The following is a 72,089-nucleotide window of genomic DNA, read 5'->3' as shown; positions in this document are numbered from 1 at the left end:
AAACAAATTGTCATCAGACATACAAACTGAATTTGAAAAAATGACAGCAGGATCTGAAGGAGCATGTGAAGTCACAGAAAGAGCAATTCCATTGTTGTTGTTTTGATTGGAATGCAGAAAGTATAAACCTGCTTGGTGTCTACCAAGAACCAGAGGCCTCTTCTGAGAAAGGCCCTGCATTAAGAAGCAAAATTTGTCTGAAAAAATGACAAGAGACCTTAACTGATGACATAATTTGCTAATGGATAACAAATTAAATTTGAAGTGAGGAACATACAGAACATTATGGAGTACAACATCATCAGCCAAATAAGTACTACCAATCTCATAAGCACTTATTTGTTGTCCATTTGGTAAGGTGATGTGATATAGGATTTTAAGAGTTTGAATTTGGAATAAGAGTGATTTGTTGTGACACATATGGTCACTGGCTCCAGAATCAATGATCCAAGTAGTTGCAGTAGTAACCAAGCAATGACAACTTATGGAATTATGTTTAGACAAGAAAACATTACCAGCAAAATTTGCATTAGAATGACCCGAAGATGGTTGGTTCTGCGAGTTTTGAGAATTCTGAGCCTGTGTACTTCCATTTCCATCTTGTTTTGTGTTAAAATTGTTAAACATCGAAAAGAACTGATGATATTGTTGAATTTGTTCATTTGAAAGTTGTGGTAGTGATTGAATGTTTGTAGAATGAACATGATTGGCTTGTTGAGTTGTCCCTTCACCATTTGTTGATTGAAAACTAGAGGCATTTGCAGCAACAGTTCTTGTCCCCTTTGTAAACTTGAAATCTTTAGGAAAGCCAATTAACCTGTAGCATTTGTTGGCAGAATGGCCAGGTTTCTTGCAAAAATTACAAGTAATGTTCTTCTTTGCTTCATAATTGCCCTTGAATTGATTGATTTCTTGATTATTCCGAAAATGCCCTCCACTAGACTTAACATTCATGGAGGCTGAATCAGACATAAACTGAAAAGTAGAAGAATGGACTTCTCTTTGTTTCTCGTCTTGAATCAAAAGAGCATATGATTGAGTGACAGATGGGAGAGGTTTCATTAAGAGAATACTTCCTCTTACATGACTATAATCACTGTTAAGTCCCATAAGAAACTTCATCAACCTTTGATTCTGTTGTTCTTCCTGAATTTTGTGTGCTGCTCCACAAGTACAGTCAGGAATAACAGATAGAGCATTTAGTTCATCCCATTGTTTCTTTAACTTGGTGAAATAAGTAGCTAGGTCATCAGATCCTTGATTCAAATCAGAAATCTCCTTTTGGAGATGATATAACTTTGCTCCATTTGATTGTCCAAATCTGTCATCTAAATCATCCCAAATTGCTTTGGCAGAAGATGAATAGAGAACAGATTCGGCAATATCATTTGATAAGACATTAAGTATCCAAGAAGTTACCATATCATTGCATCTTTGCCAATTATCGAAAGAATTGTGATTTGAAGCTGGTTTGAGTACTTTACCATTGACGAAGCCAATCTTGTTCTTAGCTGATAATGCAATCATCATGCCTTTCTTCCATGAATTGAAATTCGATCCATCAAATTTGTTAGAAACAAGTAGCATACCAGGATGATCTGATGGATGTAGATACATTGGATCAGATGTATTAGTAAATTGAGTTGAATTTTGAGGAGTAACTGGATTAGATGAAGAAGACATCGCTATGATGATGAAACTGAAATTACAGGGAAAAAAAACAGTAGCGAAAGAACAAAATCTTAAAATTGAAATGATGATTCAATTTGATTGAAATGATTGAAGAAGAAAATCAAGTGCGGAATCAAAAATTGAATGAATCTTCGAGCACAAAGCTCTGATACCATGTTGACAATGGTGAAACCAGAGAAAAGTTGAAGAGGGAAAATTGATTCTTCATTATTGAATAGTTACTTACAAATGAAGCTAAATTGAAACTATATACAAGAGAAACATCTGATTAACCCTCTAACAAACTTCTAACTAACATCACGTGAGAATCACATGATTTTATTAAACAGAATTAACTAACAATTAACTATTAATTCTAACATAATTGTTGATGAATTGCATTTAGTTATTTGTGATCGTGTGAGAATGTGTGCGTTTATTGTTGAGTTGTTGATGTATTAAGGTTGCGTTTGGTATTCAGTAATTGAAGAAAACATTAATTGAAAAAAAGAGTTTGGTATTCAGTAATTGAAGAAAGAAAGCATTAAGGCAGAATAATATTTAAAAAAAAAAAAAAAAAAAAAATCATTTTTATAAAGAATGAGAGTGATTCCTTCTCCTAAAGTGATTTTCATTTCATGGGAAGGGGTTGGTCTTTTTCATTCTTTTTTTTTTATATCATAGATAATTTTTTTTAACTGTTTATATAGCATATAAAATGTATTTTTGACCAAATAGAAGTGCCCGTATATGCGACTTGACTTATTAACGATATATATTTATTTAGTTACGTTTAATATTATAAAATGACATTTTTTTTATTTATAAATTTTAATTTATTTAGGTTTATTTATATTAATAAAAAAAACATCATTTTTGAATGACCTATTCCATTCTTTTAAGCCAATAAAACATGAAAATGTAATGTAATTATTCATTTCATTACCTACCTAAATTTGTTATATTGTTCATTTCATTCATCAGTCATTTTATATAGCTATAGGCTGCAAGAGTTTTCTAGAGGAAACCTTAATTTCTACTTAAGGCTTAAGTAGCTCATGGACTCCTTATCAAGAGGCCTTGGACGAAACTTATAGGGACTCCCTATAGTTTTCGTCCATTCCCATCTAAGGAGTTCAATAGCTCAGTTTCACAAACTATCAATGATTTGTAAACCAACCCATATTCCTTTAATCAGTTTCTTTAATCCTAAAATTAATTCTAAATTAATTTCTGATTAATACTAATTAAATATCATGATTTCTAATTAATATATTATTTTCATAATACATTAATAAATCAATTTATTATTTCAAATAATAAATTCAACATCTCTCTCCAACAGTCATCCTGTCAAGTTGTTAGAGTGAAGGCAACCCAAAATGATCATGTTACTATCAAATCAAGTATATACCAATTATAGTTATGAATTGAAACACCTAATCCAACATTATCTTGGGGAACTCACTAAGCTTTGTGCTTACGGTTTTCAATTTATGTTTCAGGTACTTTGGTTTTTCAAATGGAAGAGTTCGAGATGGTTGCAGGGCACACACCACATTTTTTTCGCATTCTATGATTTACTCTGATTTGATGATTTTTTTTTTGCTAAATCTTGATTACCATGGTTTTATGGAAATGATATGTATTACCTGTTTATCTATTTTGAAAACGAAAATTTTATGTCATAATTTTTGGGGACGTTACACTTTTGTGTGTTATTCTTCTAAATCTAGGCTTAAAACCTTGTTCTTCATGTTCTTGATGTTTTAGGTGGATGGATTTCATAAATTTGGCAACTTTATGGATCCTTGAGGTCCCTTTGTGGTTATATGTTCCAGATCTAGTGTCTTACGACGTCCGTAGTCTCATGCATAAGTTTTGAGCTTATTTCTTCTATTTTCTACCTAACTTGGAAAAGACAAGCATGTCTATAAAGCAAAGATTTTTATGATGCATTTGGGTGTAAGAAAGCCTCATGGAAAGTATGGACAAGTGACTTAATAGATTAAGAGCTTAATCCATTAAGTTGGCCGGAGCAGATGCCACGACATGGTGGTTTGATCACTACGATGTGGTGGTAGGCAGTCTTGCGACTATTTTTTCGTGAGGCTACCACGATGTGGCCTATGCTTGGCTACGACATGATGGCCAGCTGGCGATTGACTTTGACCTTTGACTTTTAACAAAGTTGACTTTTGGTCAATTGAGGCTTTTTAAGCTATAGATTGAGGATATACCCTTGATTGTTGTATAGGTGGCTCATAGCACCGGTCTTTGTTTCTTGTGAACTGTGTTGCTTGTCTGCTAGCCTACGAGGTAAGTTTTCTCACTATACTTTATACTACAATGTGTATCATTGTATGTATGATGTTGTTATGTTGTAGTGATCTAGGTATCTTTGTGTATTGGATGTTGTTATGTTGTAATGATCCAAGTATCCTTGTGTATAGGATGTTATGTTGTAGTGATTTGTTAGGCTGGTAGAATTGTTATGATTACATGTGCTTGTTTGTTATTGTTATGTGCATATGTCAATATATTATGGATGGGTTGAGGTGGTCCTGCTCTATGTTGTAGGTCATGATACTCGGGTGGTCCATTTACGATTATATACACAAGGAGAGCAGTCCAGCTAGATGTTGTAGGCTTAGTAGAGCGGTCCAGTTGTTATTGTATGCTCAAGAGAGCAGTACGGATAGATAATGTAGGGTCGGGAGAGCGGTCCGGGCATATTGTAGGCCTAATGTAACGCCTCATTTCTGGTATGTGATTTAAATAAAGTATTTTCATTTCTTAAGGGGTACTCGACGAGTCTGTAGCCCGACTCGTCGAGTGGAAACGAGATGATCACGCAAATTGAGTTGGCTACTCGACGAGTCCATACGTTGGGACTCGGCGAGTCCGCCTGTTTGGATGAAGCCCCAATTTTAAGGGTTTGCACCCTATTTAAACGCATCAATGCGCCCCAACCTCGCCTCCATCACCCTCAGAGCATCATTTACCTAACCCTAGTGTCACACCTCAAAACCGAGAACGACAGAAACGTTCTGGGGCGGAGGATGTCATGTAATGTATCACAGCAATGCAAAGTAGTAAACAAGCAACAACATCATCCATTGCATTAATAGTATAAGTTTCAAGTACATGTGAGTTCTTTCATAGTATAAATCTACATAATGAGTATTCAAAATAAAAGATGAGTCTTGACTACTCCGTCTTCACAAGACCTGGTCATCCTACCTGTCTTATTTGTGACCTGAGAATACAAGTTATTTTGAAAGCGAGTATCAGCAATAAAGCTGGTGAATTCATAAGTATTAATGTGTCTTTGATTTGCAAAACTGGAAAGTAAAGACTTGTAAACATTTGGAAAAAGTATGGATAAGTATGAACTGTTTGAAAGTAGTTGAAAACGTTTGAACACCCTAGCAAATCCTATGATTTCTATTAGTATAAAGAGTAGTCTTCTACTAAGACCTAATTGTTTTGAAAGTACGCATCACTGTAAATGTGACGGTTTTTCCCTGTTTAACTATTGTTATAAAACTATAGTCTACCTCATCGATTATGTAAATGTGTCACAAAATAAAGGTAGTAATATAATTATATAAGTATTAGTCTACCTCGTCGTTTATGCGAATGTATCACAAAGTAAAGGAAATGAACTAATAACTTAAATATTATCCTTTGGTACTAGGATAAACACGACATAGGAATTACCGAATAGTATTAACTGTAGTCATCCAAAGATGTACATTTACCTCTGTTGCTAACAGTTGGGTGTAGGAATAGTTAGTCCCTTAAAGTATACCTATAATGGTGTCAACCGTAGACATCCGTAGATGTGCATTTACCTCTGTAGCTAACACAGGTTATAGGATTGGTTAGTCCCGCAAAGTATCCTTTTGTACTAGGATAGATAGATCTAATCTATATGTATAATATGTAATAGTATCTCATCATATAGTATCTAGGTAAAAGTATCCATGTAAGAGGATTCATGTAAACGTATCTATGTAAACGTATTCATGTAAGCGTATCTATGTAAACGTATTCATGTAACATATAATGTATTGTATAGACTCATGAATGAACTGACTCTTGTGTGATTCCTTGTACTTGGAATAGTAAATAGTATCTCCTAACTACACCTATTATAGTTACTAGTAATGTACGTGTATAACCTGAAGTATGTCTTTGCTACCCTAAGGTACTGAACTGACTGAAGAAAAGCTTTTATGTCTACATATGTATACATGATATATAACTAATATTTCGACGACATTCGGACGGATAACCGATACCCCATAGCCACATCCCAACGAGGAAAAGGAAATAGAGTGAGTTAGCCTCCCTAAGTCCTTTAAACATTACTTATATAACTATACATATATGGGCATGCATGTGATAATATAAAAGCATAAAAGAAGTTTTGTAAAACCTTTGAAAAAGATTAATATCTAAGAAAAGATCGACTTTGTCACACCCCCGAACCAGACGGCGGAAACGTCCGGGGGCTTGCCGTGACTCAATTGTATACCATAACATTGAATATATATGAAACATAACAACATTCGTTACCATTCATCAACATAGTACAACCAGTAGTGTTTACATATCAAACATTGTTTAAACATTACATTCCCAAAAATTAAATTGTTTGATTCGTACATAAATAAACTGCAACCGTCACTGAATGTGATTTCCTTTGATTCACTGGTCCCCTGAGAATACAAGTATTTTGAAAAACGTCAACATATGAAATGTTGGTGAGTTCATAAGTAGTGTTTAAAATCGAATGTTTGTATTGTTTGAAAAACCACCAGAAAATCCGATATTTTCTGAAAAGAAAAGCTTTTAAAAGGTTTGTGAAGATCCATAGGTATGCTTTGTTTGTTTCTATACTTGTAAAGAAAACGTTCATTGAAGTTGTATGCTTTTCAAATTTGTGTGTATTGAAAACCCTAGGAAAACCCGATGTTCTCCTGGTTCCTTGAATTACGTGATGTTACATTGAAGCCATTGCATAGCGTATAGTGTCAGTCCCGGGCGACGTTGGAAGGTTCTCGAGCATTGATTATTTACTACAAACCCGCGTTACACAAACACCCAGTTTGTAGTTATACTAACGACTCCGAAGGTGTCGTCAGTACTAATCACGTTATCCAATCGCCCTGACTATGAGTGGTCCCACATCCGAAGAGTAAGAGGTCACGAAGACCCCGGTAACTCCGTTAGCCGGTTGGGGATAAAATGTACGAGGGGTCCCAGACCCGCCTCGCATAAAATGTAGACCTTACTAGCAAGACCAAAGGACCCTTGGGGACCGGTGGTAAACAAGCCATTGAAAGTCCATTTACGTTGTGTCGGATCGGTAAAACCCAACACTCCGTAAAAAAAATGTCTTCGGGCCTTAAGATCAGGTCATTGAGCTAGCTAGGCTCAACGAACAAGATTTTACACTTGTGGGGCCCAAAGATGGTGCATAGAGGTCTGCGCACACTCGTATGTGTATGTATAACCAAACGTTACTTGTATGAGTTGTAGTGTTAGTAGTTGTAGATTTTTATTGGCTCGAGACCGAGCCAATTCGTTTAACAACGACTTTTGGTATTGTAATGTTTTGTATTTCGTTGATAGTCACGATGCCATTATTTGATCAAATTGTGTATATTGAACTAGCCTTGAAATATTTCTGTTTTCAGCCCCTCATCATTTGTAAAAATTACATTTTTAACCCTTTATATAAAATACTTCCCGGTTTAGTCCTCAAACTATTTTTCTTGACATTTTAATACCAAAAATTATTGAAATTAATATTTTTCAACATATTTTTCATAAAAACAGTTTAAGTTCCTGGAAATGCAGTTTTTACGGTTTTAACCCCTTCTTTTCGCAACTTTTACAATTTTGGTCCAATTTGGAAAAATTTTGCAATTTTGGTCCTTTTTAAATTTTTAAAAAAAAACATTTTTAACCTTTGAAAAGGAGTTGGAACACTTATAGTCCACTGTTTTACAGAAGGTTACAGTTTTGGCCCTCCAAAACAGAAAAATTTGCATAATGGGCCTTATTGGGCCGAAAATTACAATTTTAGCCCATTAAGCTTAAAATTTATGATTTTAGTCCACTAAATGAGTATATTTCCAGAAATTTACTTATGAAAACTGTTTTAGCACACTTCATCCATCAGAATCTGTGAAATGTCGTTTTGGACCCTTATTTTTGCATTTTTCACATTTTAGGCCCAAAATTTGTGTTTTTAACCCAAAGAAATTATCATTAACTACTTAGCCAATTTTTCTTGAAGCACTTAGTGTTTAGAAATATATTTGAAGTTAAAATCATGTAGCACAAGTTACATCTCGGTTTTGATGAGTTTTGAGGCTAGATCCAACATAAAAACACATAAAAGCATACATATAAGCATAAAAATCATACAAGGCACACAAATACATATAGATCTACACATATGACTTGTATTCTCCCCCCAAAAACAAGTGAAAACAGAAAAGAGGGGGTATGAAGCTCACCTTGGGGTGTTGGTTCGGTTTTTTTTTTTGCAAGGAAAATGGAAGGAAAAATGAAGTGTTTTTGGTCTTGGCTCCCTTTGATGAAGATCTCGAGTTTTGAGATGGTTCTAGGGTGCAAGATCACGATTTTAGCATAGATTAGGAAAGGATTTTGATAACAAAAGAATTTAAACCATAGATCTATGCATAATCTTACCTTAGATGATGATTTACTTGCAAAATCCTCTTGGAAAGTCCCTAATTTTCGAGATTTTTGGAGAGGGGAGAAGGGAGTGTTCTTGAGTGAATTTAGAGAGGATTTGAGATATTTTTGTGGTGTGTATGTGTGTATGGCCGAGAGTGAGAGAGAGGAGAGAAGAGAGGTGATATTTGAGGTGATGTGCATGGAGAAATGAGATTAATGCATGGATATCCTATGGGTAAAGATGAGGTGTCATTTGCAAGTCCATTCTCTCTTGGATTTGGGCCTTGGGCCGAGAATGTGAAGGGAAAAAGGAAAAATTTGGGCTTTTGCCCCTAAGCCCACTATTAGAGGTAGTTTAGGGTATTTATTGGCCTTATAAAATAAAATTGTGATTTTTATGCTTTATTAAGCTAGGTTAGGTTAATTTATGGATCAAAGCTTGTGATTTATTTCATTCTAGGTTCAATCTAGCCCAAATTATTGAAATAAACGAGTGTGGGTCTAATTAGAGCCCAATTAGGGTCCTAAACCCATGATAGTCCAATTGGAAGGTCATTGGTCCATTTGGATCCAATAAGGAAGTCTTAGTCCAAAATGGACTTAACAAGAGCTTCTAGAGTCTCCAATTGTTTGATGACTACTTATAGTACTTGTATTTGATTGAAGTTTTTGATTCACATTAGGTTGAATGCATAGATTACGTGGCTCAAAATTTACAGTTGTGACATCATCCCCCCGTTAGAGGGAATTTCGTCCCGAAATTCTGTTTGAAAGCTAGATTTGAGAAAACTAGAATAGGTGAGGGTACTTTTGCTTCATTTGATCTTCGCGTTCCCACGTGAATTCTGGCCCACGCTTTGCGTTCCACCGTACCTTCACGATCGGGATGCGACTCTGCTTAGTACGCTTCACCTCCCTGTCCATAACCTCGATTGGTTCTTCGACGAACAGGAGATTCTCATTGATTTCGATTTCGTCGAGAGGGATGACAAGGGTTTCATCCGACAGGCACTTTTTCAGATTAGAAACATGAAACACGGGGTGCACACCATTTAGCTCTGGGGGTAGTTGTAGTCTGTATGCTACTGGACCTACTCGGGCGACGATTTCGAAAGGTCCAACGTATCGCGGGTTCAGCTTTCCCCGTTTTCCGAAACGTATAACCCCTTTCCAGGGTGAGACCTTCAACATTACTCGATCACCGACCTGGAACTCTAAGGGCTTTCGCCGTTTATCAGCGTAGCTCTTTTGCCGGTCACGCGATGCCTGTAGTCGAGCTTTGATCTGGACAATCTTTTCTGTAGTCTCGCGAATGATTTCCGGTCCCGTTAATGCTCCGTTCGACGTATGTGTTCCTGCCAGCTGGGTGTCACCTACTTCGGCCCAACATAACGGTGATCTACATTTACGCCCGTACAGTGCTTCGAAAGGGGCCACCTTAATGCTCGAATGATAACTATTGTTATATGAAAACTCGATCAACGGTAGGTGGGTATCCCAAGACTTTCCGAAGTCTATCACACATGCACGAAGCATGTCTTCAAGCGTCTGAATGGTTCGTTCGCTTTGCCCGTCCGTTTGTGGGTGATACGCCGTACTCATATCGAGATGAGTTCCCATTGCCTTGTGGAGCGACTGCCAAAAGCGTGACGTGAACCTACTGTCCCTATCCGAGATGATAGATTTTGGTACTCCATGAAGTCTTACAATCTCTCGTAGGTACAACCGCGTCAGCCTTTCCATCTTGTAAGACTCTTTGATTGGCAGGAAATGGGCAGATTTCGTCAGTCGGTCGATTATTACCCATATGGTGTCCAAACCGTCTGACGTCTTAGGCAGCTTGGTCACGAAGTCCATAGAAATCCCCTCCCATTTCCACTCAGGGATTTCCGGTTGTTGTAACAATCCGGAAGGTTTCTGGTATTCCACTTTTACTTTGGCACACGTAAGGCACTTACTAACATAAGTTGCGATTTCCGCCTTCATGTTAGGCCACCAATAGTGCTGCTTAATGTCCAAATACATCTTGTCCGAACCAGGATGAATGGAGTATCGTGTCTTGTGGGCTTCCTTCATAACGATCTCCCTGAATCCTCCGATTTTTGGAACCCAAATACGGTTCATGAAGTAGTATACCCCATTCTCTCTGACTTCCAGGTTCTTCTCCATTCCGCGTAATGCCTCGCTAGTTCTATTTTCCGTTTCCATAGCCTCTGCCTGGACTGATGCAATTTGAGCGGTCAGATGAGACTGGATGGTTATCGAGTGCGTTTTCGTACGGCGATTTGTGTACTCCTTCCGACTTAATGCGTCAGCTACCACGTTGGCCTTGCCTGGATGGTACTTGATCTCGCATTCGTAGTCGTTTAACAACTCCACCCATCTTCGTTGTCTCATGTTCAGCTCCTTCTGATTCAAGATGTGCTGGAGACTTTTGTGGTCCGTGAAGATGGTGCACTTTGTACCGTACAGGTAGTGCCTCCAAATTTTTAGAGCGAAGACCACAGCTCCCAGTTCTAGGTCGTGGGTGGTGTAGTTTACTTCGTGCGTCTTTAGTTGGCGGGACGCATATGCTATCACTTTTCCACGTTGCATGAGAACGCAACCTAAGCCTTGGTTCGACGCGTCGCAGTAAACTACAAAATCTTCCGTTCCTTCGGGTAGAGATAATACAGGAGCGCTACAAAGAGCTTGCTTCAGGGCTTGAAACGCAAACTCTTGCCGGTCTGTCCACTTGAATGGCACACTCCTTTGCGTAAGCAAGGTAAGTGGCTTGGCGATTTTTGAGAAGTTTTGGATGAATCTCCTATAGTAGCCTGCTAGGCCTAAGAACTGACGAATCTCTGTGGGCGTAGTCGGAGTTGCCCATCCTTCCACCGCTTTGACCTTAGAAGGATCCACATGAATTCCGTCTTGGCTTACTACGTGGCCTAGGAAATTCACACTCCGGAGCCAGAACTCGCACTTGGAGAGTTTGGCGTACAGCTTTTCCATTCGCAGGGTCTCTAGGATTTGTCGGAGATGTTGGCCATGCTCCTCTTTGCTTCGAGAGTAGACGAGGATGTCATCGATAAACACAATGACGAAGTTGTCCAAGAACGGTCTACAGATTCGATTCATTAGGTCCATAAATGCGGCGGGTGCATTTGTTAGACCGAAGGGCATTACGACGAATTCATAATGTCCATAGCGGGTTCGGAAAGCGGTTTTTGGGATATCTTCTTCTCGGACCTTGAGTTGATGGTATCCGGACCGTAGATCAATTTTAGAAAAATAGCTAGCTCCTTGGAGCTGGTCGAATAGATCATCGATTCGTGGGAGTGGGTAGCGGTTTTTAACAGTGAGTTTATTCAACTCTCTGTAATCGATGCACATTCTGAAAGATCCGTCCTTCTTTTTGACAAAGAGCACCGGAGCTCCCCATGGCGAGTAACTAGGTCGGATAAATCCCTTGTCCAGAAGCTCACTGAGTTGGCTGGACAATTCCTGCATTTCAGCAGGTGCCAATCGATATGGTGACTTAGCGAGAGGAGTTGCTCCTGGGACGAGGTCTATTCGGAACTCAACCTGTCTCTCTGGGGGTACTCCTGGAAGATCTTCAGGAAACACGTCCGGGAATTCACACGCTACCGGAATGTCTTGGATGTTAATTTCTTCTTTGGCCTTGTCCACTATGTGGGCCAAGAACGCTAGGTTGTTCTTTCGCAGTTGTTTTTGTGCTTTGATGCACGAGATAAGACGAAGATTCGTGCTAGGTTTGTCTCCGTAAATTACTAGGGTTTCGTGATTCGGGAGACGAAGGCGAACGGCCTTCTCGTGGCACAAAACCTCAGCATGGTGGGGACTTAACCAATCCATGCCGATAATCACATCGAAACTCCTAATTGACACTGGCATTAGATCTACTTGTAAGATGTGTTGGTTAAGGGTTAGGGTACATCCAGTGTAGATTTCCCTAGTGGATTCGGTCTTCCCATTGGCCATTTCCACCGTATAGGTTTCATTTAACTTTTGGGGTTGTTGTTTTAATAAGTGTTTAAACTTATCGCTTACGAAACTCCGCTCCGCTCCGGTATCAAATAAGATGCATGCATAAGTGTGGTTTAGGAGGAACGTACCGGTCACAACTGCGGGGTCCTGAACTGCATCACTCTGACCCATAGTCAACATTCTTCCTGCTCCTCTGTTTCTTGAGTTGTTGTTGTTAGGGCAATCTCGGCGGACGTGTCCAGTTTTCCCGCATCCGTAGCAGGTGTAACTAGGTCCTGCGCTGTTGCCGCTGGCATGAGGGTTGTTGTTGTGGCGAGGGTTATTGTTGTTCTGGTTGTTTCCTTGGCTCTGGTTCTGAGAAGGATAAGTCCTGCAGTACTTTGCAGTGTGTCCCCTTCGGTTGCAACTGGTGCAATGGAACTCCCTACATTCTCCTTGGTGATGGAAACCGCACTTGTTGCATTTGGGATGAGTACCGGAATAGGGTCTTGAAGCATTTGTAGCAGCTGAGGCTGGAGCATGTGGTGTGGCTGGAACCGGTGCAGTGACAGCGTTAACTGCCACTGTTTGCTGCTTTTTAGAGGCCTCGGGGCCCTGACGCCCCTTTCTCTTGTTGTTCCATCCTTTCTTACCATCACCCTCCTTTTTCTTCTCAGTCTCTACCGGTTTCTCGCCCTTCTTGTGGTTATGATCATATAGCCTCTTTGCCAGTCTCTTCGCACTGTCAAAAGTTTCAGGATTCGCAGCTATCACATTTCCTTGGATGGGGGATGTCAGTCCCCAAATGAATCGTTCAATCTTCTTTCCCTCTGATGTGATCATACCCGGGCACATAAGAGATAGTTCGCTGAATCTCGATATGTAAGCATCGATGTTCCCATTCTGCACCGTGAGATTCCATAGTTCCTGCTCCATCTTCTGTATTTCGCCTCGGGGGCAGTACTCGGCCGTCAACATCTCTTTCATTTCTGCCCAGGGAATAGAGTTGGCGACAGGAAGTGTCATAGCTTCTACATGACCATTCCACCAAGTGAGTGCTTGGTCCACCAAAGTGCAGGCCGCGAACTTCACTTTCATCTGCTCGGGGCACTCGCATATCTCGAATACCGATTCTACCTTCTCGATCCATCGCTTTAGGGCGATCACTCCTCCGGTACCGTTGAAAGTTCGGGGTTTAGCGTTCGCAAAATCCTTGTAGGTGCATGCTCTAGTGAGTCCTTGGTTCGTCCCGTCGTTCGAACTTCCAGATCCTTGCCCGTTACCTCCTCCGTTGTTTCCTCGGTGAAGTTGTGCCATCGCTGCTGTGACTGCAGCAGACACGGCTGCCTGGAAAGCAGTGGAGTCAACTTCCGGTGGGGTTGGTTCGGGATTTCCGTGAGTAGCTGGGCGAGGCATCTTTCTGTCATGAAACGGAAGGATGTTGAGTGTACGTGGTTTCTGTGAGGTGGCGACCCTACTAACTAGGTGTATGGTACGAACCTAAACGTTACTATCATCAAGCATACAATCATAACGTCTCAACACATAACAACTGAGAATATCATAGCAAAACACACAAAAGTTTATTAATATTATCCGCATTTAGTACAAGAAAATTTGCTCGTAGGAGCATACATAAGTAACGCTAATCCGACAGCATAACGGCTCCATGAGTAGTGTAGTCACTTAAACATAGAGCCGGAGTACGTAACATAGTTCCTAATGATCTACTATGATAAGTCTACCCCTAACCGCGATGAGCTGCGTCAGGAGGTGGTGCCGAAGTCATATGCCGAAATGTTGTGTCAGTAGCTGCGCCATCTCTGCCATGTCTCCTATAACCTCATCCCTCTCATGCTCTGCTTGCACTGCCCGAGCCTCCATCGCATACAGCTGTTGTCGCAGTGCAGCGATCTCAGCTTCGAGGGAACGGTTCTCTCCTGGGGTGTCCGCTGGTGGAGCAGGGTGATCGGGTTGGGCCTCGTCCTCGCATGGCGGGATGGGGTTCTGGTCCCCGACCCGACCGTCTTCGTCGTCATCGTCGAGCTCGCTAAATTCGTAGTCAGTGTCTATGTATTCGTCGGGTCCGACATCGTGTGCTTCGCCTGGATTCCCTCCTGGCTCATCCACAAGCATCCCGTGAGCTACTAAGGCCTGATAAAACTGAATACCCTGCTGCTCCTCCTCTAGCCACCCGTTGTTTCCCTGATTAGGGAAGTAGGGGTCTCCCGGGTGATGAAAGCCAGCCATGTTGTCTGCGCGAGTACGTAAATATACTACATTATCCTAGGATGCTATGTCTATCATACATACTAAGCAACATTCTCTTTTTGGGTGATAAGGGTATAGCTTTTGGTTACCTGACTATCCCGATCTCATCAAGACGTGTGTTAGTTTTACCTTGGAGAGAATGTAGTTGATCAGGTTACATTCACTCCTCGGTATCCCTAAGAACAGTCCCGATTTAACCAAGATACCAGTATTATTGTGTTTGATTCAGCGTTGGATCTTTATTCCTAATGCTAGCAAGTGTGTTTTATTTACTTGTTCTGTTCAGAGTTATGTTAGTCCCTCTTTTTGGTTTATAGTTGCATATCAATGTATGGCTCGACATGCTAGTTCACTATAAACAAAGCTCTGATACCAACCTGTCACACCCCCGAACCAGACGGCGGAAACGTCCGGGGGCTTGCCGTGACTCAATTGTATACCATAACATTGAATATATATGAAACATAACAACATTCGTTACCATTCATCAACATAGTACAACCAGTAGTGTTTACATATCAAACATTGTTTAAACATTACATTCCCAAAAATTAAATTGTTTGATTCGTACATAAATAAACTGCAACCGTCACTGAATGTGATTTCCTTTGATTCACTGGTCCCCTGAGAATACAAGTATTTTGAAAAACGTCAACATATGAAATGTTGGTGAGTTCATAAGTAGTGTTTAAAATCGAATGTTTCTATTGTTTGAAAAACCACCAGAAAATCCGATATTTTCTGAAAAGAAAAGCTTTTAAAAGGTTTGTGAAGATCCATAGGTATGCTTTGTTTGTTTCTATACTTGTAAAGAAAACGTTCATTGAAGTTGTATGCTTTTCAAATTTGTGTGTATTGAAAACCCTAGGAAAACCCGATGTTCTCCTGGTTCCTTGAATTACGTGATGTTACATTGAAGCCATTGCATAGCGTATAGTGTCAGTCCCGGGCGACGTTGGAAGGTTCTCGAGCATTGATTATTTACTACAAACCCGCGTTACACAAACACCCAGTTTGTAGTTATACTAACGACTCCGAAGGTGTCGTCAGTACTAATCACGTTATCCAATCGCCCTGACTATGAGTGGTCCCACATCCGAAGAGTAAGAGGTCACGAAGACCCCGGTAACTCCGTTAGCCGGTTGGGGATAAAATGTACGAGGGGTCCCAGACCCGCCTCGCATAAAATGTAGACCTTACTAGCAAGACCAAAGGACCCTTGGGGACCGGTGGTAAACAAGCCATTGAAAGTCCATTTACGTTGTGTCGGATCGGTAAAACCCAACACTCCGTAAAAAAAATGTCTTCGGGCCTTAAGATCAGGTCATTGAGCTAGCTAGGCTCAACGAACAAGATTTTACACTTGTGGGGCCCAAAGATGGTGCATAGAGGTCTGCGCACACTCGTATGTGTATGTATAACCAAACGTTACTTGTATGAGTTGTAGTGTTAGTAGTTGTAGATTTTTATTGGCTCGAGACCGAGCCAATTCGTTTAACAACGACTTTTGGTATTGTAATGTTTTGTATTTCGTTGATAGTCACGATGCCATTATTTGATCAAATTGTGTATATTGAACTAGCCTTGAAATATTTCTGTTTTCAGCCCCTCATCATTTGTAAAAATTACATTTTTAACCCTTTATATAAAATACTTCCCGGTTTAGTCCTCAAACTATTTTTCTTGACATTTTAATACCAAAAATTATTGAAATTAATATTTTTCAACATATTTTTCATAAAAACAGTTTAAGTTCCTGGAAATGCAGTTTTTACGGTTTTAACCCCTTCTTTTCGCAACTTTTACAATTTTGGTCCAATTTGGAAAAATTTTGCAATTTTGGTCCTTTTTAAATTTTTAAAAAAAAACATTTTTAACCTTTGAAAAGGAGTTGGAACACTTATAGTCCACTGTTTTACAGAAGGTTACAGTTTTGGCCCTCCAAAACAGAAAAATTTGCATAATGGGCCTTATTGGGCCGAAAATTACAATTTTAGCCCATTAAGCTTAAAATTTATGATTTTAGTCCACTAAATGAGTATATTTCCAGAAATTTACTTATGAAAACTGTTTTAGCACACTTCATCCATCAGAATCTGTGAAATGTCGTTTTGGACCCTTATTTTTGCATTTTTCACATTTTAGGCCCAAAATTTGTGTTTTTAACCCAAAGAAATTATCATTAACTACTTAGCCAATTTTTCTTGAAGCACTTAGTGTTTAGAAATATATTTGAAGTTAAAATCATGTAGCACAAGTTACATCTCGGTTTTGATGAGTTTTGAGGCTAGATCCAACATAAAAACACATAAAAGCATACATATAAGCATAAAAATCATACAAGGCACACAAATACATATAGATCTACACATATGACTTGTATTCTCCCCCCAAAAACAAGTGAAAACAGAAAAGAGGGGGTATGAAGCTCACCTTGGGGTGTTGGTTCGGTTTTTTTTTTTGCAAGGAAAATGGAAGGAAAAATGAAGTGTTTTTGGTCTTGGCTCCCTTTGATGAAGATCTCGAGTTTTGAGATGGTTCTAGGGTGCAAGATCACGATTTTAGCATAGATTAGGAAAGGATTTTGATAACAAAAGAATTTAAACCATAGATCTATGCATAATCTTACCTTAGATGATGATTTACTTGCAAAATCCTCTTGGAAAGTCCCTAATTTTCGAGATTTTTGGAGAGGGGAGAAGGGAGTGTTCTTGAGTGAATTTAGAGAGGATTTGAGATATTTTTGTGGTGTGTATGTGTGTATGGCCGAGAGTGAGAGAGAGGAGAGAAGAGAGGTGATATTTGAGGTGATGTGCATGGAGAAATGAGATTAATGCATGGATATCCTATGGGTAAAGATGAGGTGTCATTTGCAAGTCCATTCTCTCTTGGATTTGGGCCTTGGGCCGAGAATGTGAAGGGAAAAAGGAAAAATTTGGGCTTTTGCCCCTAAGCCCACTATTAGAGGTAGTTTAGGGTATTTATTGGCCTTATAAAATAAAATTGTGATTTTTATGCTTTATTAAGCTAGGTTAGGTTAATTTATGGATCAAAGCTTGTGATTTATTTCATTCTAGGTTCAATCTAGCCCAAATTATTGAAATAAACGAGTGTGGGTCTAATTAGAGCCCAATTAGGGTCCTAAACCCATGATAGTCCAATTGGAAGGTCATTGGTCCATTTGGATCCAATAAGGAAGTCTTAGTCCAAAATGGACTTAACAAGAGCTTCTAGAGTCTCCAATTGTTTGATGACTACTTATAGTACTTGTATTTGATTGAAGTTTTTGATTCACATTAGGTTGAATGCATAGATTACGTGGCTCAAAATTTACAGTTGTGACAGACTTGATGTCAGTTTATAAAACGATTGAAAGTATTTTGTTTGATAAGACAGTTTAAGTATAAGGAAAACCGTTGTTTGAAAACACATTTGTAACAGAGTTTGAAAGGAACTTACAGTGTGTAAGACAATTTGATAAAGAGTTTTAAACATGTAAAAACGTTTAAGAAAGTCATTTGAAGTAATATGTTTGTTAAAACTGCTAAACGTGTAGTAAATCCATTTGTATACTAGTTATAAATCTCATATGATTGATTAATTAACAGCAAGTATAGCAAAAGATTGATGTTTTTCGTACGAGGTTAATCGTATGTTTACTTGTATTCCCCCCTTAAAAGTGTATAAAAGCATTTATAAAGTATTTGAAAAATATAATTGTAGGGGTATGAACACACTTGATAGATTGAAGAAAGCGAGACGAAAACCGAGTAGAACTTCTACTCGAGAAAGCGGATTTATCGGGATTCTTGCGAATCTCGGGAGCGTAAAACCTCCTTCCAAACTTGGATATGACAACCGGGACTTCGGGATGGCTCCGAGGGTTTAAACGCAAAGCTTCGACACAAGAAAGAGAAGAAATGAGCAAATAACCCCGAAACCCTCGCACCCTTTATATAGGGTCTGAATCCTCGGATTACGCTGGGCGTACCAAGGTATTACGTTGGGCGTAATCCGGATAAGACCGGTGACTCCTCCTCCTACGGATAATATCGGGTATTTATAATTAAATTAAATATTTTAATTATTTAATAAACTTCAAAAATTCATATCTTCCTCATACGAACTCCATTTTCGACGTTCTTTATATCCACGCGTAGGTGAGACTACAATCTATAACTTTTGTTTAGATTCCGTTGGCTAATTTTGACTTTATTTTTAATATTATATTTTTAATAGGCCGGGACAGGAAAAGTCCGTTAAAATTCCATAACTCCTTCATCCGATGTCTGTTTTCGCCAGTCTTTTTACTGTTGTAATACCATTGATGAGATCTTCAATTCTCGTTTAGGTCATGTTGGCAAAAAACCGCTCAATCTCGATTTCGAGTTTTTAGCTGTCTATTGCTATGTCTGAAACTTCGAAAAATCATAACTTCCTCATATGAAGTCAGATTTGGGCATTCTCTTTATGTATTCTTATGGTTTTGGGATATCTAAAACTTTCATTTAGATACCTAAGGCTAAAAATTATTGTATTGAAACTTCGCGTTTTACGTCTATCAGTGTTGCCGATTTTTGCTGCGAATCTTAGATTGGTCATAACTTCTTCGTTATAACTCGGATTTTAGTGTTCTTTATATGAACGAAAACCTTGATACGATTCCTACCACTTTATTTAACCCAAATAAGATTTTAGGAAAGTTAATTTTTTACCTATATTTGGCTGGTGTTACATTTCATTGTCTCGAAATATCGGGTTGTCACACCTAGCCCCCTTAAAGAGTGTGTGAGTGATTGTAACTTTGTGAAGGAACTTTTGGAGCAAATAGAAGAAGGAGAAGGTTGAAGAGTTCAAGGAAGAGGAAGTAGATCCAGAACACACTCATTGTGGTCATCTTTTCTGGTAATAAAGTCTCCATCTTGCTTATTGATCTAGTAGATCTTGTTTGTCCCCAAAATGTTGGTTTTAAGCCCAAAAACCCCAAATCCTTTGTGATAAAGCCTTATGATCGGGTTATACATCAGATCTGGACCCTCATTGCAGTCTAGAAATGTAAAGTTTCAGTTGTGGTCGTGATTGAGGTCCCTCTTGAGCTTGGAATCCCATTAAGAGCCTAGATTTGGCATTTGAAGCCTTTAAAGCCATGCATGCACGTAAAGTTTACAACTTTACATGATAAGCATGCCCTAGAAGCTTGGATCTATGATTTGGAGCCGCTGCATGGCTCAAATCAAGTCTGTACGGAAAAAGGACTGAATGGACTTGGCGAGTCGCAAGGTTGACTTGGCGAGTCATATGAAAATAGCCGTGGACTTGAAGAGTTGGATGAGCAACTCGGCGAGTCCGATGAAGATTGCCTTAGACTCGATGAGTTGTTCATACAACTCGGCGAGTCGGATAAGTTTTTCCGATTAAAGTAGAGTTTGAGTGAAATAGCGTCCTTCCTTTTTAGTTACACGTGAAGTTAGCAACTTTACGTGTTCAGATGGTCCCGAGAGCTTAGATCTACGAGTTAGATGCTCTGGAATGGATTAGAATCGATTGTATGAAATATGCACGTTAGGACTCGGCGAGTTGTTCTTCGGACTCGGTGAGTCGAGTCGCGAGTCCCCCGTCTTTCTTCGATTTGTGAGCTCAGGGTGAATCAGTGAGTGGGGAAGGGACTCGGTGAGTTAAAGTCAGAGTTAGTAATGGAGGGACTCGGCGAGTCTGTACCCTGACTCAAAGATTCCGGTCAACTGTAAGTTGACTTTGACTAGGGAGTTGACTTTGACCAGGGGTAAGACAGTCATTTTACCCTGAGGGCATTTATAAGTACCTGATCTAGTGTTTTTGAGATTTGCAGTTGGACAGTTCCGGAGTAGCAGTCAGCCACTTTTAGAGTTAGCATCTCAGCAGCCAGCATTACGAGGTGAGTTTTCCTTCCAGTAGGAACGGTTCTACGGCCACAATGCTGGCCCTTTTAGTTACTAGTAGTTCCGGACCTCGGTCCGATGCAGTATTTAAATTGCTTGATGTCTTTGTGATTCAAGGATATTTTGTGTTATGTGTTCCGGACCTCGGTCCGATGCAGTATGCAGTATATGTGCTTATGCTAGTTGATATGTTTATGCTATGTTATGTTCAATCAGTTCCAAACTTTGGTCCGATGCAGTTAGTTCCGGACCTCGGTCCGATGCAGTTTTTGGACTTCGGTCCGATGCAGAGGGCAAGGCCCTGGTTAGTTTCCGGACTTCGGTCCGATTAAGTTTCCGGATTTTGATCTGATGCAGTGGGCAAGGCCTAATATGTGCTTTATATGTTATTGTATGGTGTGTGGTAGTTTGGGGGAGCTCACTAAGCTTCGTGCTTACAGTTTTCAGTTTTGGTTTCAGGTACTTCCGCTAGCAAAGGGAAGAGCTCGGGATGATGGCATCGCACACACCACAACATCAGTTTTTTTTTTTTTTTATCCTGGGAGTTTGTTTCAGATACTATGATATGTTGATATAGTTCTCTTTTCATGACACATCCATTATAACTTTTTGGATTTGGGACCTACGGTTTCATTATATATTATGGATGATTGTTAGCTTTTAGTACTATTTAAACAAAAAAATTTGGGTCGTTACACCTAAGGGGCGGTCCAGGCAGACTGAAGTCTCATAAGGACATGCATTGTATGTGTATTGTAGTGTGGAGTATTTTAGGGAAATCACTAAGCTTTGGCTTAAAGTTTTGGATTTAAATGTTTTAGGTACTTTTGAGGATCGGGGCAAGGCGAAGGCATAAATATACAACTCATCCAATTGTTGATATGTTTTTGGGTGATAGTATGTTTTGATGCTTCGATTTTATGATATGGTTGTGAAACAATGTTTTGATGACTTATGTTTTATGGAAAAATGGTTTATTTATTTTATAAAAATCTAGAAATTTTACTATGGTTTTTGGGACGATACAATTTGGTATCAGAGCCCTGGTTTGAGGGATCTAGATGAACACTCGTGTGATTCCAGACTCAAACTATGGACCCACAAAAGATTTTTCATAATATTTTTCTAACAATAAATTTAAGAAGGAAGGATGTGGTGTGTACAGTTAGTCGGAGCTCAAGAGAAAGTTACCCTCTAAGATACCCACACTTGTTATATGTATATCAGTGATATGTTAAGTTTTAGAACTACATGCTAGTTCATATGTTATGGATCTTCATGAATTGCATGATAGAATTGACTGATCTGTGATGCATGATAGCCTAGGAGATTGCTTGTTTATGCTATATGAAATTGACATTATTGATGTAGTTGCTAAGTGTATGCTGATGGGTTTTAGCCATAAGAACTTTCCTATGTGCGCATGTAAAACCCTAATGCTTGGATCTAGGCTTTCTAATTAAACATGCTTTGAATCCAAGACTTCTAATGGCTAATTAAGTTAAATAACAACATTGAAACAGATCTAGAATCATACCTTTGGATTCCTTGTTGATCTTGTTGTCTTGGAGCTTCTAGAGTCACAAATGTCACTCCTCTAATGGCTTACAAACACCAATAGCAAGCAAGATGATTTAGGAGAGAGGAGAGGGGAGGAATTCGGCCAGAGTATCTCTACTTTAGATGGTGTGTCGAATTCCCTCACCCCTATGGTCTATTTATACTTGTAGACTCCTTAAGGGTTACAACCTAAACCCTAATTGGATAATCTTCTCTTAAGGCTATCCAAATCCATTCCATAGATAAACCTTTGGACGATTTTAGCTATCCTATATCTCATAGAATTCGTCCAAAGCATATCCCAATGGATTTATAGTCTAAAGTTTAACTATCAAACAATTGACAGTTTATACCCCTTTATTTAATTAATCTCTTTAAGTCACCAAATTAATTCCAATTAATTTATGACTTATATTAATCAAATAACCATATATTATTTCTTATAATATTTACTCTCTCTTAACAAATCATCCATCAAGTTGCTATGGTGAAGGCAACCCAAAAGGACCATGCACAACCGGATCAAATACTTGCCCATTATAGTTGCAGCCTTAGACACTATTCCAACATATGCATCATGATTGTACATAACTAATGTTTTATAGCCTTAGAATGCATGATTTAGCCTTACTTCTTGTTCCTTGTCTGGCTGTGGGCTTAGAGTAGAATCAATTATTCGACGTTATGTATGCTCACCATATGCAAGGCAACCACAATATTAGTGAAGGTTTCATGAGATAAAGTGTGGCTGACAGAGTCCTAAAAAGAGAGAGGAGTTAGTAGTCACTCTTAGGAATGTATATTCATACCCCAATTGTAGTGCGCCTGGTGGCCCATGAATTTCATGACGACCCCTTGAGACAAATATGTGTAGCGTGGAAGGTAGTATGGGCCCATACTATTGGAAGCACGGGACTTGTATTTGTGTCAAGGAAGTCATGGGTTCCAGGGAGCGAGTAGTTGAGTGTTATGGTATAATGTAATTTTCTGACGTGTTCCCGGTTTATTTTCAATATAATGGTTATGAGAGGTTATGGTTCAGGTGTTGATGGTCCAGAGAGCCTAGGGTTGAATAATGACAAGATCTGAGAGTTGATCACTATTCAAGTAGCTTTAGCAATCAAGGAGGTGATTCCAGAGGTGTTCGAGTTTGCCAAGACCATGCTGATTGAGATGTTTGATGAGCGATATGTTGTCGTTACTAAGGTGGTCGTTGTCGCGGCCACTACAGTTTTTGCTGATTTGAGACTTCAGGGAAGAGGGTCGATGAAGTATCAGGAATTAAGTAACACGAAGCCCCCAAAGTTTGATGGGGTTAAGCACCTAGTTTTTTCTATGAGGTGGATACCTGATGTTGAGGGGTGTTTCTACATGTGTTCGTGTCCGGAGAACCAAAAGGTGAAGCTTGCACTAAACCTTCTTCTCTTGGGAGAGAATGACTAGTGGAAGTTTGCGACTCAGACCTTTCTACTGCAAAGGGTACCGCATTGACTTGGAAGAAGTTCACGAAGATGTTCCGCAATGAGTATGTTCTGTCGATGAGATTGGCTCAGAGGTATCTGTCACTTAAGCAGATGACGAAATCAGTGACAGAGATCACCACGATGTTTACATAGAGAGCCCTTTCTGCATTGAGTATGCTGCTTTGGAGCAGGTGTGTATGCCACGATACTTGAGCATACTCAAGACTAAGATTCAAGAGTTTGTGTCGAATCAGCAGTACCGGACCTTAGCAGAGTTGTAGTCGTTTTCACATAAGAGGGAGGTTGAGCTTGAGTTACAAACGAAAGAGAAGAGACAAACCCCAATTCAGTCCCAACCTGCAAGTGGTTCAAACCCGTTGATTCTCGATCCAGATGCTAGGAGGGTTGCACCTGACTCATGTATGGGAAGGGCCATGTAGGTTCTTGTAAGGTGTGAACTGGATGCCACAATTGCGGAAAGGAGGGCCATTTTGTGAGGGATTGTTAGTAGCAGAGTATGCGAGTCTGTTACCATTGTGATTAGGTGGGTCATGTGAAGGTCAATTTCCCGTTACTTGTTTCCAGGACAATGCATGCACCAACTCCTACGACATTACAGATAGTGGATAGTCGTTAGGGGAGGGCTAAGGCCCCGAATACCAGAGGTCATGCTTTTTAGTTGACTGCGGAGGAGACCAAGGAGACACCTGACATCATTACTAGTATGTGTTTGTTTATATTTATGTCAAGTAATTTCTACATGCTTATGTTTATGTTTCGACTTAGATCACCTCCTAGTGAATGCATTGCCTGCCTTAGTGTTATTTGACTAGGTGCGACTCGGTTTTTGATATCTATATCTTTCAGTAGGAATTTTGATGTAGCTCTTGGGGAGTTGGAGTGCCCGTTGCGAGTTCCATCACCGACGGACTCACTAATATTTGGCTTACCGTTGTGAATTTAAATGTTTTAGCTACTTTTAAGGGTCGAGGCAAAGTGAAGGCATGAATGTAGATCTCATCCAGTGGTTGATATGTTTTTGGGAGATACTTTGTTTTGATGCTCTGATTTTATGATATGGTTGTGAAACAATGCTTTGATGACTTATGTTTTATGGAAAAATGGTTTATTTCCAAAAATTTAACTATGGTTTTTGAAACGTTACAAAGAAAGATATTGTATGTTGGAATTGCAAAAGAATAAACTAGACATTATAGAAATCAATGTTCAAGCAATAGATAAATGCAAGAAAGAGGTAAATGTGGCAATCAATTTTTAATGACACACTTATATGTTGTGTAAAGAGTTTGTCCAAATATTAGATTATGGATCCGGGTGCAGTATTCCATGTTCATCTATGTAGAGAAGCAATGATGCATGATTTCAAGTCTTATGGGGAAATATGAAACTAAGATGTGATAAGAGTCTCGATACTATAGGTTTTAAAGAACATTATACTCAATGCCTCTTGAATTGAATTGGACATAAATGTCATATAACATTACATACGTGAAGAGAAAGCTAATATAAGTGGGATGATTAGACTGTGAAAGAAATTACTTGGGCTTTTGATATTGCACTATTTATTCATATAATTAATGCAATATCTTAGTATCTTTAGCTACATTTGTTATTAATTAAAGATAAAAAGTGCTTAAAATGTTTAAATTCTATTTTGTAGTAGCGAATACATGCTTGGTAGTAAAAGGAAGCAAAATACGAAGCTAGAAGCAGGAAAGTCAAAAGTTAAGGACTTGTCAGAATGATCACAAAGGCAGACTTTGAGGGCACACGTAAAAAACTTTTCCATGGCGTGGAAGTTGTTTTGGAAACTATAAATAGATCGTTTTTTCCTCTTAACCTAACTTATGATTGACGACCAGAGAATCCTATTGAAGCCTTTGGAGATCAGAATTCATTGGAGAATCTAGTTTTAAAGAGATTGATAGCACAAACACGTTTAATTACTCAGTTTTCCTTGTTTCAATCATGAAGTTCAAAGTTAACCTTGTTTTTACTTGTTTTTCTACAATAGTTATGGGCTAAAAACCTTATCTTTCGTTTAGGTTAAAGAAGATTCGAACCTATGTGTTGATTTTATAATTTTAGATTTTAATCTACTTGATTATTAGTTATGTTTGCTTGTTAAACATCCTTATGTGTTAAAGTTTCAATCTTTTTTGTTTATTGCCGAGTATTAGTAGGATTAGATGATCATTTCATCTTGATATGCTTGAATCATATGAATTTATGAACATCAGATTTGTATGACTAGGATTTTAACCATAAAACTAGGGTTAAATAGAAAAGATGGTAATTTTAATGTGTGAACTTATATATGATGACCATTCATGTATATATTTGGTATTATTATCATTAATATTAGTTTATAATTCAAGTCTTGCATAATTCAAACTAAATATTGATTTATATGATTATTTGTTTACCTATCATTGAGTTAATAATTGTATTAGATCAAAGGACTAGTAATATGACGATTATTACTTGTCATAATAAGAATCGATAATCAACAAAGTTAAGTCCATTGCACTATCAACAAAATCAACCTTAGGGAATAAGCTAATCGAACCTAAACGGAAGTTCTCTTTAATTCTTGTCTTCAAAATCATTTTTTGTTTGTCTTTCGTTTGAGTTACTTTTTTTTTTTATGATAGTTGCATGTTAATAAGTTTTCTGAACTTGCAAAATCAGAACAAACCCCCAATTTGCTTATTTAAATAGTTAACTTTTAGCAGTTATTTATAATCATTCTCGTTTCCTAAGTGTTCGACAACTCGTACTTACCATCTTTATATTGTCAAACAAATAGGTATACTTACCTAATTGTATAGAAAAATTTAGTGGATAATAAGTGCAATTTATAAATATAAACTAGTATCTTTTTACACATCAATTTTAGAAATCACCGGTGGAAGGTGATAAAGGGTAATATGGTAGTTGTTCAAGGCTAGAAATGTAGAGCCTTATACATTGTTGAGGTTTCTGTAGACGAAGCTAATGAGGTTATCATACATGTAGAAAAGTCAAAAGTAAATTGATAATTTAATGAATATCTTTCTAATATTGTTAGGTGGCGTTTGGTTAGTAAAATGTTTATGAAGAAATTGGAATCATTGTGATTATGATTGTGGCGGTGGTGGTGAAGGTAGTGGTGTTGGTGTGTGGTGGCGGAAGTGGTGGTGATGGTGATGGTGACGGTGGTGGTGGTGGTGGAGGTAGTGCTTGGCGATGGTAGTGGGTAGTAATGTCTGATGGCAGAGGTGATGGTGAGCGATGAGAGGTAGTGACAGTAGTAATGATTTCCTTTTGAAATGAAATTAATTTCTTTCTTTGTTTGAGGGAATAAGATTTCCCCTTGATTTTTTTTTTTCTTCATTTAGAATTTCAATTACCAAACATAAAAAAAAATGAATGGAATTAATTCTCTACGTTCCATATAATTTTTCATTATCAAAGTTGAAAAAAAAAAAAAAAAAAAAAAAAAAAAGAATCTAGTAGGAGATGGTATAAGCGATCTTGATTTGGAATATACAAACGTCACCGTTTGGTGTCCTCGTGAGGGTAAATTCTACAAGCACATCTTTTTATCACATTTCGACTCACACAACCGCTGCCATTTCTGAGCCCTAACAAAACAAACCGGAGCAGCGCCTTGCATTCTTCCGATCACCCGAAAAAGGTCAATTCGCATCGTTTCAATGTCTCGAATTTTATCGAGATCCACTCGTCAGGTATCCATCTCTTATTTCTCTTGTAAAACTGATGTTAGACTCTGATTCCTAGGTTATAAATTTCTATCGCCATTTTTGCTTTCGCTTGATCTCCACTCTTCAAGTTGCTGCTTGTGTTTTTTTATGTTTATTTTAGATAGTATATCATGCTTGTATCTCAGCTTTTGAATTCTTAATCACTGACTGCACGTACTTCCATTGATTTATATAAAGGTCAAATGAGATACACAAATTTTCAGATGAATGGATAAACGAAATTGGCTGTTTAAAAACACTCAAAAGCCAAATATACTCTTTTTTAGATGGATGAAGACTACGATTCAACTTTTTATTGCTTATAATATACTTGTTTGTGCGCAAATCAAAGTTAAAACTTGTTTAATTTGTGAGTTTTGTGCTTATGCAGATATATAATCAATCCATACTGCAACCACATCATGCAGTTTCAGCTCGTTTCTATGCCAAAGAAGCTGTTCCAAAAGGGCTAAAGGGTGATGGTGAGTTGACTTTAACTTACAAACAAATTTCTCTTCACTATGCAAAATGATAAGTTATACTTTTTGTAATGATATTAATGTGATTTTAATGCACATGGAATTGAAGAAATGTTGAAGGGGATTTTCTTTGATGTAAAGAAGAAATTTGAGACAGCAATTGGGATTCTCAGAAAAGAGAAAATCACAATTGATCCTGAAGATCCTGCAGCTGTTTCTCAGTATGCTAAGGTCATGAAAACCATAAGAGAAAAGTAAGTTGTATAACTCTATAATCATATGATTATCAAGTTATCAAATTATATTTAAAATTTGTGATGACATGGCAACAGGGCGGATTTGTTCTCAGAATCTCAAAGGATTCAATACACAATCAAGACGCGAACTGATGGAATCCAAGATGCCCGATCTTATTTGTTGGCATTGAAGGAGATTCGTCTCAAGTATTGACCATTTTATAAATTATAGTCTTAAATATTTTGATATTTAGTAATTATTATTATTGGTTTGATTGATAATTTTGAATTGTAGGAGAGGGCTTACTGATGAAATAGGTGCAGAGGGTATGATGATGGAAGCACTTGAGAAAGTAGAGAAAGAACTTAAGAAGCCACTTATGAGAAATGACAAGAAGGGTATGGCTCTCTTGATGACAGAGTTTGAGAAAGTTAATCAGAAGTAAGCTTTTTAATTTAAATTTACTTCATAATTAATAAATATATAAATCTTGAATTTCAGCAATTTGTGTTGTTTGTATATTGTGTTGTAGGCTTGGAATCCGTAAAGAAGAATTGCCTAAATATGAAGAACAGTTGGAGCTAAAAATTGCAAAAGCACAACTTGAAGAACTGAAGAAAGAAGCTCATGAAGCAATGGATACACAGAAGAAAAGGTATTGGAATTTGTTTTGTTAAATATTGAAAGGGTAGTTAGGTAATTTGGCAAAAACACGTAATCTCATTGTGTGGGATGTATTTGCAGGGAGGAGTTTAAGGATGAGGAAATGGTGGATGTGAAGTCTTTGGATATTCGAAACTTCATATGAAGAAGCATTTTGTGTTCTCTAATGAAATAATTTCTCATTTTGAGGATCTATTTCTTGTGATTTTTGAGGGGTATGATGATGTATTACTTATGTTTTAATCAGAACCTTTGTAAAAGGAATAAAAATATTGTCAAATTGCATATGGAATGCAAGAAAGGTTGGTCGAATGAATAGACCATTTTTTTTAATCAAGTGTTATTATACTTGTTTTGGTGTACAATAAGTTTATCTGAAATGTGACACAACACTTTTTTCATAGACGAATTACCTACATTTTCGATTACTTTGTGAAATTATTTTGCAAAATAAACAGCAAATGAAATGATTTTGTAGTGGTGATTGGTGACCATTTGTAAAGCAAATCTACAAATTTGTTTTGAGAAACAAGTGGTTATTTTGTGATAGAGTTGAAAACTGCAACTAGAAATCAGTGTCATTTTCCCTTTTTTAATTACAAATTTACAATATATCTAATTATAGCAATGTCATACGTATACAAAACCTTTCATCATTATAATATGGTAGAATGTCTTAATAAGAAGAAAAATGAAAGCACAATGCTATAATTGGATAACTTTTCAAAGTACTTTGCCTTGATAAAAAAGAGATCTAAAGTAAAATGTTGACTTTTGACAGTTGACTTTTATGGCCAAGTAAACTATGAGTCGATTTCAAATTCCAAAATGAAGTTTATATTCAAAGAAAACAGGATTGAAATCTACCAAATGAATGAAAACCATAAAACTCAAAGGAAATCAGGATGGACATCATCTTCTACAATTTCATCACTAACCTTCATCTCAAAAGCAGCATGATCAATCTCTTGCCATCTGCTTTCAAGCTGCATGTCATCACCATCATCAATGAAATCATCCCATTTCGAAACTGGTCTCTTTAGTTTCTTCATCACTGAGCTTAATCCTTTTGGAATTGTCATCATTGAACTTGAAGATGCACCTATCTCTTCATCATTGTAGTCATGGTTGTTAAGTTGAACTCTTTTGGAATTTTCTCTCACAGTTGTTCTTGGCTCCATGTCTACAAAAGAACAAGTTAATCAAAGTCAAATGACTATTCTCAATCTCGTTAGACAACAAGAATGAATGGAATCATGTTTGTGTTGAATGTGGAACAAAATACAAAATCCATTATCAATTTGGAATCTGAAAATCAATGCCTCAGTAGTGAAATGTTTATGGGAGTATAGGACAAAAAGAGTGATTGTTCAACTGTTTGGAAGATTAAAACTAAATAAAAAATGAGTTACCTGTGGAGTTGTAAGGACCTCCGTTATTAATTTTCTTGTTGCTGATTCTCTTTCCAAAAACTGGCCTTCTAAGTTCTTCACCATCTTCACGTTCTAATCCAGCAGCAGAGTAATTAGCTTTCAGTTTTGGCTTCTTAAACAATGGATTTGGCAACTCTGTCACAACATTTGGCTCGCAAAGGTCTCCTGTATATGGCTTTCATAATCAGATAATGCAAGTTGAAGAATCGACGATCACAATAAACTTGGTAGAGAATTCATACAAGTGAAACGAAGATCTAAGTTGAAAGAAAAACCACGATTGAATACAAAAAACGATGTTTAGTAACTTGTTTGGAACCGAGGGAGTGCAAAAATATCTAGATCTAGGAGCAACTAACCTTCATCATCACTGATTCCAACATCATTGATATCTGTTTCGATGTACTCGCTCCAATCGGTGCGTCTTTTGTTCGGCTGATACTCAATTTGTTCTTGAACTAGGGTTTCTTCTAGCAACTCCTGCTGCTGTTCGACGAATTGACGAGACATGTTGAAGCTCTGGACGAATTTCCGAACGTCTTTAGCCATGGATCCCTGAAAAAACACCTTCCGCACCGACTGCTTCTCGTTGCAGATGACGCAGCTCCATTTGTTGCTGCTTTTCTTCCGCTGCTTCACCTGTCAATACATCAAACAGCATTCAAATTCAACGTGAATTTACTTGTTTATAGAAAATGAGAGAAATTGATGCCTGCATAGTGGAGCATTGGAAGCATTGAACGGCGATGAAGAGGTTGGACATTTCAGCCGAATTGATGTGTGTTTCTTCGGACTTCAGTTTTGGCGCGAGGATGTTTCTTCGAATTTATACTCCCTTAATTTAATCCCTTGTTACAATAGCAATTAGCAAGTAGCAAATACTACCATGGATTAATTTCTCAAACCATCGGATTTGTGTAAGTGTATATTGGTTGTAGATTAATTATTTTACTTGTTAAATATAAAGAAAAAAAAACATACTAAAACGTATTAAAATGAAAGATCTTATCTAATTTTAATTATTCTTTTCTTACTAACAAGAAAAATACAAAATTTAGCCTAATCTTAATCCCATATTTTTTTGCATCTCAAAAACTTAGATGAGAAGCTCAATCACTAACACAAATATAAGTGTAAAGCTCATAGAGAAATTAAATTGCCTCTTACCTTTTATTCCTACAATTATTCTTATCTACTAAAATGATGACAAATCACCATTCAATTTAAAACCTTAGGACAAAAGTGTAAATATATAAATGATCTAGTAAATTTGTAATACCAAAGTCAAAACACGTAAGCCATAATTCTTTATCTGTATACAATCTATTAACAATTTAAAAACAAAAATAATTTGAATAATTTTTTCTGCATAAAATCAGTGTTGCATGAAATTTTCTGAGAGGTTTTTTAGAACTTATAGTTTTTTGCTTTTATGAAAGAAAAAAAAAATTTGTTTAATCGTATGCGCTTTTAAATTTTATTTTAAACAAAAATTCTTATAACATCTTTAACATAACTAGCTAATAGATGATATTGATAGCTGATAGTTGGTACCTGAAAACTAAAAATTAGAGGTTGTAGCTTTTATTTGTTCATTAACCGCTCGTAAAAGATTGTTATTATCTTTTAAATATATAAAATTATATAAAAACTACAAAATTAAATCTGAGGATAACTACAAGCTCCTAAAAATTCTCCTTTAAAAAAGAAAAAAGCTCCCAAAAGTTGAAGTAGTTTATGGATTATAAGACTTTTTTAAAAGAAAAATAAGAAATAAAACCTTATGTTTGCAAACATATATATTTTTTTTCTAAGTTTTATCTTAAAAGCTAAATGTTCCAAAAGCTACATCCTTAATCAAAGAACAACATCAAATAGCTTTTAATAGCTTTTAGATTTACATTTTTATGTATTTTTATAGTTTTACAATCCCATAGTTACTTTTATCATATTTTTTTTAACAAATAAAAATTACAGTTTCAAACTCGTATCTTCAAACACCAACTGTCAGTTTACAAGTACCAAATACATGATCATGATTTCAGTTCAAAATATAGAAGTAATATCTCCTACAAACAAGCTTGATGAGGAGAATATGAGGTGTTTAAACATATGAGGGGGTTCCAAGAAGATTCATTTGCAAGTCTATTTACATTGCTATTACAATTTGGAGAAGCACAATCATAAGAGAGTGGTGCATATAAAAACATATGATGATGATCGGTTTGAGTTTATTTTCATCCCAATTAGTTGCACGGTATACCTCTTTTATATATTTTCAAATATGGGTATTTTATAACTTAACAAGAAATTGTGTATTACGTTTTTTATTTTGTGTAGCTATGCACACCTTGTAACTAATTTAGACAAACTCTTGTCATTAACGGTTCCCACCTAAATGGCTAAATGGTGAACACAAGGGCTAACAATATCAAATTATGAGATTTATTTTCACATAGATAATTGCTGCTCATGTAAAAATGTAACTTTTAGTAAAATATGACAAGTCTTCATTTTATGACAATTTATCAATAAAATGAGATTTTATTGTAAAATATGATATTTTCATAGTAAATTATGGGATATTCCAAGGTTTTAGTGTTCTTGTCAAAATACAAATTCTCATTAAAATATGATAAATTGTCTGTAAAAATCAATAATTCTCACTAAAAGGATTATTTTCAAAGGGGTTTATATTTTGCGTAAAATATGACATTAAACATAACATATGAATTAATCAATGAGAAATTAAATTGATTCCTACTTTTTATATCTACAAATGTTCCTACCCGATAAAATTATGAAAAGTATCATCTTTCCATATTTTTTAAACTAAATCATTAAGATTATATTAGAAATATATCAAATACAATTAAATTGAATGGTGATTTGTCATCATTTTAGTGGGTAGGAATAATTGTAGGAATAAAAGGTAGGAGACAATTTAATTTCTCTTCTAATAGAGAAATTAAATTGATTCCTACTTTTTATATCTACAAATGTTCCTACCCGATAAAATTATGACAAGTATCATCTTTCCATATTTTTAAAACTAAATCATTAAGACTATATTACAAATATATCAAATACAATTAAATTGAATGGTGATTTATCATCATTTTAGTGGGTAGAAATAATTGTAGGAATAAAAGGTATGAGGCAATTTAATTTCTCTTTCTAAAATTATTAACTTTTTTCAAATTTATTTTTATACAACTTTTTTAAACAATTTTTAAGCCTTTTTCAAAAACTTTTTATAGACTTTATTCTTTATAAATTTGTTATACTTTTTACAATATTTTAACACTTTTTTTACCACTTTTAAACTTGTTTTTTAAAATATTTTTAGAACTTTTTTACACCATTTTAAGACTTTTTTACAGCCTAAGGAAGTTGTTTTTTTAAAAAAAAAACTTAAGTAAAAATGTTAAAAAGTTTGAAACATAATTAAAATGGTTTAAAAACGTGTTTTCCTTTTAAAAGTTTATTTTTTTTAACAAATTAGGTTTTTTCAACATTTTTACTTATATTTTTGTAATGTTTCAAACCATTTATACTTTTTTATTTAAGTTTTTTCAACATTCGTAGGCTGTAAAAATATTATAAAATAGTTTTAAAAAGTTAGTAAAAAATGCTTTAAAAAAAATATAAAAATGGTTGTAAGTTAAAAGTATTTATAAAAAAAGTTTATAATGGTAAAATTTCATAAAGAAGTCTGTAAAAAGAGTTTAAACAAAGTTTTAAAAGATTCTACAAAAATTTTGTGCAAAAAATCTTTAAAATAAGTTTTAAATTGTTGTAAAAAAATTCTGAAAAAATAGGACATTTATAAAAAAAAAATGAACCAATTTTATAACAAAATTTAAAACTTAGACAAAGTTATAAATATATAAATAATATAATCATAAATTATATTTTTTAGGATCTTAAAGACAATTTAAATAATTCATTTCATAAAAAATCAATGTTAACCCATAAAAAAATGATCATTAACCAAAAATGTCACCTTAGATTCTTCTCAAAATTTTAACCCCAAACTAATTTTGTGTTTCCATTTAGCCGCTATAAATACCCCATTGCAAATAGAAAAGCTAAGCCCTAAAACAATTTATAAACTTTTTGACTTGCTAGTAGTGACAAATGGGGAGCCAAATGGAGAGCCATTGCATTGACGATGATATACTCACCGTCATATGGACGGCGGAGCAAGTCATTCAGAGAGTCTGCGAATTAGCTTCTCAAATCAACAAAGATTTCTCTTCGCCAGGATCTTCTTCTCCGGTGGTCGTCGGTGTTGCCACCGGAGCCTTCCTCTTCCTCGCGGACCTCGTCCGCAACATCAAATTGCCTGTCACCGTCGATTTTGTCCGAGTTGAATCCTATGGCTCTGGAACTGTTTCCAATGGTGCTCCGAAGATTTCATGTGATGTGAAACTTGATGTCTTCGGAAAACATGTCATTCTGGTACTTCTCTATTTTTTTAGTTGATATCTCTGCTCCGATTGTTCTGCATGTTATCTTTGGGTGACAATTCTCTACGATTTCTTTCGGATCCGTGATTATCTAAAAGAACACGAACCTTCTAACAAATTGTGCGACTAATTAGAAGCTATGTGACGGAATTGAAAACTGTCCATGTTAATTCTCAATTTGAAGAGTATTGAGTTCGATTCGTGGTTGATTTACAAGGTCTTTGCTGTCTGGGAAAGGATGGTGTAGATCTAGTTCGCTAATCTTCTCATTTTTGTGAATTTGGTCTTTAATTCTTTGCTATTGCTCACATTGTTCATACTACTAACTGTTAATTCTGATCTAGACTTCACAAACTTCAAATTTTTTGCTCTATTTTGTTTCATTTCATAGATACACTCATGTATAAATTGCTTCATTTGCAAGAGTGTAGCAATATCTTGATCATTCTTATGTTACATTTTAAACCAATTATCTCTTCTAAAGATTAACATAATTGAGAAATTATATGGCTCTCAGGTTGAGGACATTGTAGATACAGGAAACACTATTTCCCATCTCATTTCTTACTTGGAAAGTAAAGGCGCAACATCCGTTTCTGTGTGCACTCTTCTTGACAAACCATCAAGAAGAAAAGTTCATTTTAAACTCTTGGGTGATGGAAAGTTCTATAGTGGTTTTGAGGTACCCTCTTTTTCTATAATCTATCACACACACTGACACACACACACAATACACATACCGATGCAAAGACTGATACTAAGTTGCTTTCGGGTAGCATTTAAATTTGGTCTGTTTCATTTCTAGTGGCAACCACTATCTTGATTGTCCTTTTTGCTTAAATTGGCATTGTCACTATTTTTATAGACGATGACATGTTACCTATGGGTTGATTGAAAATGTTATTCATTTCTATTTTTAGTTTTTTTTTTTTTTTAAAAACTATAATTGGTATTTATGTTTTGTTTCTAAATGATCGTAATTAGAATGTTGAAATTAGAAATTTTAAATTTGTGTGACAGTGCCCGGATTCATTTGTGGTCGGGTATGGGCTGGATTTCAACGAAAGGTATAGGAACTTGGGTTACATTGGAGTCTTGAAGCCAGAGATATATGAGTGATTTTTATTTTATTTACTTAAGGACTGAATAATAAATAAAACCATGGTAGTTGATGTTTGGTTGTACATGGATCGTTTTTATGAAAATGTAATGCAAAAAAAAAAAAAAAAAGGTTGTATTTTGCTCTATTTTTTATTTCACATTTTGGCCTCCCAACTATTATTAATTTGTTTTTTTTTTTAAGTTCCTAATGTTTAGTTGTAAGAAAAATGTCACTAAATAGATAATTCATTTTCGATTGCATCAGTTGCAACTTGCAAGTTGGCGTCCTACATGGCAAGAATAATGAATTTAAAAGTTCTTGACAGTGTTATTCTAAAATAACTACAATTAGAATAACATTTTTATTATGAAAGATTCATCATCAACACTTTCAATGCCCTCATCGCATTTCATATGCAACTTTAAACCGTAACTCAAAATCAAACCGAATTTAAACCTAAATCAAGAAAAATAGAAACAAAATTCATAAAAATCAAACTGAAATCAATCGGAAAATTCCATAAAAACCGTTGTAGGGTTTTTTTTTTCAGTTTAACTACCGAAAGCATTTTTTTTTCTATTTTTAACTACTGAAGTTTGTTTTAATTAAAAAAATATATACATAAAACTTTGAATCATAAAAACTATAAGAGTTTGAAAATTGTTTGATTCAACCATTTGGATGAATATTTCTTTTCGATTTAAGAATATGTTGATAAGTTTATCTCTATCTTAGATGTATGTTCGGTTTGTACTTTAATATATTGTTTTGACTATATCATACTATGTATAATTTGATAACCCAAAAATCTTCTACTTTTCATTTAAATAGAATTTCAAATGGAGAAATTCCAAAGCTATTTAAGGCTAGATAGATTTCAACAACACCACTTCTTATATTCACTAATCTTTTAGGGGTATATTTATGTACTTGCTCATGATCATGGTTTAATTAGATCAATAATGTTGGAAAATGCAGGTGAAAGTTTGAATTAAAAAAAAAAAAAAAAAACAACTTTCACCAAAAAAAAATAATCATCCATTTGGTATTTGCAACTCATTAATGGAGAAAACATAGTGTTTTTTTTTTTCTTTTGAAAAAAAAAATACAAATTCTCGGTAGAAAAGAAATCTTTCAATTAAGAAAAAAAATCCAAAAATCATGTGAAAAATTAGATCACTGTACAAACATGGTCAAAAAAAAACATGCCGAGGTTTTGAATCAAACACCTCATTGTTAGGGATTTCACTCCCCAACAATTGAAATCCAGTTGTAGTGCGGTGACATGGAGATCAAACCCTAAGATTTAATTAAAAGGATAATGTCGTTATTAGCCAACAAACTGTTGGCTTCAGTTTTAAGCCATCCTTCATTGATTTTTTGTACATTTTAAGTGTATAAACTTTTGAATCATCTGTCAATAAACTCATTTTCATCTAAGTGAATGAGTTATCCGGTTAGAAAGCTTATGTGGCATGCCACATAACATTTTAGTCAGCAAAACTTGTCCACATGACGATGTGGATTTTTAAAGTTATAATATAATTGTCTTAGATTAAAAGTTATTATTATTAGCAATTTGAATATATAATATATTAATCATGTCTTCATGTTTTATGAAGATCATAAAGATGTATTCTTGTTCTTTAAAACATATTCATCCATAACCACCGTCCACCACCACCAACATCTACCTCTGTGGACAAAAAATAAACCTAAACAAACTTGATGATCCGAAAAAAAGTCTAGAACTTGAAAAACCCCAAAACACAATAAACTAGAAATCAATAGCGACTTGGAATGTGGATGTAAAACAAATGTTGCTTCCATCATCCTGATGAGTTCCCAAAATTCGATTTGTACGGAAAATAGTGACATAAACATCTTAATTTTTTTGCATTCATATTTCATATGCATTATATCATTGTATGTTGCTATTGTTAACATCTATTCCAACCTTAAAAGCTTGAAAAAAAATTAATATAAAAGGCAACCTTAAATTGTTTAGAGTTTTCATAATAATACCAATAAATGTATATTGTTATAGACACCAATAAACGATTGAAAATCTAGATGTTTATAGACTTGATCATTTAATTACTAATACTTGACACTTATAGGTCGATAAAAAAAAAATGAAAGGTCCTAATAAATAAACATGAAAAATACAGTATTAATATGTCCACAAAACATTATTTTCTCTATAGAATGGAAGTTTCTTGTTGTGGAAATCACGTGACTCCTTTGCAACCTTATCGCCATTATGATCATATAAGTATCTATTTCCCAATAAAAGTATATTGCTATAATTAATTAAAAATATAAGTTTCTTAGTCAGATTATTGGTAAGGCATTTACTAAATTACCCATTAGGCTTTTTTATCGTGGTAACCTTGATTTCTTGACATTATCAAGTAATTAATGGGAAATATTTTGATATTAATAATGAAAAAAAAATTATAAAATACTATTAGACCAAACACCAATTTTTCCACGGGACATCCCTAAAAAAAGCCGTTCTACTTTCTTTTATAGCATCAAACGTATATAAATATGTTGCTATTATTTGTAAAAAAGATAAATACATTGCTATTTTCTGAATGAGAAAACATATGTTTAAAAAAATCAAAGTTTGGTTTATAAAAAAGAAGGAAAATACACCACCTATCAAAGGACACATTCACCTTTCACGTTCATCTAATTCTTAATTTCTTTTAAAACAAAAAATTTAATGTTTTGTTCTTATTAAACCATTTTACTTGCAAAGAAGGATTTTTTGAGGGTTGAAGACATTATTCTTGCATCTATTTATGTAACTGAACCCATGTACTTGGGTTTATGTTGTAATCACACCAATGTTGTTGATAAATGCAAAATAAACACTAAATTTGACGAAAACAACCTGAAGCTGAAGGACAGATTTCGTTTCAACTTGGTTTCTCATATTTGTTCCTTGATAATCAATAAAGGGTATATGTGGAATTGGACCTTTTTTGCATAGAATCTGGTGGAAGGACAGGATAGCTAACAACCTTGGAATTAAAAACATACAAAAATATTGAAAATCATAAACAAAAACCAACATCAATAGAATATCTAACTTCAATCAACCTGCTAAAGTAGAATTGCAAATTCCAATCTTAAGATGAAACTAGTAAAAAAACTCCCAACAAAATTCTTTAAAGTTCATTGCACTGATACCAAAATACATAAAAACCAAAAGTCAACAAAACAAAAATGCAGAATTCTTAGCTATCATCAACCGAATTCACTATGATTCCATTACCATATGCTTAAAGTTCACCTCCTTAAAAACAAAAAACTTAACCTCTTGATGCTGATCTTCCTCCTTTCTTCTTTCCAGATTCTCCATTCGGTTTCTCACCTTTCTTTTTTGATTTTTTAACACTTGGGGTTGTGTTAACATCATTCACTTCAACAACACTCCCCTTCCTTTTCTTTTCTTTAGCACTCTTTCCCGATTTCACTTCAGTGTTCAAAATCTCTCCCCCTTCATCTTCATTGATCTTTCCCTTTTTTGGTGTTTTCTTCTCTTCCATTCTCTCAATTTCTACCACTACTTCCTCCACCTTTTTCTTTGCCTTTTTACTGCTTGGAGCTGTGGTAGGATTATTAACTTCAACCAAACTCTCCTTCCTTTTCTTCTTATCAGAATCTTTTGCAACCTTCTTGTCTTTAGCACTCTTCTTTGTTGGCTTGACTTCTGAATCGTTGTTTTCAATCTCCCCTCCTTCATCTTCATCTTCATCTTCTTCCATATCATGGTTAGCCTCATGAATTCTCTCCTTCTTCAGCTTTTTCTTCTTACCAGATTCTTTAACTTCTATCAATTCTTGCTCGACATTCTGTTCTTTAAGTCCTTCGATTCTCAACTTAATATCAGGCAAAGATTGATACAAAGGCAATGCAACAGACTCTGAAAACTTCAAATGCAAAGACCTGACACCACCTAACTTCTTTGGAATAAACTCAATAACTCCTTCAATGGCAGCACTTACATTCTCGATAATCTCATCTCTCTCCATCGATACCTTAGCAACACGAACCACACAGCACGTTCCAGTGCTAAAAAACAGCAAAGCAGACGAACACGCTCTCTCAATTTGCTCCTTCCAGTTCTTATGACTCAAATCAACAGGTAAAGGCAACTTCTTTTTCTTAAAAAACTGTTTACCTAATAACTTAGGAAGAAGTGGAATTACCCTTTTGTCAGCGAAGAACATCTCGTACGAATCGCAGAGCTTGCGTTTTGCTTCGAAAGGCCTGTAGTCGCTTTTCAGCTTCGAAAGCTTGATGACTTTGGTGACCGAGATTCCGTCTTCCTTTATCTTCTTCTTTGCGATTTGTGAAGTGAGCTTTGATTTCGGTCTATCGTCGACAATTAGACAGAGCTCAGAAAAAGAGGTGGCAGACAGGAGGGGATGCGGGAGAGGGATTTTATTAGGGTTCGTTCTAACTCCATTAATTCCACCTTTTTGTGGGATTTTTTTGAGTGTGACGATAAGGTAAATGAAGTCGTCTTGGGGCAATAACTGTGGATTGTTGGACTCTGATTGGGTGTTCTTCCATTTGATCAAAGCATCGACGGCTTGGGTGGTTGTAGAGGAAGAAATCGCCATTAGAGAAGAACAGGGGAGAAGAGTCGGGGGCAAAGGCAGCGGCGAAGAGGGAGGGAAAGAGTGAAGTTAGACCTAGGTCTAATTTTATAAAAGTAAAATACCAAAATAGTCCCTCAACTATAACTATATTTACAGTTTTAGTATGTGTCTGTTAACTTCGTTGATATGGTTTACTCGTAGTTAATGGTACAAGTTGATCAATTGTGTTTTAACTTTTAAGTCGATAATGAGTATATATCATTTACATCGTGAAATTATGGAGGATGAATTTTTATTCTTCATGTTCAAATATATGTTTATAAATTTCACATAATGTCGTTTTTTATGATATATTGAACTAGTTTCGAATTTCTATGGTAGATGTGGAATTGCATTATAAATGTCATGTTTTTTTATTGACAAGTTTATAAATGTTATTTGTTTTTTTATTGACATGTTGTCAATCTCAAGCTTACGTGTCATTTCTTATTATGTGGCCCATATAAGCAAAGTTTACTAATTAAGACCTAAATCTTTTTTATCGTTACTTAATCCACCTATCAAGTTACAATGAGTTGTCCTTGACATTTGCCCAATCTAAATTTAAAGATTTATATCGAACTAAAATCATTATAATTTTCTTTGTTTGCATACCATATTAAAGTAGATAAAGTCGCCTCAAAAACTCTTCCAACTAAACACATGACATTCTAATTCTTTAAGATTCTAGATCTTTTGACAGAATATATTTCTTTTAAATGTCTCTTAGAAAGCAAAAATACTTTAACATCATAAAATTAGTTAACAAACAAACATCAGATCTCTTCAATGCAATAAATGATCTTCAACTTCCTTTGATCAATGGACACTACAAGCTATACTAAAAAAGGAATACAAAAAATATACAAACAACATACGAATAAAGATCATAACTTGTTTATGAAACAATACATCACCAAATAAAGCTAAAACACTTTTGACTTTTTGTAAAAAGGTCAACATTGATCCTAAATGCAATACAAGATCACCTTGATCACCATTGCTTGGTGAAATACTCTGTTTTTTTTTCTTTGTACATCAACCATGTGGATGATTGAGGGTAGTAGGAAAAGGGTATAGTTGTCATTTTGGTTCGTTATCTCGTTCAAATTTGAACCATTTCCAATTTGCATACATATTTTCTTCAACATTGAAGGGCAGAGCATCTGAAAGGTGTTCTAATTTTCGAATAGTTGAAACAGCTGGTAACTTCTGCCTGTATTTCTTTGCCATTTCTGAAGCTTCCGAAAATACCCTCTGTCATAACCAAAACAACATCAACACATATAATAAAGAAGGGCATTTTGGTCAAAAAACAAAAGATGTAAACTACCTCTCTGTTTGATAGGAACAAGCCCGGTTCGCTTTCCAGCACTGCAGTACTGTTTGCCACAAAATTGACAAACGAAATGAATAATTGCAATTTTCAAAGACAAGTTGAGCAATCCATGGAGGGGTAATTTCATCTTTTTACCTGAGAGAGATCTTGTCAGGGAACATCGACTTCACAACCAAAACTTTGACTTTTTCATCAATTGCTAGCACGTCATTGACCAAAGCAAATTCTCCTCGAGTGATATTCGAGATATGCAACAATCCACTGAATATAATAATATAAGAAATTCTTAATAACACACATTAAGGGTTGCATTTGTCATAAAGGACAGACTTTCTAGGGTTATTTTCGATTATAAGGACGAGGAGGGCATTTATGTCTTTTGCACAGAGATTGATTGTGTCGTCTCGATGTCCCAACTTGTTTTACATTTTTGAATTGGACAAAAAATTGTAATTATCAGTCTCGGTTCCAATCCAATGCATACCAACAGCAGTACAACCTGTCATGTCCAGTATATCAAATGGGGCCCACTTGATATCATAAGTTCATAACCCTCTCACCTTCGGTTACTTTCGCCTATCCTTATTTGCGCACCATAGGGGAATATTTTTCTCACCGTGCCTTCCAAAAGAGTTCCCTCTTTAAGGTGTTTTGCATTCTATAAATGTCATGAGTAACAAAAATATGTATATTAGAAGAATAATAACAAATAGAAGATAAATAGAAGGAAAACCCACAAAAAACCAACCCAAGCTTCCTTTTCACTGAGAATTAAGTCGTTTGTATCTTCACTTATTCGTGTAATTTGAACAAATATTCGACGTCCCACCTAAATTCATCAAGATTTAGCATGAGTGAAGGGCATAATAGTCAAATTATAGATCATGAATTTTCGATTAAGTGTATATGCTAATGTAACAAAAAGAACGTAGCTGATGCATATTATGATCATATGAGGAGTATTAACTTACATTTTGTTTTAGCTCGGTGAAATTATTAACACGATTGACAAGTTCAATTTTAGGAAGAAAAGCTCGTAAACCCTGCAAAAGGCAAAATTTATACCAAATTACTATAAACACACACCATTAAAAAAAAGATGATAACTAAAGTCAAACCTCGATTCTTGTGAGAAGACCACCAGTATTCCACTCTGTAATTTTGACTTCTATGGGTTCATTCAGTTGCTTAATCTGTAACAAACGTAGTGTTAATGAAACTAAAAAGAATCCCCAAAATTTCATCAGAAGACATGAACAAAGAAAGCTGAGAAAAGAACCTGCCTCACTCGATGCCAAGCTAGTCGCCGGAAAAGCCTTCGTGTGGAAATCAAAGGTCGACCACTAAGAGTTCTTCCCAAAACTTCGGCAAACAAAACTGTTCCATGTTCAACAACCGGCTGCCCAGCCACCGGACCACCACTTAACGCCTCTTCATTTCTCACGATTCCCATCTTGCCCTTCATCAAAAACTCTTCGGGGTTCTTCTCAAAATCACACAACAAATTATCCAACTCTTTTTCGTATAAAGGAAGCACTTCTTTCGTCAGCATTGTCCCTAATAAATCCGCACCGATATTAACATCAAGCTTGTATTCGTTCCCTGAAACGACTACACCAACGACGAAATCGCCTTGTTTTGGTTCGTAATACTCTACAGAAACCTTCTTATCCTCTTCTTCCTCCATTGAAATCTCCTCGCTAACATCTTCTGAATCGCTAGTGTCTTCTGCGGACTTACCATCCCTAAAAAACTTGTAAAAGGGCTCTAATACCTCCTCTTTCTGAGGCTTAATATACTCACTTTCAACTTGTGGAGGTACATTAATAACGGGCATTGGTGATGGTTTACCCAACAATCCAAGCTCTTCGATCTCGTTTTCTTGAGTTTGGTCCAACTGAGTGCTTGTGAATTCATCAATGACTTCATTATTAGAGCAATTTACAACATGGGTGTTTCTAGAGATTGAGTATTTTGTAAGAAAAGGTAGATTATTGAAGGGTTTGGGGGTTTTAGGGCAAGAAATGTATCTGTTAATGGGGGTTTTGCAGGTTATGAAAGTATCTAGAGGAGGCAGAAACTTACAACATGGATGATGATGATGAAGAAGGAGAGACATATCTTGTTGTTTATCATGCGAAGTTCATATGAGATTCTTCAGATTGAAACCAATTTGTTTGCTTTGCGCTCTATCCTTCAGAGTTCAGATTATGGCCTTATCTTCTTTTTCCTAAATGGGCTTTGTTAAAGTCTTAAAGAATCACATATGAGATAATGAGAATGTAATCTTAAATGGACTTTTGAACAAATTTGGGCTTCTGGTCCGGCCTCTGGGTTCAGGCAATAACATTTTTTTTTTATAGATTATACTTCAAAAATATTTATTTTTTAGATATTTACATCAATCTAAAAAAAAATTATCTTACATAATAACCAATTTGTCTTGAAATGTCAATATGAATGATCAGTGGCAAGTTTAGAATAGAAAACCACATGATTTATTAACTTGCCTATATATATTTTTCTATACAAATTCAAAGATTTTTATAGGTAAGATATATCCTTTTTTTTTTAAAGGTAGGTCCCTAAAATCTTTCTATAGTAATTTTAGATAAATTAAAATAATTATATGGGTCCTAAAAACTACCTACCTTATACCTAGCTATGCATAGCCACTCTGAATGATCATGAAGATTATATCTACAACAATCCATAACTAGTTCAAAACATTGTTCTAAATAGAAATGTATTATTATTTAATATTTATAAGTGATATGGTGATTGTATTGTTATATTCTTTAATTATAATAACTAACAATTCAAACATTAGCAATAAGAACTCATATTAAATTATTAATATAATTAATGAGTACATATCATAAATCAAGGCTATTTCTTATAATGATAATCTTAAGAAAAAATTCTTCAAACATAAATAAATAAATAGATATTTGTTAGATGACAACTTACATGAAAATTCTAATATATTTTCACTTGAGTTGTTATCGAATAAAGAAATAAATAATCATTTTACCATCTTTATATGTAAACCCACTTTTTACCGGTTGGTTTTGGGCATTTGTGTTATACTCTAACCTGAGGCCAAATCATTGGTTAGAAACATACTATAAAGTTCGATTTCGCACAACCCAGACATTTAGACAGAGTTTTTGCGATTCATAATTCTAACATTACAGACTATATGTTGTTCGTCATTGGCATGCAACTGCTTCCTAAAACACTTCTTGAACCGGATGGATTCTTTCGTTTTAATAATTTTTCCGTGGAGAAATTTGAATAATGTTCATGTGTACATCCCATTTGAAGGTTTTGATGACTTCTTACATACATTGATGATGTATCGAATAAAAGAAACCTACTCTAAAAAAAACTGAAAATATAACAATAAAAAACATAAATATCTCAAAAAATTTGATATCTTTGAAATTTTCGAAACACCTTTTCACAGAATTTACTTCAAAAATAATAACTAAGATCAAAATTACAAAAGAAAAACAAATTTTAAAATTATTTGCTAGAAAATAAATTCCTTAAAATCTAAATGAGTTCGAAATGTCAGAAACACGTTTAAAAATTATGATAAAGCATTTTCAAATAACTTTAAGACCGGAATTTATATTTTGAAAATTATATATCTTTTGGAAAATTTTATTTTGGAACATCATTTTAAAATTACAAATCAATTTCGAAAATGCCTCTCTTCGAATATTATGGCCATATGTTGATATTGTTCTGTAAAATATGATTATGACGTAAGACATGGTTTATCGTACTCGATATCTTTCTTTTAAGTCATTTAAATGTGTTGGAAACTTGGAATATACAATTGATAATTAAACTACGGACCTGATTTATAAATAATAATCAATATAAATAGGGATTTTCAAATATGTGCCTAACGGCACATAAAAAAGTATTAATTATGAAAAATATTATTATAATTAAATTCAAAATACATTTACTATGAAGATTATTAATGCATTTCACATTTAATTATGCTAATATTTCTTATAATTAATATATTTTATATTTAATTATGGTAATATTTATCATTGATTAATGTTCTTATATGTGCCCTTAGGGTTCCTATTAGAAAATCTCATATAAATAAATTAACTGTTATTTTAGGTGTGTTTAATGGTCACTGAATTCTTATTTTTTACATTGTAACACAATAGAGGGAGTCTTACAAAGCTTTTCTTTAAGGAGCCTTTCAACACATCAAGAGTATTCATTTCGCCCTCTATGCATGCTAGTATGAAATATGAACACTAAAATGGTTATTTATAGTTTGATGTATTTACTTTCCCTGTAACATATTTCTATATTGTTGAATAATATGTCATCCAAGAACCGACCAACACTTGCTTGTTGGTTTGGTAATGATCAAGACACGGTTGTGTGTTTGAGCAAGTGTGGATTTCCAATAATTTACGGACTTGAAAAGTATTTGTAACCTTATCTTTTGTAGCCCTTAATTGTCATTTACATTTTTTATAAAGAAAACTACTTCAAACTTGTCTATTGTTGATTTGCTTACTTTAATTTGAAATACCTTAGTAAAATATTTCATTACCAATGCTAGCTTAAGATCTTATTAGCCTTTGAAAAATTATAACATCTTTATATGTGAAGAGGGATTGTAGCTACACAAGTTTTATGTTTTTTAGTTGATAATTCGGACAATGGTAAGGGATCACCCCCCCCCCCCCCCCAATTGAGCAGTTTTTGTGTCTTCAGAAACCAAAAAATACAAAGTGTAATTTTTCTTATGGGGTTGTCGGAGCTCAGTTTCCTTCTCATCATCTTATCAAAGAAACATTGGATTTTTTCCTTTGGGTTTTCGTATGAAAGTATATTAGCATCATCAACCAACATCATCAATTTTGTTTGATCGATTACTGATTCATCATCATAAAATGTTGGACCATCATCATCAATGACCTTACATTTATACTCAATATCAACCCCATCTAAATTCCCGTTGTGAGAAGGAACCAGATTAAGTCTCATAGGTAATAGATTACATAATTGGTTACTTCCAGCACCAGGTGACCAACTACCTAGGGATGACAACTATCGACAGGACCCGCAACACAACCCGCGACACGACACGAAATAAATGGGTTTGGGTTGAGTTTTTCATCTCACCAACATGTTTATTAAATGGGTCATATATGAGTTTCTTAAAAAAATATTTTATTTTTAAATGTATTTATGTATCAAGTATTTATATTTAAGAAGTATTATAATATATATATATATATATATATATATATATATATATATATATATATATATATATATACCATTGATTCATAGATCATTTGACTGTTTTGACATTTTGACTCGTGGTGGATGGCCTAAGATCGTAAGTCGTAACCTGTAAGGCTAAGTCTGTAACCATTTTGACCATTTGTCCTAAAATAATCTCAAAATCAAATCGTGTATGAGCGTATCTCTCTCTTCCAGACTTCCAGTCTCCTGGTCACCCATAGTCTCACTCTCCCCTTTGTTACTCTATGATCGAAATCAAGTATAGAAATGATGTTGGAGAATTGACTTTGTTTTTTTGGTAGAAAAAATGGGAATTGTGAGCACTTGAATTATCTATGTTTGTATTAATGTTTAGTTTGAACATGTTTCTGTAAATGTTTTTAATTTTCATTTGGATGTTTAAGACTTAAGTGTCTAAAATTCGGATATGTTTGCATCAACCATCAAAAATTTATTCATGTTTAATTGTCAATTTTATTTATAGAATCTGACACATGAACCGAAATCTGACCCACGAGCTCATCAACCTGTGAACCCGTATAAATAAATGGGTTGGTGGGTCGTATATGAGTTTATGTTCCAAATACGCCAACATGTGATCCGCTAACTCGTGACCTGTATATTTAAATGGGTCATGTTTGGGTTGGCATATTTTGACCAGCCAACCCGCGACATGACAACCCGAACATGACACGATTGTCATGTCTACAGTTACCACTAGATCGATTTTCCCTGATAAATTGTTTAACGGTATTTTCGAGAATATGATTAATAACAAACAATTGTATTGTGTTCGGAGGCATACAATTTATAACACATAAAATATATTACATCAATAATGTATAATTATATTTGATCTAGAACATGTAACATGGACTTCGAACTAACCAATACAACCAACCCAGAAAAGTTGATATGAGTGGTTAAATTTACACCATAACATGTGTAGTGTTGAGAAATATAGTGCACATATTCTTCGATTCACTCCCATTTCCTTCCGCTACTAACACGTACTCCAAAATATTGATTTATTCACACTCATTTTCTATAATAGATATGCTCTATATATGTAGAAATTATTCAAATGGGAGTAATGGAGAAACGATGGCTATAGAAATACCCTACTTCTTTGAATTCGTAACAGTACAATACATCATAACGATTGTACATTCCAGATTATATTCTGCAATACATTTTTCTAGTCCGAAACGTACGATATCAGATTCTAGAGTATATTAACGTCATATCTTGCCAACCATCTCCTACTCGAACAACCGTTATATTTTTAAGCTAATGTTCATTTGAGGAAAATATCATAATAAACATAAAACATTCATTTATCTCACTATAGGAAAATTATATAAAGTGTATATAATCGATGTTATAATAAAGAAATAGAGAAAACGACCATAATGGTCATTTTTCCAAGGTTTTCTACAAAGTACATAAAATTTTCAAAACGCCAAAAATAGCCATGATTTTCACATGTGTCTATGAAAATCATATTTTTTTTGCCAATTTCACATTCCTAATTTTTCATACGAACTGTGTTTGAGTTGATTTTTTTTCATTATATTCTTTACAACAAGGGATTTCTTTGACATATTACACTTCAAATTTAGATGAAGGAAATTCATAATTTTTTTAGCTCAAAAGTAGGCTATTTAGTGAAAGTTATGAAAAAACTCTAACGTTAATCCTTTATAAAATTCTCATACAAACTCTATTTGAGTTGATTTTTTTTTTTCATTGTCTTTTTGTAACAATGGCTATCCATTGATATATTAGATGTCGGAAAATCATGATTTTTTAGCTCAAAATGTAAGTTATTTGGTGAAAATTATGAAAGAAAAATCGTATTTCTTATGTACAAACTTCATAACAATTATCAGTTCATCTCGGTTCTCCCAATTACAATGACAACATGTAACAAATCTCAAAAAACAAATTACAGGCCCCCTAGATTTTCGCAAGCTACAAAAAATTCAAAAAAAAAAAAGTTCACATGCCATCTAGATTCGCAAACAGGGACGACTACAAAAATCTCAAAAAAAAAAAAAAAGCAGATTTTAGCTGATAATGACCTACAAAAACTACGTATTATGGTTATTTTCTTATTTCTCTCTCTATTATATATATATATATATATATATATATATATATATATATATATATATATATATATATATATTAAAACTTTGTTCCCTTATAAATAGTAAACTTGCATATTTTTCTTCTATTTTGCCCCTCATATTTTAGCCATTTTTACAATTTTGGTCATTTCAATCAAAATTTTTATATTTTTTTGGAACCTTTTAATATTCAAAGTTTTGTCACAAAACTTTAAGAAATTGATAACTTTGGTCCAATTTTTAAAAACTTGCTAATTCCAAACCCTTTAATTCTTTAGTCATTTTAACACTTTTGGTCCTTACATTCAAAAATTTTAGATTTTTTCATAAAAAACACAAATAACGGTCCGGGACAAAGCCCGGGTTTTTTCCGCTAGTTTTGGGAAAAACCTTTGAGAAAAATAGTTATTATGGTCTTTGGCACAACTTTCCTATATAAGTATCATTTCAAAGGTGGTTGATTGTCTTTTATGATTGCAAATAGGATCCATAAAGTGAGCATTACTGTATTTTGTGGTTACAAAACCTTTTGTAACACCTGATTCTGGTATGTATATAATTCAAGGTTTCTTGTATTTGTTCTGGGACTCGACGAGTTTATGGCCCAACTCGTCGAGTAGGGTCGTGACCGTGGGAGAGTTTAAGTGGCCTACTCAACGACTCGGGAGCCTGGCTCGACGAGTAGGTGTTGTTTGAGTGAAACCCTAAATCTGAGGGTTTGCACCCTATTTAAACAACTTATCCCAGCCTCCTTCGTCCATATCACTCCCATAAGATAGTATATAGAAACCCTAGCCTTGTTTGTGTGGTCTAAGGCCATTTTAGTGTATTTTGTTGGGTTGTGAAGCTGGAGAAGAGGAAAGGAACTTGGGGGTGCAAGTTGGGGCTTAAAGATCACGGAGATTTGTTCCGTTTCCAGTTCATTCAAGGTAAAAATCTCTTGTCTTGGTCCTCTATGTGATTATTCATCTTTGGAGTTGGGATTTTGGGGGCCTTCTAAGCCATTTTCGGATTATGAAGGGATGAATGGAGTTTGACTTTAGATCTGGGCCTTAGGAGGGGTCTCATGGCATAAAGGTGCCAACTTTATGGCTATGAGAGCCCCATGCCTCTTGTAGGTCACTTCTTATGTATTTTTGAGCCAGAACCCCCTTACATGTGCATCAAGTTCGGGACTTTACGTGTAAAATGGGCATTAGAATGCCAGATCTATGGTTTTGGTGTGTTAAGACCCCTTTAGATCGACTGTATGGTGGTGGTCAAAAGTGAACTCGGCGAGTCGTTCTTGGGACTCGACGAGTCAGAGCGCAATGACCATTAAATCCTTCTGTCGATGGACCAGATGAGATCAAGGAAGGTCCCTTAGTTGTTCAAGCTCATTAGGGGGCCTGGGATGGGACTCGACGAGTGCTTAGAGCAAGCTCGGCGAGTCCAAGGGAATCTCCCAAGGACTTGTCACAACTCGGCGAGTCGTAGATTGGACGTGTTCTTAAGATGGGGGTGGACTCGACGAGATCAAGATGAACTCGGCGAGTCAGATGAAGTTGACCCTGAGGGTAAGATTGAAAGAGAACCCATCGAGTTCTTTCCAGACTCGACGAGTGGAGACGGGGATTGCATCGAGTTGAAGGGTATGGACTCGCCGAGTTGGTAGACCAACTCGGCGAGTCAGGTCAACTGGAAGTTGACTTTGACCAATGTTAACTTTGACTAGATTCGTATGACCCCGGTTAGGGTTGCATACTCAAATGAATAACTTTTAAGTGTTGTTGTGGTTGGATCGAGGAGTCGAGGGTACTCGACTTGTACGCCGAAGATAGTTCAGACACTGCATGACATCGATGTGAGTTACCTTCCAATAGGGGTGGGTTTAAGGCCACAACGTCGGCCCACCATCAGGGGTATTTGGTGGATAATTGTCTTTGTGATAATTATCTTGGTATTTTTATGTGATATGGTCATAAGATATGCATGTATGATATGCAATGTGTATGTTAGTGGTAGTAGTAGGGAATAGTTTTCCCTGACATCGGTCGTTAGGATCGAAGGGTAGGTCAGTACCTAGATATTCCTGATTGTATGATTATATCTTGATATTGTATGATAGCAGTAGGGGTGAAATAGTCATCGGTTACTTGTTCAAAGATACCAATGGCAAGTACCATTTGAAAGATACCGATGGCGATTACCGGTTGAAAGATATCTATGGCTGATACCGGTTGAAAGATACCGATGACAGTTACCAGTTGAAAGATACCGATGATATGATATTTTATGCGATATGATAGGGGAACTCACTAAGCTTTGTGCTTACAATTTTGGTTTTGGTTTCAGGTACCTCTTTGTCGAAAGGGAAGGAGTCGGCAGTATAGCAACGCATCACACACATGGTTTCCGCATTGGGTTTCTGGGATTGTACTCTGATTTTCATTACTTTTGATGTCATGGGTTGGGACACAACATTATGATTTTTTAATGTGTTGTTTTATTGACAATGTCTTGGCGAAATGTTTGTTAAAATACTAATTCAAAAATGAAATTTTTGGCCTCGAAATTTGATATGTTACACTTTTACTAAGAATTTATGTGTAACTATACCTGTTAAAGGTTTTGTAACCACAAAATACTTAGTAAAAGGTTTTGTAACCACAAAATACATTTTTGTGTAACGAATAAAAAATATTTGAAAATAATTTTATAAACACAAAATACTTTTTCAAATAGTTAGTAAAAGGCTTTGCAACCACAATATACTAAGATAATAAGAAAATATTAAAACGAATAGAAAATATTTGAAAAAATCCTTAGATTTTGATAATATTCGTGAAAAAGCTCGCATATTCGTGAAAAACTATTCACTTGGTAATTGGTTTTTTCACAAACTAACACGTAACATATTGCACCTGAAGCATATTATAATTTCCTAGTCAAATGTTCAATTAAACCTACAATGATCCTATATTGATACTATTATTTCAACTACAAGATAATTGATAATTACATACTTCTTTGTTGGCCAAAGATCTTCTAGCTTGTGATCTTCTTCTTGCTACCTTGATTGGATGACAAATATCCAAACCATAATCCCTCTAATAGAATCACACCTACGAACACCACTTGAGCAATGTGACAAACCCTAGGAGATGAGAGGTAAACCCTAGGAGATGAGAAGTAATGAGGGGTGGAATTTAGGAGTAAGAAGGAGCAACTAGGGTTTGATCATTAGCTCCGTATTTATAGCCATCCAATTGCTTAGAGCCTAAAAGCCCATGAATTGTTTTTATTAATTAAACATTTTAATTAATTGACATCCAGTCCCTACAACTAATTAATCTAACATTTAATTCTAAAACAACTTCTTATTAATTTATCACAACATGACAAATTGATAAACTAGTGTCTTCTATTTTCCTTTTGTCTTATAATTGCTCAACTGAGTCTTAAAGGTAACCCAAAATGACCATGTCATTATCATAATTTTTACCAATAGTTATGACATTAGACATTATTTACAAAACAAGGTTCTCTTATCTTCATCCTCTCTCGCTCCCATTTTCTTGTTATGCTCTCAAATGAAGCAAGAAAGTTGACAAGCTTTCAAATATTCTAATTTTTTGATCAGTTTTGATGGTCCTAATTAAGTGACACCACCTCCATCGCCACCATCTTTCTTTCTAAAATCCAGTAGTGAATCTAGAACAAAAACGCGTGTGGTTCTTAATTAAGTGAAACCTAAAAAGCAAAAGAGTCAACGATATATTTAATGGATCGCGTCAGGTCGAGCCACTAAAAAAATAACCGGTTTGCAAAAAAACTGGATTTAACCGGACGGATTGAACACCTTAAAACCAGTAAAAACCAACATATTTGACCCCTAAAATTGGATTTTTGCAAAATAATAATAATAATAATAATTACTTTCATTATGTGTCTCTCTACTTTTGAAAAGTTCACTCGCAAACAACCATTTCCTCCGACCAATGAGGAGTTGTCTTGCTTTTTAAGTCTTTTTATAGTCATTCACCATTTATTTTTATAACATCAAATAACTACATGTTTTTCTTTTTATCTTCGATGTGAGATAGATTTTGATAATATTAATTGTATGCTTTGTAAATTTTTAAGTATGAACCTTCCACCATTTTTTTATTATTTGGTATTAGGTCTTAATTTTTTTTTCAAGTAAGTTATAAATTGTTTATTAAGTAAATATCTCCTTATCCTCCCTAATAAATAAATATCCTTTTGCCACATGTAATATTCCTATTTATTTTATCAAATGTAATTTGTGGTTATTTTAAATTAATATTTATTCCACATGTCATTTTATGGTTTTTTCATTTTATTAAATTCTAGACTATATAGTATTTAAGCACAATAATAAATACATATCAACTTTATTAATAAACGTTCATTTTAATTTCAAAATTACTAAATTAAAGATTCATTAATTTTCTTTATTTATTTATCTAAATTATTTGTTTAAATTTAAAAGAGAAAAAAACACTTCCATTTTTATAATTCAATATTTTCTCGTTTTTCTTATAAATTCAAACTTTTCAAATGTTTAGAATTCTGTATTTGGTTTTTTATTTATACAAACTCATGTATTACATGCGTATCACACCTAGTATTAATAAAAGAATAGTTTTAGTTGACACATATCATTCTATTAGGTATGTGTATTTATTGTTTGTTACCTGACATTTTCTTAAAGTTATGGATATAATGATATCCCATAAAATTAGCTAACATTTAATTTTGTATTTCAATATTTCATATTATATTCAAAAATTTTGAAAAATATTTATATCATAGTCAATAAATTAGGAAATTATTATTATAAAAAATTAAATTTGAAATCATACACATTTTTTATTTGGTTTATATATTTAGTCTTTAAATAATATTTTATCTATATATATATATATATATATATATATATATATATATATATATATATATATATATATATATATATATATATCATTTTGTATTTTATTAATATTTGTCTCTAACTTTTTTAATTGCTCTTTATTCAATTATTTTATTTTGTAAACCCACGAGTTATAACCTAGTTAAATCATATATAAAATTTAAAAATTAGATTTGTCTTTAAGACCCACATTAGTTATAAGTAGCTCTGCCCTGCCCAAATCCATTGTCGCCACCCTTCCCCTTCCTCATTGCCACCGTGGTGGTGCAACACCATGGAAGAGATCATTTTCTTCAAAATCAAATTGAAGCATAGATACTAATGAAAGTTCTTGTAAATCGATCTCTAACTGTGAGACCCACCTTTCAAGTGGGAGAGTTGCAACTTCCAAACAATTTATGTTCTACATAGTATTTTAATTATATGTTATAATTTTTTTGTTAATTTTGCATCGTTCCTTTGTTTTCATATATGCACTTTAAGTGTTTGATAAATTGACTATGCACTTTAAGTGTTTGATAAATTGACTGGCCGATTTAATCAGTTATACAATCGTGGTACTATTGATAGTAGGAGTAACTCATTTGGTGTTCTTTCCTTTTCGTTATTTTCTCTTAAGCGTACATGGTTTTTGTCATTCCAACTTTGAACCTGTAATCATTTTCCTTTCATTTTTTGTTGATATAGTTTCTGATTATGCTTATAATATGGCTTCAAATGTTGCCATAAAAGATAGAATTAATGTTAAAAAAGAGGATGACAACATCTAATAGTTTCTAAGCAATCCGAGGGATACAAATGCTCTTTTGAAGCCGTAAAAACATTTTTTGCAACTAAGTATGTGAAATTCTAATAAAACATTATTTTCATGTTAACTATTTTTTATAAGAAAGATTATATATGTCTAATCCCTAGTGGTGGTGGGATACGTAAATGTTGAGTTTTTGAATTAATAGATTTGACCATTTGTAGGTTAATTCAAAACTGATTTATCTAGCATATACTGAATACAAGTAGGACTTTGAAATAAGAAGAGCTTAACTAAATTAAGTGCAATTGACTTTTTTTATATCAATCAAATGCATGCTAAAAGTCATGTTCATAATCACCACGAGTTAGCACTTATCATTGTCAGTGATTTGTGGATTGAAGATATCATGTTCATATATGAATATACATTCATATTTGGGCATGTGTTCATATACAAATGTTGGTTGATATGTGATATTATTATATTTATACATATATTTATGTATTATTTCAATACATTTTAGTTATAATTTGGTTAAATACATATATATTTGATACTTAAAAAGTATAAATTCTATTTTGTAGCCAAAGAATTACATTCTCATGAAAAAAGGACCAAAACGGAGCAAAGCTTGAAACATGGTGGATGGAGCTTGCATCAAGGAGAAGAAAAAAAAGAATTACCTATAAAAGAATATTTCCACGGCATGGCATCTCCTGATCAATGATGTAACATTCCAAATTTCAAATCCAAAAATTTCATTTTTTATTAATTAACTCATAAAACATTCACTAGAAAATATTGTATAAACACGTCATCTCTTAAAATCAAGTATCATGTTTGAAAACCACAACATAAAAAAATATCATATCAGAGTACAATCCCAGAAAACACCGTGCGGAAAATCAGATGTGTGTGTGATGCCATGCTACGTCGCCGACTCTTTCCCCTTAGACGAAGAGGTACCTGAAACCGTAATTACAAAACTTAGTGAGTTCCCCCATCATACCACATACCATACAATACCATTGGTATCTTTCAACCGGTAATCATCATCGGTATCTTTCAACCGGTAATCGTCATCGGTATCTTTCAACTGGTAACTGGGGACTATTTCACCCCTTACCACTAGCATACAAAACAAGATATAAGCATAGAGTCAGGCATATCCGGGTACTGATCTACCCCTTGGTCCTAAGGACCACTATCAAGGAAACTATCCCTATCATGCACGTAACATATCATACAGATATAACTCATAACCAAGCACATACCAGACCAAGATAATTATCACAAAGACAATCATCTTCTAAATACTCCTCACTGGTGGGCCGATATTGTGGCCTTAAACCCACCCCTACTAGCAGGTAACTCACCTCGTACAGGTAGGTGCTGATAATCAGTGCGGGAAACCTCCATCCGCTGCTGCTCCGGAAATCCTCCGGCTATAAACCCCACAAACACTCTGTTAGAAACTGATTTATATACTCTTAGGATAAAATGACCATTTTACCCCCAACCATGTCAAGTCAAAGTCAAAGTCAACTTCCAGTTGACCCGACTTGCCGAGTTGGGACAACAACTCGCCGAGTCCCCCACTCTCTACTCGTCCTCATCCGCAACCCTACTCGTCGAGTTGGTTCGTCAACTCGACGAGTTCTTCTCTCATCTGAGCGCCCCATGAAAACTCATCCGACTCGCCGTGTTGATGAACAACTCGTCGAGTTGATGAACAACTCGTTGAGTTGACCTTCATCTGATGAACCAGATCTGTCCTCAACTCGTCGAGTTCTAAGGAGATTGCCTTGGACTCGTCGAGTCCAAGAATGCACTCGCCGAGTCCCGACTTGACCAATTCCATACAGTTGATTTAAATGAGATCTAACACACCAAAACCATAGATATGGCCTCCTAATGTCCATTTCATACGTAAAGTTCCAAACTTGATGCACATGCATGGGGTTTTTAGCTCAAAAATCCACTTAAAGTGTCCGACAATGTGCATGGGGCTTTCATGGACCTAAAGTTGGCACCTTTATGCCATGAAAGCCCTCTTAAGGTCCAGATCTGAAGTCAAAACCCACCCCACACTCCCAATATCGAAATATGACTTAGCAATACAAAGAAATCCAAAGTTAAAGATGAATAAACACATAGATGAGCCAAGACAGGGGCATTATACCTTGAAGTTGCTGAAGATGAAGTAAGCTCCCTGAATCTACTATCCCCAACTCAAGTTCCAAGCTCCTTTCTTCCTTTCAAGCTTTACTATCACACAAGAACACCAAAAATGGCCTCAACAAAGCACAAACGGCTAGGGTTTCGATGAGAAGTGTTTGGGAGCATAAAGGGGGAATGGAGGTTGCATAAGGTTGTTTAAATATGGTGCAAACCCCTGGATTAGGGTTTTAGTCCAGACAGCAGCTACTCGCCGAGTTCGAGACCCGACTCGGCGAGTCCATGACTTAAACTCTGCGCCTCATCCCGCTTCTACTCGGCGAGTTGGTCCTTCAAATCGCCGAGTCCAAGACCAAAAATGAAAAATAATTAAAGATTTAATAACACAATATGTACCAAGAACCAGGTACTACACACGACGTGGCGATGAAAACCTTATCGGTTGACCACTGACGAAGCTTGCGGAATACACATCCGATATGATTCCGACGACGTGGCGACCATATGAACACAACGTGGAAGCTGCTTTTTTGCAAGTATAAATATTGATTTATAGGTCAAAAATCAGGATGCATGAAGAGAGAGTTGTTGTTTTATTCGACCAAGAATAACTAAGAACCCTTAGAAACCTGATTTCGATTAGAGAAGAAGAGTTAGAGAGATTAAAGTAAAGATTCATCATTAATCATTCAGTTTGCCTAGGTTCTGCTATGTTTATCCTTGATTACTTACTGATTATGCGTGTTTCTTATATAATCATTGGTTAATAACCCTTTACTTTCTTTTAAATTAGATGAACCCTAATACTGTGTGTTAATTTTCACCTTTATGGATTTATGAAGTAGGTTTTAGCTTGTTTTAAATAGATCATTATCCTAGCATGTTAAATTTTAGATTTTATTGTTTTTCCCTAAAGTTTTGCGTAGTTAAGTGGCCATTGATTGCATGAAATTTTTTACCTCGTTGTTTTTGATAATTAAATTGCTAGAGCTAGAGATTGACCATATCCTAGTATAGGCGGTAAAGTTAGTTGCTTAATGGTGTTAGAGAGCATTATTACATCATGATATGTGCTTGATTGTTCATCTTGATCGTAGATAAATAATTTTAGATCTAATCATTCATAGTCCAAATATATATCTTAAAATCAATTTAGTGTACTTAATTTGCTAGTTAGTCTAACCATGATAAATAATAACCTCTAATTTGGTAACCAACATAATGAATGTATTGTTTGAAATTAAGCATAAGAAAAATGGGGATTCGAAGATAAACGAAAGTATCTTATAATTCTTGATCAAATCTCGTTTTCTAGTAATTCGCTTTAGTTTAAACTATTTTTAGTAGATTACTTTAGTTAACTTTTTTTGAACTTGAAAATTAAAATAACCCCCCCCCCCCCCCCAATTAAAGTTTACTTACCATTCCATTTGATCGACTCCTTACTTACTCTAGTTTACTATTACGGGATTAGTTACACTGCCTATTGTGTTTTAGTTGGGTTGAATAATTATGTCACAAAAATGAGAAATCGTGCATGGAAAATCAACACGCGTTCATACCATTTGCATTTGATACGTTTGGTTTCCTTGCGCAGGATGCGGTGGAGCTTCTTAGTAGACTACAACAGATCATGCATAACAATGCTATATCTTCTAGATCTATGGATGTAATCTTCAAAAGCATTGGCTTTACCATGAGACACATTTTTTTATTAATTTTATTTTTATTATTATTATTTTTTTAGTTAATTAAAGTTCCGAAAATAATATTTTTAAAAAAAAGAATTTTTGGATTTTTATATTTATTTTGCATTTTAAAATTATTTTTTAGAATATGTACAGTATAATATTCTATTAGAGTATTTCACGTATTTTTCAAAAAAAGGGATTTTTTTATTTTTTTATTTTTTTTAATTAATTCAAGTTCCGAAAATAATATTTAAAAAAAAGAATTTTTAGATTTTTCCATTTATTTTGCATTTTAAAATTATTTTTTAGAATATGTCATTGTAATATTCTATTAGAATATTTCACGAATTTTTCAAAAAAAAAACTGGATTTTTTTTATTTATTTTTTATTTTTTTAGTTAATTCAAGTTCCGAAAATAATATTTAAAAAAAAAGAATTTTTGGATTTTTCCATTTATTTTGCATTGTAAAATTATTTTTAGATTTGGTCTCACGGTCACACGAAATTAGAATGGTTTCAAATGAACCAGAACATATATATATATATATATATATATATATATATATATATATATATATATATATATATATATATACAGTCAGGATCTTTGTGGACCAATATTTTCCCGCGAACAATTCTAAAAATGCGAACTCCTTTGTGTGATATTCTTTTTTCAAAAAGAGTAAGTGAATGCATTACATCAAACAAATCTAAGAACTCTGTAAAAAAATGTTAAAAAAATGCATGTGCGAAGAGTGCATATGTGCACTTTTTAGGAATATGTTTATTTTTGACATTTGTCCACATATGCATGTTTTTTGAGAGATATTGTTTTATGCAAGTTCTTAGATATGTTTGACTTAATGCATTAAGTCATTTTTATTGAATAATAATGTAACACCCTTAAAATTCGATCCAATTTAAAACTTTTTAATTCATTTGAACCCATTCGATTATTACAATTTGTTTTCAAAATAATTTATACATCAGACTTTCCAGAAATCATAATCATCAAACGAGGAAGTGTACGGTTACGCCTTCGCCTACCCGCGACCATCCGCTGAACCTGAAACAATAAATTGAAACTGTAAGCCCGAAAGCTTAGTGAGTTACCCCCAAAACACCAACCTCATATAACCATAATCATATCATATCAACAAATACAGAACAACCATGCATCTCGAGTCTACAGTGTGACTGGTCCGCCCGCACCGGGCCTTCAGTCCACCCAGTCCACTCTCTGAGTCAATAGTATGACTGGACTGCCCGCACTGGGCCTACAGTCTATCTGGATCTATCCCAAGCCTTTTGGTATGATTGGACCGCTATACGGGCCTAACGTCTATTCGGACCGCTCGTAGGGTGTGTTGGCCTTCGGCATAAAGCAGGACCGCGTCAACCCAAACATCAAGCAAATAACCATGTGCGCATGATTAACATATACTTGCATTACAGATATCAATTATAACTATCTCACAGATCATCGATCATATCAATCTCTCATAACCAGAGCACCGACATAACCAGGCCGCTAACATACCAATCCTAACGGATCATAAGAGCATAACAACACATTGTCTATCCTGATACCGATATAACATATCATAACCACATGTATCATACTATAACTGAGATAACAACTAAAAGGGTCGGCCTTGGTGCCTTAGACCCTATTGGTATAATGAGGATAACTCACCTTGCAATGTCGATAAAATCCCCCGATCACAGCCACGAACTCCACCACCTAACACTTTGATGAAACCATATTTGTAAGTGCCCAAATTACCAGAATACTCTTGGAAGTCAAACTGGTCAACTCTTGGTTAAAGTCAAAGTCCTGGTCAGAGTCAGCCTTCCTGATTGACCCTACTCGCCGATTCAGCCCATTGACTCGACGAGTTCCTAAACTCAAAAAATCCTCATATCATGACTCAACTCGCCGAGTCACCCTATGACTCGTTGAGTTCATCAATCCCAGAGTCATATCCTGTCCAACTCACTGAGTCACCAATCAACTCACTGATCCTTATCATAACAAGATGGGTTAGGGTTTGCGACCCGGCTCGTCGAGTCCAAGAACAAACTCGCCGAGTTCACTTAAGTCATCCTCATTCAGACGATTTTAGTCCATCCCATTGTTTCCAACTCATAGATCTGGACTCATAGGGCTAGTTTTACACGTAAAGTTTCCAACTTTACGTGCATGCAAGGTGATTTTGGCTCAATACAAGCTAAAGAGAAGGTTCAAGACAACAATGCTCACAATCAAGTTAAAGAGCTGATACTTTATGCCTCCATGGACCAAGATAAGTCTAGCTCTGAAGCTGCAACCCCAGATCTAGTCCTAAAACCCGAAATGGATTCCAAACATACTAAATAGCCCCAAAACATCATCCAAGAATAGATCTAGAAGGGAAGAGCTCAAGGCAACAACTTGTTAACTCCAAAATGTGCCCAATATGAAGTAGATTCTGGATCTACACGAATTCCTTGATGCTAGCCTCTTGATCTACAAGTTTCCTTCACTAGAATCACCTTCCAAAGCTTCGAAACTCTCACCAATGGCTCACACAGGATTTTAGGGTTTACTAACTCTCAAGGGGTAACAAAGAGGCTGGGGTGAGGACATAAAGTCCTTTAAATAAGGTGCAAACTCTAATATTTACGGTTTTCTCTTCCCAGCACTGAGTCGTCGAGTCCCGCCGCCGACTCGACGAGTTAGGACACCTACTCGTCGAGTCTACTCCTTATTTACACATAGCACCCCGAACTTATATTCCTAAACTTGGAATGTTACAAATAATATAACACAAAAGATTTCGTATTTTAAGTATTTTAAGAGTGGTTCGCAGGAAATATTATATATGTATATATATAACATAATCTTATTCATGCACGACATGTTGGTACTCGACCAAATTATTCATAAATGACTATGCTAGGTCCTCATTATGATATTTATCATTTTTGTTTGAAAATACAAATAGGGATTTATTGTATTTATGATGAGTGATTTCAGTAGGAATTACACATTATACTCAATTTTTAAAAGTGTTACAACCTACAAGTAGTGACCTGAGTCCCGTGGTGACGATTTAATTAATGAAAATGAAAAGGATTTGATCTTGATTGTGATGGATTTTAAAAAATGTTATATGTTTCTGAGTACAATTACGGATTTATTGTATTTATGATGAGGATCCTGACGAATTTAAGAAGAAATTAGACATTATAGTCTTAATTTTTTAATTTATAACAAACGGTGACACCTAGTCAGGTGGTAAATGATTAGTTAATGAACAATTTGATCTTAATTGTGGCTAAATATTATTTGAATATGATAAAGATGATGCGCTTTTGGGGTTAATTTTAAATATAGTTTAAGGTTTGTTTTGTCCAAATATGACTTGATTCTACGAAGATGCAGATGGAGATGAGTGGAAAGATAAAATATTGTTCAAGGAGCTCAACATGGATGGTGATGTAGATCCCAACTATAAACAATGAAGATATAACAAAGCACAATTAACAACTAATAAGGTTATTACGTGTCATAGAAATGTTACATCATATTTTATGGGCATTTTATGTAGAAATCGTAAAACATTATCAATATTTTGATATCAACCATTAATTTAAAAGCTAAAATGTTAAAAAGAAAGTTCAAGGACATAGAAGGGAATACAACATACTTGGTTTCACCTCATTAACGTTAGCCTTTTAAGAATAATGTCTTTCGATTTCAATAAATGTACAGTATGTTTATAAAATTTATAGCGTATAAGGGTTGTTCAAGAACTTTAAAGCATCGGTATAGTTCGGTAGTCAATTATGTAATTGCTATAAAATAAAATTTTGTTTTGTAAATCTTATAGACTTTATGCACAATAAGTAGACATAAAATTTTTGAATAAAAATATTGTTTCTATATTATAATTCGGTAAACGGTCATTTTTATTCAAAATATAAATATAAATCTTAAAAGGTGAGTCATACATTATAGTTCTTTTTAATGCTTGAAATAATGGCGGAGTGTACTTATTAAATTGTCTAACACCCCACATGAGATGGACAGTTTTATTAATTACATAAATTATGGATAAAAATTTTTAATACGTTATACTGACTTTCTTCACCTACTCGTATTTTTTTAATTAATTTGTGGAAACTTTTTGTACAAAACCTGGTAATCAAACACATTAAACCTGGTAATATATATATATATATATATATATATATATATATATATATATATATATATATATATATATATATATATATATATATATATATATATAATATAATATAATCTAATCTAAATGGATTGTGTTTCAAATTTTTTCCGTTGTCATAAGTTTTATAAAGTAATATATTACACAAATAAAACTATTTAAGGCTAAAATTGAAGAATAAAAGACTTCAAAATTCAAAAGTTGACGATATATATATATATATATATATATATATATATATATATATATATATATATATATATATATATATATATATATATATATATATATATATATATATATATATATATATATAGAGAGAGAGAGAGAGAGAAGGGTTCAATTGAAAAAAAAAGTTGAGATTTAGAGAATCATTCTCAGTCAATCATTTATTTTTGTCGTAAAAAGCCTGCAACGTACCGATGGAAATGAGAAATAAATGCACATGTGTTTTCCAATAAAACATGTTTCCTTAAATTATGTTAATCATTACATTAATATGTACAAAAACATAGTTTTTTTATTTATTTTTATTTTTTAAGGAATTATTTTTATCGAAAAATAATTTTAAATATATCAAAATTCATAATTTTTTATTCTCTATAAATAGACTTCTATATTGATATATAGTTTTAACTTTTAAGATAATATATATATATATATATATATATATATATATATATATATATATATATATATATATATTAGTTTAAGCTTTCGTTATTTATAAGTGAATAAAAACGAATCAGTTTTTTACTATATTATATCGTTATTCACTTATGAATAAAAAATATGATTAATTTTTTTAAAAGTTTAGTATCATTCATATATGAATATAGCAAATCAGACTTTGGTAATTGGTAAAATTGTATATTCACGTGAATAAGATACAAGGAATATATATACTAAAACAATGTTACACTTTGGTACCATATACTATAAAGACTAGTCTAATATTCCCCCGCAAGCTAAGGTCGGTGAGCGACCTGTAGCTTGTTCCTTAAATCTAGGAATCTTTGAGAAGACAGAGGCTTTGTAAAGATATCTGCGATCTGATCCTCTGTGGAAATAAACTGAACCGACAATCTCCCTTGAGCAACTTTTTCCCGAACAAAGTGGAAATCCACTTCAACATGCTTTGTTCGTGCATGGAATACTGGGTTTGCTGAAAGGTACGTTGCTCCTAGATTATCGCACCATAGTGTGGGGACTTTCTTCATGGGAACTCGGAGTTCATTTAATAATGTTTGTAACCATGTGAGTTCAGCAACCGTGTCAGCCAATGCTTTGTATTCCGACTCCGTTGAGGACCGAGAGACAGTTTTCTGCTTGCGTGCAGACCAAGAAATGAGATTTGACCCTATGTATATAGCATATCCCCCCGTGGAACGACGGTCATCCGGGCAACCAGCCCAGTCAACATCAGAGAAGGCACTGAGGTTATTGAAGGCGGAGTCGGTGTAAGCATGAAGAGTAGTCCCGGAGTGGTGTTGTATTAGGAGACCATGTGTCGATGTTCCTTTCAAGTAGCGCAATATCCGCTTAATGGTGGACCAATGGTTTACCGTAGTCGAATGCATAAATTGACACACTTTGTTGACAGCATACGTGATGTCAGGTCGAGATAAAGTGACATACTGGAGAGCACCAACAATTTGCCGATATTTTACCGGATCATCAAGCGGAGGGCTATCACCAAGGGCAAGATTTGCATTGGTGGCAATCGGTGTAGGCATAGGGTTGGATTTTGATAGATTAGCACGCTCGAGTAACTCCAAAATATATTTTTGCTGGGAGAGAAGAATATCATCTCCTCGTGGAATAATTTCAATCCCCAGAAAATAAGAGAGTCTGCCCAGATCTTGGATTGCAAAAGAGCGACTAAGACTGTGGACCACATGATTGATCGCCTTTGGATTATTGCCTGTCAAAATAATGTCATCAACGTAGACAAGCATATAGAGTAGTGTGCCAGCCTTAGAGTAGATAAAGAGCGAAGGGTCAGTTTTGGAACCCTTGAAACCGAGATCCGGTAAGGAACCTGAGAGACGGTGAAACCATGCCCGGGGAGCCTGTTTTAACCCATATAATGACTTATGTAAAAGACACACATGATCCGGTTTGTGTGGATCAACAAAGCCCGGTGGCTGCTTTAAGTACACGGTCTCGCGTAAGTCGCCATGCAAAAAGGCATTTTGGACATCAAGTTGGCGCAACTGCCAATTCTGGGCGACGGCTAAGGAGAGAACAAGACGAATGGTTGTAGACTTCACAACAGGACTAAAAGTCTCATGATAGTCGACCCCCGGTTGTTGGTGAAAGCCTTTAGCCACTAATCGGGCTTTGTAACGTTTGATAGCCCCTCGTTGATCACGCTTTAGCTTATAGACCCACTTGCAATCAACCACATTGGTATTCGGGACACGTGGTACTAAAGACCATGTGCCATTTCTTAAGAGTGCCGAGTACTCGTCAGCCATGGCTTGACGCCATTCGGGATAGCTGTTAGCAACGGTAAAGGAGGTGGGTTCGGTAGGAGAGACGGTGGGATGGGCGTGAAAAGAGGTGGCAGCGTATTTGGGATTTGCTTTAGGAGTCGGTCTTAAGTTTGGTGGACGGGTACGAGGTGGTGGGTTGGATGTGGGTGGTATGATTGGTGGTGTCGGTGTGGCAGAATCAGAAGGACCGGAAGACGGTTGAGTATGGGTATACCGGTCATAGGTGGAAGGGGTGAAGGTAGTGGGTTGGTGTGTTGTTGGTCGATGGGAGTATGTTTGGGTCGGTAAAGGAGACGATTGCGTAGAGGGTGATGGTTGTGGTGGGTCGGTTTGAGGTAGGGGTGGGGTTTCCTGGATGGGATTGTGCGGAGTGGAAGATAACGGGTCTAAGTTGGCAACTGGTTGTGAAGCGGGATAGGAGGAGTAATATGGTTCGGTGGAGGGTGAAATACTTGGAGGAGTGGTAGAGATGGTAAAGGGAAATGATTGTTCATTGAATCGAACGTGACGGGCAATATAGATGCGATCGGTTTGTGGATCAAAGCATCGATAGCCATGATGGGAGGTACTATAACCGAGAAACACACACGATGTTGAGCGGAAGTCCATTTTATGTTTGTTGTAAGGACGTAGGTGGGGAAAACATTGACACCCAAACACTCGTAGAAAAGAGTAATCAGGATGACGACCGAAAACAAGTTCAAAAGGGGAGGTGTTGGAGTTTGTCCGTGAGGGCATACGATTTATCAGGTAAGTGGCGGTGTCAAAAGCAAAATGCCAAAACCGTTGTGGAACGTTGGATTTGGCTAATAAGGTAAGGCCGGTTTCGACTACATGGCGGTGGCGACGTTCAACAAAGCCATTTTGTTCACTTGTATATGGACAAGAGAGGCGATGTATAATGCCGAGAGTGGAAAAGAATGAGGAGAGGTTTCGAAATTCACCCCCCCAGTCGGTTTGGACAAATTTAAGTTTGGTGGTAAATTGGCGTTCAACAGTAAGGAGGAACTGCTTGAAGGTTGAGAAAACATCAGATTTTTGTTTCAAAGGAAATATCCACATGAATCTAGTAAAATGATCTACACACAATAGAAAATAATGGTGACCACCGAACGATGTAACCGGAGCGGGGCCCCAAACATCACAAAAGACAAGATCCAAAACATGAGCAGTTTTAATATTAGACGGTAATAAATGAAGTTTTGAAGACTTGCCAATAGAGCATGAATCACAAGAAATACTAGAACAATTGTTTGACAAAGGTAAACGAAACTTAGAAAACATAGACTGCAAGAGTTGTGGATGCGGATGACCCAATCTGTGATGCCATGTAGTTGAAGAAGCACGCGCAGAGAAGGATACTTTAGATTGAACTCTTGGAAGATTGAAGGAATATAGACCCCCGTTACTTGGACCCATGTGGAGGATATTGTGTGTAGACGTGTCCTTCACAGTGAAAAAGGTAGAATGAAATTCAAAATAAACATTATTGTCGTGACAAAACTGTTGAACAGAAAGGAGATTTTTTGTAATGGCTGGAACATGTAGAATGTGTTTAAGGTTGAATGTTTTGTTAGGTGAATAAAAGCGGGAAGATCCAATGTGTAAAATGGGTAAACCCTTACCGTCACCAACATGAAGATTATCCTCGCCATAGTAGGCTTCAGAGGTGTCAAAACTAGAGAGGTTCGATGCAACATGGTGACTTGACCCTGTATCTGGAAGCCACGTGCTTGAAGATTGGGAGCGGGAATCAGCAAAGTTGGCAGATGGTGCTTGTCTCGATCGGAAAGTACTGGGATCACGGTTTGGGCATTGGGATGGTACATGCCCTATACCATACCTGTTACAAGTGCCATACACAGTATTTTGATTAGATGCCCAACTAAACTGATTACGAGTACCTCCGCCTTGATTACGGTTGTTGTAGTTCCCACGTCCTCGGTTGTTGGTGGAGTTGCCTGACCGATTGTTTTGAGTCCGGTCACGGTTGTTCTGAGACCGATTTGTATAGTGTGCTTGGGGCTGTTGGGAACCAATTGGTTGCAACTGAAAGCCTAACTGAGCAGCAAGTTGCTGGATGGCTTGAACTGCATCTGTAGAGACCTGTGACGGGCCGGTTGTGGTTACCGGTTTGCGAATGGATGCTGCTGCAGTAAAGGCTTGCGCAGGGTTAACCTCAATGGAGTTTTTCGAGATCATATAGTCATGATCTAGCAGTAGAGCGTGAAGGTCAACAAAGGCAATGGGTACTTGACGGGCAAGAATGGTTGATTTGAAACCATTGTATTCTTCACGGAGACCGGATAGGACAAGCATGACCACGTCTTTCTCTTTCATGGGTTCGCCTATATTGGCTAAGGCATCCGAGTATTCTTGAGCTCTAGTAAGGTAGGCTGATGATGACTCATCAGGCTTCATCTGTATCTTCAGTAGCTGAGTCTTCAATGTGTATTCCCTTGAAGCAGTGTGCGGAGCATAAACACGTTCCAAAGCCAACCATAATTCCCGAGAAGTTACTCCTTGAACATGTTGAAAAGCACTTTCAGAAATCGTGGACAGAACTATCATCCTGACGTGAGCATCATTCGATACCCATGTTGTATACTCCGGGTTGACTTGTGTGGTAGCAGTCGGCTCCTTGTCTTTATCAGAGGAAGATCCAGCCAATAAGACAGTAGATGAAGGACAAGAAACAGTACCGTCAATGTAACCAAATTGATTGTTTGTTATGAGAAAGGGTTGAATCATTGTTTTCCAAAACCCATAATTTGTCGAGGATAATTTGAAACCAAACTTATGTGAGTTGTGAACAACTTTGTCGGCTTGGGTAAAAGCTACGATGGTTGACATCTTTATCTTGTATTGATTTTATGAACAGGTAGAGGAAGAAGACAATGGTGATCAGCGACTTCTGGAAGGAGAATGACGGCTGCAGCAGCAAATTAGGTTTAGGGTGAATTGGCTCTGATACCAAATCAGACTTTGGTAATTGGTAAAATTGTATATTCACGTGAATAAGATACAAGGAATATATATACTAAAACAATGTTACACTTTGGTACCATATACTATAAAGACTAGTCTAATATAGCACATAATAAACATAACATATTTATATTTAAATATTAGATGATGCATTCATTTGTGAATATTACATAGTATATTCATTTGTGAATGTTAGATTATATATTCATTTATGAATATTATATGATATTTTCATATGTGAATATTATATAGTATTACATGGTATATCACATGAGAATAGTACATAGTATATTCACTTGTGAATATTAGATCGTATATTCACTTATGAATAATAGTTTGTATATTCATATGTGAATATTGCACAGTATATTCATATATGAATATTACAAGGTGTCTTCAGAAATATATATAATTTTTATATGTTATTCACATATGAATAACATACAGACTTGCATATTTGTTTTGCGTTTTAATAATCACATATTGATTCAGGTGAGAAAACATATTCATATGTGAATATAACGTGATAATTTAGTTTATGCATTTCATCAAACAGTTGGAGTGCATACAAGTTAAATTTTATAAAAATGTGATAAATATGATACTTTGACTATTTAAATCTTACAAAATAGTAAATTGGTAGAGAAATATATGAAAATTTTCAAACAAAAAATGATTTGATCTTTTTCTAACCTTAATTCCGATGTTTTATTTGATGATCGATGTTGAATGAATGATACAAATTGAATTTTTTGTTGATTATCGATGATATTGTTCTACTGATGCTGGGAGTATAATTAATCGTAGATGTTGAAAATATGTTCATATTCAAGCAGAATTGAAGGTTAGATTGAAAGAGCAAAAAACGAATTTTTGTTGTCAACACGTGTTATTGACGAATATCGATTATTGATTAACACAGGATGACGTTGATCGATGATTTAATTTAAGAAATCTGGATGATTGTTGAAGGTTGGAAGAGAAATCTGGATGATAAACAATCGATTAGAATGAATTTCAATTGTTATCTAATTTTCTACACTTACGTATTTGTGATTGAAGGCTATTATATCATATTTACAAGTTTGTCACCGTGTCCTTTATGTTTAGAGGCTAATTAAATGAGTGACTGAGAAGATTCCCAAATTCTTAACCTTTTTTATTTTCTCAATTGAACCAACCTCTCTCTCTCTCTCTCTCTCTCTATATATATATATATATATATATATATATATATATATATATATATATATATATAGAGAGAGAGAGAGAGAGAGAGAGAGTTAGGATTAAATGTGAACTTCAAATATTGTGTGAATGTAAGACCATTTGTTATCCATTAGATTAAAAGAATTAATGATTGTGATATTAAGGTCCATGTTATTAACATAGGATATCATGTACTATATAATTACACTTAATTAATTCTAAGGACAAAATCATAAGAATCATTAATAAATATATATGGAATGTATATGTCAGTTATAATTTCAATTCCATTTTCAATTCAGGTAATTAAATTCTAATCTCAAGATACTTATCATAATTTCCGATGATTCATGAAAAAATAATCAATGATTCTTGAAGAATATAGTGTTATATCTTAAACTTTAACTTGATTTTTAAGGGGTACAAATTAACAACCGATTAAACTTACTAACGAATCAAATATTTTGGTTGAATTTAGGGTTAATAGTCCATTTAACATAGCAACAAATTAATTTTTCTATTAGATTTATGGTTATGAACTGGTTTACCTTAATTCATTTTTTCTTAAGAATTCTTAAAGAATTGAAGTATTATAACTCTGTAACACCGTAAATTTTTATACAATTGAAAAATTCTTGAAGAATATACTACTTTAGCTCTATAACACCACAATTTTTTTAAACCAAAGAATTCTATAAGAATTAAAACATTCTTAAAGAATACAATGTCTAAAAATTATTGTGTTTCCATTTTCTCCCGTGGATATCGATTATCATCATCTTCGCCATCATCTCTTACTACCTGAATAAAAATTAGAATTCATTCTCTAAGAATCGAAGTTTGTTAATGTATAACGAAGGTTGAATTTTAACGGTCCATAATTCAACTCCTTAAATCCTAAATAGCTAAATAATAGTCGATTTTATTTGATTAAAAAGTATAATATAACATAGAAAAAAATTTGAATCATAATTTCTTTAGTCATTCCATTCTTTGTTGTAAAGATATCCTTCCTCTAGTTTCTTTTTACAAAAAGACAAAATTAATCTAGAGTTTGTGTGTAATTCAAGATACACATTCATATACACATATATATTATGAATATACTACATAAAAAGTTGCATCCATTTTTCAAAAGATAACCATATCTAGGAAATTTTATCTTAACCTCTAGTAAGCAAAAGAGTCAACAACGATTACTCGTAGTTTAATTACAAATTATTTTTTTAAGTAATATATAAAAATGGAGTTAACAATTACCTGATGAAAGAAAAAAAAAAGGGGGGGGGGGGGGGCTGTGGCATACGAGGATGCAGGTTTAAGCTGCAGATGATAGAAAGCTATAGCCGACTTAATGTTCCATGGTATAGATTAATAAAGATTAAACCCTATATGCTAGATTTTTAAATTAAATTTATTAATGAAGTTTCCAAAATTATATGAATTTAATTTGTAACACAATTAAATTAATTAACTAATTTACTTTAATGTCATAATCAAATGATTAGACCATATTTGGTTATACATTCACACAATATATATAGTTTATATATGATCCTAACACTCTTTCTTTCTCTCTCTCTCTCTCTCTATATATATATATATATATATATATAATTTTGGTTTAAGAATCTTTAAGAAAATTATGAATTTTAATAAGTATGATTTAGAGACAATACCAGTGATTGGTTGGATTAGTGTAAGACGCGCAGATAAGGACGTCATTCGAGGTGCCGGACGATAATTATCGTCGGAACGATTCGTTCATCATTGGTAAAACAAGTAAACTTTCTTATAGAATCTTAAAGAAAAAAATAATTAACTATGAGTAGGTTTGAGGCAAACTATCCAAAAAATATATTTATAGTAAAAATATCAATGAAGAACAAAATTATGATGATAATCAAATAAATTCTTTTAAAGAAATTGTTAATAACATAGAACAAAGTTTGAATAATTGGAGAATACCTAAAACTATGTTAATACAATATACAGAATATTAACTTTTTATTTTCAAGGTTACTCTATTTAAATGACAAAACAAACTTTGTTTATTGGTCAAAACCAACAAAATTTACATTTGTTATCATCACGATCTATTTTAGATCATATAACAAAATATAAATTTTTACATGTCGGTTTAGTCCAAATTGTTGTCAAACCTCTATTTAGACTTGACATAGATGCTCCGTTCTCCTTATTTTAAGAGACAAAAGATATAAGAGTAAATTACACGAATGGTCCCTATGGTTTAGTGTAATTTACAAGTTTGGTCCCTAACTTATTTTTTTAACTCGGAAGGTCCCTACTGTTTGTTTTTGTTACGCGCTTGGTCCCTGTCTTACTTAAAAAATCTATTTTTCCCTTTATTTTTTAATTTATTTAAATAAACACACCCCTAATCTCACCCTTCTCACCTTACCTTACGTACTGCATTATTTTTTCCTATTTAA

General features: G+C 34.8%; 6 protein-coding genes across 6 annotated transcripts in view; 2 read left to right on the top strand and 4 right to left on the bottom strand.

Moving 5' to 3' along the window:
• LOC145016199 (uncharacterized) overlaps positions 1 to 1,683 on the bottom strand; it is a 3,900-nt gene extending 2,217 nt beyond the window's left edge. Inside the window, exons 1-2 of the mRNA XM_078974592.1 lie at positions 295 to 1,683; positions 1 to 174 (exon numbers count right to left, since the gene is read on the bottom strand). The exon at positions 1 to 174 is cut by the window's left edge and continues 144 nt beyond it. Of these exons, the coding sequence (XP_078830718.1) occupies positions 1 to 174; positions 295 to 1,683 (1,563 nt within the window). The remainder of the gene's footprint in view (positions 175 to 294) is intronic.
• A 25,486-nt stretch (positions 1,684 to 27,169) lies between these two features.
• On the top strand, positions 27,170 to 29,051 carry LOC145018387 (putative ATP synthase 24 kDa subunit, mitochondrial). The gene is made up of 7 exons (XM_078976281.1): positions 27,170 to 27,324; positions 27,731 to 27,821; positions 27,928 to 28,072; positions 28,151 to 28,261; positions 28,350 to 28,496; positions 28,588 to 28,710; positions 28,800 to 29,051. Exons 1-7 carry the CDS (start codon positions 27,292 to 27,294, stop codon positions 28,861 to 28,863), a joined length of 714 nt encoding a protein of 237 aa, XP_078832407.1. The 5' UTR covers positions 27,170 to 27,291; the 3' UTR covers positions 28,864 to 29,051.
• Positions 29,052 to 29,391: 340 nt separating this feature from the next.
• Positions 29,392 to 31,021, bottom strand: LOC145017491 (uncharacterized). Its single transcript, XM_078975515.1, has 4 exons — positions 30,864 to 31,021; positions 30,511 to 30,790; positions 30,131 to 30,316; positions 29,392 to 29,901 (listed from the first exon to the last, which is right to left on the bottom strand). Exons 1-4 carry the CDS (start codon positions 30,912 to 30,914, stop codon positions 29,609 to 29,611), a joined length of 810 nt encoding a protein of 269 aa, XP_078831641.1. The 5' UTR covers positions 30,915 to 31,021; the 3' UTR covers positions 29,392 to 29,608.
• Positions 31,022 to 34,257: 3,236 nt separating this feature from the next.
• Positions 34,258 to 35,985, top strand: HGPT (Hypoxanthine-guanine phosphoribosyltransferase). The gene is made up of 3 exons (XM_078972695.1): positions 34,258 to 34,615; positions 35,141 to 35,305; positions 35,644 to 35,985. Exons 1-3 carry the CDS (start codon positions 34,292 to 34,294, stop codon positions 35,740 to 35,742), a joined length of 588 nt encoding a protein of 195 aa, XP_078828821.1. The 5' UTR covers positions 34,258 to 34,291; the 3' UTR covers positions 35,743 to 35,985.
• A 2,895-nt stretch (positions 35,986 to 38,880) lies between these two features.
• LOC145015809 (putative ribosome biogenesis protein C8F11.04) lies at positions 38,881 to 40,435 on the bottom strand. Its single transcript, XM_078974288.1, has one exon. The coding sequence runs from the start codon at positions 40,363 to 40,365 to the stop codon at positions 39,049 to 39,051; it is 1,317 nt and encodes a 438-aa protein (XP_078830414.1). The 5' UTR covers positions 40,366 to 40,435; the 3' UTR covers positions 38,881 to 39,048.
• An 810-nt stretch (positions 40,436 to 41,245) lies between these two features.
• On the bottom strand, positions 41,246 to 43,930 carry PDE338 (Nucleic acid-binding proteins superfamily). The gene is made up of 8 exons (XM_078975194.1): positions 43,002 to 43,930; positions 42,841 to 42,915; positions 42,694 to 42,765; positions 42,471 to 42,551; positions 42,283 to 42,380; positions 41,858 to 41,983; positions 41,717 to 41,765; positions 41,246 to 41,640 (listed from the first exon to the last, which is right to left on the bottom strand). The coding sequence occupies exons 1-8, from the start codon at positions 43,839 to 43,841 to the stop codon at positions 41,467 to 41,469; spliced, it is 1,515 nt and encodes a 504-aa protein (XP_078831320.1). The 5' UTR covers positions 43,842 to 43,930; the 3' UTR covers positions 41,246 to 41,466.
• Positions 43,931 to 72,089: the final 28,159 nt, after the last annotated feature.

This window comes from Lactuca saligna, chromosome 9 (genome assembly GCF_052625555.1).
Source record: "Lactuca saligna cultivar CGN05327 chromosome 9, ASM5262555v1, whole genome shotgun sequence".
NCBI lineage: Eukaryota > Viridiplantae > Streptophyta > Magnoliopsida > Asterales > Asteraceae > Lactuca > Lactuca saligna.
This window is presented reverse-complemented; position numbering and strand designations above follow the sequence as displayed.

Excerpts from the sequence above, each read along its gene's own strand:
- LOC145017491 (XM_078975515.1), bottom strand. The coding sequence starts at position 30,914 with ATGTCCAACCTCTTCATCGCCGTTCAATGCTTCCAATGCTCCACTATG. Across the intron at positions 30,791-30,863 it reads TCCAATGCTCCACTATGCAG|GTGAAGCAGCGGAAGAAAAG; the intron begins GCATCAATTTCT and ends ATGTATTGACAG. Across the intron at positions 29,902-30,130 it reads AGGTCCTTACAACTCCACAG|ACATGGAGCCAAGAACAACT; the intron begins GTAACTCATTTT and ends GTTCTTTTGTAG.
- PDE338 (XM_078975194.1), bottom strand. The coding sequence starts at position 43,841 with ATGTCTCTCCTTCTTCATCATCATCATCCATGTTGTAAGTTTCTGCCT. Across the intron at positions 42,381-42,470 it reads TCAGTGAAAAGGAAGCTTGG|AATGCAAAACACCTTAAAGA; the intron begins GTTGGTTTTTTG and ends TGACATTTATAG. Across the intron at positions 41,641-41,716 it reads TGTTCCTATCAAACAGAGAG|AGGGTATTTTCGGAAGCTTC; the intron begins GTAGTTTACATC and ends TGGTTATGACAG.
- HGPT (XM_078972695.1), top strand. The coding sequence starts at position 34,292 with ATGGGGAGCCAAATGGAGAGCCATTGCATTGACGATGATATACTCACC. Across the intron at positions 34,616-35,140 it reads TCGGAAAACATGTCATTCTG|GTTGAGGACATTGTAGATAC; the intron begins GTACTTCTCTAT and ends TATGGCTCTCAG. Across the intron at positions 35,306-35,643 it reads AGTTCTATAGTGGTTTTGAG|TGCCCGGATTCATTTGTGGT; the intron begins GTACCCTCTTTT and ends TTTGTGTGACAG.
- LOC145015809 (XM_078974288.1), bottom strand. The coding sequence starts at position 40,365 with ATGGCGATTTCTTCCTCTACAACCACCCAAGCCGTCGATGCTTTGATC.
- LOC145018387 (XM_078976281.1), top strand. The coding sequence starts at position 27,292 with ATGTCTCGAATTTTATCGAGATCCACTCGTCAG. Across the intron at positions 28,073-28,150 it reads ATGAAAACCATAAGAGAAAA|GGCGGATTTGTTCTCAGAAT; the intron begins GTAAGTTGTATA and ends ACATGGCAACAG. Across the intron at positions 28,711-28,799 it reads ATGGATACACAGAAGAAAAG|GGAGGAGTTTAAGGATGAGG; the intron begins GTATTGGAATTT and ends ATGTATTTGCAG.